Source organism: Hyaena hyaena, unplaced genomic scaffold, assembly GCF_003009895.1.
Source record: "Hyaena hyaena isolate Hyena2069 unplaced genomic scaffold, ASM300989v1 scaffold_16, whole genome shotgun sequence".
In the NCBI taxonomy this organism is placed as follows: Eukaryota; Metazoa; Chordata; class Mammalia; order Carnivora; family Hyaenidae; genus Hyaena; species Hyaena hyaena.
Genome location: NW_024080650.1, coordinates 1058387 through 1120479, shown reverse-complemented (window position 1 = coordinate 1120479; position 62093 = coordinate 1058387). Strand labels below are relative to the sequence as shown.

General features: G+C 50.9%; 4 protein-coding genes across 13 annotated transcripts in view; 1 reads left to right on the top strand and 3 right to left on the bottom strand.

Moving 5' to 3' along the window:
* MAVS (mitochondrial antiviral signaling protein) overlaps positions 1 to 11971 on the bottom strand; it is a 12710-nt gene extending 739 nt beyond the window's left edge. The window contains exons 1-8 of one of the 5 annotated variants that reach the window (XM_039223944.1): positions 11895 to 11971; positions 11315 to 11418; positions 8059 to 8242; positions 6198 to 6372; positions 4790 to 4965; positions 3931 to 4087; positions 1676 to 2175; positions 1 to 774 (exon numbers count right to left, since the gene is read on the bottom strand). The exon at positions 1 to 774 is cut by the window's left edge and continues 739 nt beyond it. In XM_039223944.1, coding sequence (XP_039079875.1) covers positions 337 to 774; positions 1676 to 2175; positions 3931 to 4087; positions 4790 to 4965; positions 6198 to 6372; positions 8059 to 8175 — 1563 coding nt within the window. In that variant the 5' untranslated portion in view covers positions 8176 to 8242; positions 11315 to 11418; positions 11895 to 11971 and the 3' untranslated portion in view covers positions 1 to 336. Of the gene's footprint in view, positions 775 to 1675; positions 2176 to 3930; positions 4088 to 4789; positions 4966 to 6197; positions 6373 to 8058; positions 8243 to 11100; positions 11736 to 11894 lie in introns of those variants that run through there. The other 4 variants (XM_039223966.1, XM_039223960.1, XM_039223953.1 and 1 more) reach the window with 4 other exon arrangements.
* Positions 11972 to 29339: 17368 nt separating this feature from the next.
* On the bottom strand, positions 29340 to 33378 carry AP5S1 (adaptor related protein complex 5 subunit sigma 1). Of its 4 annotated transcripts, none has more exons than XM_039223991.1 (3): positions 33295 to 33378; positions 31782 to 31973; positions 29340 to 30472 (listed from the first exon to the last, which is right to left on the bottom strand). In XM_039223991.1, exons 2-3 carry the CDS (start codon positions 31955 to 31957, stop codon positions 30046 to 30048), a joined length of 603 nt encoding a protein of 200 aa, XP_039079922.1. In that variant the 5' UTR covers positions 31958 to 31973; positions 33295 to 33378; the 3' UTR covers positions 29340 to 30045. The 4 variants fall into 4 exon arrangements, with proteins under 4 accessions (XP_039079922.1, XP_039079915.1, XP_039079927.1 ...); XM_039223984.1 differs by lacking the exon at positions 33295 to 33378 and adding an exon at positions 33054 to 33107; XM_039223996.1 differs by lacking the exon at positions 33295 to 33378 and adding an exon at positions 33043 to 33092.
* Positions 33379 to 41585: 8207 nt separating this feature from the next.
* Positions 41586 to 53242, bottom strand: CDC25B (cell division cycle 25B). 3 transcript variants are annotated; one of them, XM_039224667.1, is made up of 17 exons: positions 53095 to 53242; positions 51915 to 52125; positions 50189 to 50298; positions 49321 to 49372; positions 47361 to 47402; positions 47099 to 47135; positions 46713 to 46835; positions 46486 to 46608; positions 46158 to 46292; positions 45702 to 45782; positions 45407 to 45583; positions 45127 to 45222; positions 44482 to 44544; positions 44231 to 44329; positions 43881 to 44014; positions 43026 to 43137; positions 41586 to 42906 (listed from the first exon to the last, which is right to left on the bottom strand). In XM_039224667.1, exons 4-17 carry the CDS (start codon positions 49362 to 49364, stop codon positions 42766 to 42768), a joined length of 1407 nt encoding a protein of 468 aa, XP_039080598.1. In that variant the 5' UTR covers positions 49365 to 49372; positions 50189 to 50298; positions 51915 to 52125; positions 53095 to 53242; the 3' UTR covers positions 41586 to 42765. The 3 variants fall into 3 exon arrangements, with proteins under 3 accessions (XP_039080598.1, XP_039080585.1, XP_039080592.1); XM_039224654.1 differs by lacking the exons at positions 51915 to 52125; positions 53095 to 53242 and adding an exon at positions 51111 to 51861; XM_039224661.1 differs by lacking the exons at positions 46713 to 46835; positions 51915 to 52125; positions 53095 to 53242 and adding an exon at positions 51111 to 51861.
* Positions 53243 to 58775: 5533 nt separating this feature from the next.
* Positions 58776 to 61784, top strand: CENPB (centromere protein B). Its single transcript, XM_039224929.1, has 2 exons — positions 58776 to 60240; positions 60415 to 61784. The coding sequence occupies exons 1-2, from the start codon at positions 58968 to 58970 to the stop codon at positions 60951 to 60953; spliced, it is 1812 nt and encodes a 603-aa protein (XP_039080860.1). The 5' UTR covers positions 58776 to 58967; the 3' UTR covers positions 60954 to 61784.
* Positions 61785 to 62093: the final 309 nt, after the last annotated feature.

Sequence of the window (62093 nt, the reverse complement as noted above, 5' to 3'; positions counted from 1 at the left end):
AGAATGGGGGGTGTTTCTGACCCCCTGCATGATCTAGCAGCACCACCTGATCTGTGGACTTGAGCAAACAGGGATAGAGTCTGGATGGAGGTACCTCACCTCCTCCAGAGAATAAAGGCCGCAGCCCAGATTGCAGGGTGAGTGAGGTCTGGAGTGCATGGGGAGGGCATGGGCTGGGACAGAAATCTGGGCTGCACCCAGCCCCCTGGCACTCCTCAGACCCAGGCTCCACGAGCCCCATGAAAGGGACAAGACAGGGAGACAGCACAGTCCACGCCTGGGCTAGATGCCCCGCAGGGAAGGGAGCAGACTCAGGAGAGGGAGGCCCGAGGGGCTTCACACGCGCCGCCTATACAGCACGGCAAAGAGCGTGGCCAAGAGAACCCCGGCCGCAGCTGCCCCAAGCAATGGAGCAATGGAACCGACTGGGACAACCTCCTCCCTGCCCGGGGGCTGCGGGGCAGCAGGAGGCCTGAGACCACCCTCCATCAGGTCGACGCTGGGATCCTGGGCCACTTGGATCCTGATGGAATCCATTGACTGGTACTCATTCTCCTCCGGGGCGTTGTCGGGCCCTGTGCCCAAGGACTTGCTGCAGCTGAGGGCCAGGTCTGCAGAGCAGCCTGAGAACGGCTCGCTGTCTATGTGGGAGACCAGCCGGCCGGGCTTGCTCAGCTCCGACTCGCAGCCCCAGGTGGCAGAGCTGTGGTCTGGCCCGGGTAAGCTGTCTCCGGTGGAGGTGCCTGTGGGCTCTGGAGCCACTGGAGGAGTCTCCTGAGAAAGAAAGGAGGGGCTGGAAGGGACCGGGGATGGCCGGACACCCAAGTGGGTGGCCCCATTCCCAGCCAGGGAATGAACTAGCATCCCAACCCTCCAATGCCCAGCCCATAATAAGCGGAGGAGGCCACCCTCTCTCGGAGACCCAACCCAATGATGGTGCAGGACGGCAGTGAGAGAGGAGGGTCCAGCCTCTGCAGCGGTATTAGTGGTGACTTTCTCCAAGGTACCCCTCTCCCTACTCACTGGCCTGCCTCCCCACTCACTGCCCCCACGCTCCTGGAGCCCTCGGCAGCTGTGGCCCCATCCTGCTTCGACATTCTGCCGGGGCTGAGGGCTATGGAGCAGCCACAGGGCTAGCGGCCTGGCCATGTGCCTAACGGGTCCCTTGGACTTGGTTCTTCCAGGCAGACAACGGGAGCAGGGCTGGATATCCTGGCCCAGAGGCGGCAGCCGTAGGGGGCTGTTGGGCCAGCGTGGCTGCCTCAGGCTGAGACTGCTATCCATAAAGTCCTGATAATGGAGAAGCAGACTGGATATCCCAGGGTGAAGAGCAAGGCATCGAGGCAGACAGGCCATCAGCTTACAGTTCCCTCATCTGCAAAATGCTGCTGCTCGGCTTAATGTGCAGCTTCGAGCTCTGAATGGGTTGATGCACATGACCAGTGGGGGTGGCCGCCACACCCAGCCCTCCTAGGAATCCACACTCAAGAGCTCTCATGATTACTCTAAAGGATTTGGTGTGGGGTCCAGAAGAGGCTGGGTCTCAGCTACCCCTATACCCTCAAAAAGAAGCCCTGGAATAGCCCAGGCTGGAGACAGAATGGAGCCTGGAAAGGGTCCAGGGATAGAGCTCGGGGTGAAAACCTGGATCACTAGTAGAGAGGCAAAGGCTCACCTCTGCGGATATGCTGCTCTCGACGGGGGACACTGTGTTGGCAGCCACCTTGGTGGGCGCTGTGCTTGTGGACATCCTGTGGTCAGGCACCAAGCCAGTAGGCACGTTGGGTGCCACTGTGCCAGCACGTGTGGAGTTGATAGGCAGTTTGGATGGTGGCAGACTGGTGAGCACGTTAGTAGACATTGTACCAGAGGGTTTCGAGCTGGTGGGCAGCTTGGAAGGCATCGTTCTATCACATGCTGAGTTGGCAGGCACTTTGGAGGGTGCTGTGCTGGTGGTCAATGAGCTGGTGGACACCCCAGCCCCAGTGCAGATGGTAGCCTCCCCGTGGTCACCAGCACCCCCTGCAGAGGCCAAGCCAGGGGAAGACAAGGAGGTGCCAGTGGGTGGGGCTGATACTGGCAAGCGGCTGGCCCTGGGAATGGAACGGCTCAGTGGCTGGAAGGAGACCGTCGGAGACACGGGCCCATAGGGTGACGTGGGGCTGGAGGCCACACCTGCAGGTGGCAAAATAAAAGGAGAAACACAAATCCACAGGACCATTACCCTAAAATCAGAGTCACCCTGGGATCAGAGAGCTGAGAAGGTCTCGGTGCCCAAGCTCAAGTCCCTACTGTGTCCAGGCCTCCCAACATCCTACGCATGGAGTCTCCACAGTCCCTTTGGACATTGCTCCCAGGCCCTGAGGTCCAACAGCTGCAGGCACATCCTCGGCCCTTTCTATCCTTAGTCCTTGACCTAAAGCCGAGTCTGTTCTCTCATAAGAATGAATGGTCCCTCCCCTTAACAGCATCCAGGAGGTTGAAGATCATTAATTATCCTCTCCTCTTTCTTCTCCTGCCTGGGACACCCTCCTTTCCTCCTGTGTCTGCTCATTAGCTTGGTGGGATGTTGGATGCTCTGCTACCTTCCCCTCCCCCGCCAGCAGGAGCCATCCTGGATCAGGACCAGGGGCAGCATGGTGGCTCAGCAGGTGGTGACAGCCCATAAAGGCATTTATATCCAGATGGTCCATGGAACTCTGAGAACACACCTGCCAGGCCCTACGGGCGACAAAGGCCACGCGTAATTCTGATATATCACCCCGCCCCCACCAAAATCTGACACCACAGAACCTCATGGGACCTGTGTCCACGCATGTATTGAAATCTAAGTGCCCTCTGCCTCCCTGGTCCACAGCAGCATTTCCTGAAAGGTGCCCATTGGCAAGCTGACACTGCAAAGTAAAAATGAGTGCTTGGGGTAAAAGGAGTGAAGGGCACTAAGATGGCTTCTCAGAGCCTTTAACTGTTCAAGTGCCTTGTGGCTGTCCCAGGGGCACCAAAGGCTGGTCAGACGATAGTGTCACATGGAATACAGTTTAGCAAACAATGGAGCAGAGAGATGCCAGCCTGGGAAGTCAGAGTGGACAGCCCTATATTCCCAGGGGTGGGAACTGATCTGGTTTTGGGGTCCAGGCCCTTAGCTGATGAAAATCATACTTCCTCTGGGGACTGAGAAGTTTTAGTGATTCACTGGGAGCTAGAGCCCCACTAGGGGTAGGGCAGCACCTAAGGGCTCTAAGGGCCCCTGCCAGTAGGTGGCCTGGCTCTTCCACACTGTCTTCCAGGTCCTGGTGAACCCCACAGGGTCCTCTCAGTAGAGCCCACAAGTGGCCCTAATGCTCTTCCCCTGCCTGTACCCACTTCCTCTGCAATGTGACCGTCAGTCCTCTCGTCTAGAGATGGGGTCTGTTCTCTACTCCTTGACTCTGGGCTGGCCTCGGGACTGGCCGGGGCCCACAGAATGAGGCAGGACGGAACGCTGCCAGTGTCGGGCCTTTGCCCCAGGAGCCTGCTCTCTCAGAATTCTGCTCAGCTGCCAGGAAACATAATTGATTGCTGAAAGATGAAGACTCACTGAAGAGAACCAAGGTGCCCCTGCCAACAGGCGTAAGCAGGCAGCGTGTGCATGCGTGCCGGTATGTACGCAAGAGGGGATCCAGCCAACATCCAAAAGTCTACCCTGAGCCAGCCCAGGTTGCTGACCCACTGAATCACGGGCTAAATGGTCATATTTGAAGTTACTAAATGTTGGAATGGGTTGTTACATAGAAAAAAACTGATATACCCTCAAGCAATTGGGTTGCTCCTGGGGTGAACTCCCTTTATTCCCACCCTCGCCTCCTGTCCAAGGAAGCCAGAGGGGCAACTCTAGTCTTCACCCTCTCTGGGAAGTCAGAGAGGCCCTAAAGCTCCAGATCACACACATACCTGCCGTGCGGGCCCTGCCCGGTTCTGCGTCCTCCTCCTGATGCCCAATGGAGGTCAGAGGGCTGAGGGCTGCCATGTCAGAGGAGGGCTCCGGGGGGCCAGCTGGCCTCCTCAGGACAGCCCCAGAACTGGGTGTCTGCGGGACTTTCTTTGAACTCTGCACGAGGGAAAATGCAAATGAGGCAGCTGCTTCTCCCAGGAGCAGGCATCTCTTACTGGCCTCGGCCAGCGCCACGGAGCACAGAACCCAAGGAAGCCCCTCACCCCGGCTTTGATCATTGCCAGACCCTCTGTCTACAGGAACCTACCTCACAGAGGACACACACCATCCCATGGGGAGTCTCTAGGCATCTGCCTGGTACTATCAAAGGTCCCCCTCTCTGAGGCCACTGCACAGGCCCCTTTCTTGGGCTTCAGGTCCATGGTCGGGTGTCTCCTGAACACCCTGCTGCCAGCTCATCACATCTCAATAGAATCAGCCATTTCCCCCCCAAACTTGACTTTACTGGCAATAACTACTCCATCTACCCTCTACCCCATCACCTCCTGCTTCCCCAGTACTCCTCCACTGGTCATTCTCTGGGCCTTCGATCCAGCTCAACATCTTACATGGACCACTGCAAAGACCTCCAAACTGGGAGCTCACAGCTGGTTGCTAAGAGGGTTGGGGGATGCCATAGGGTGAGGCCCTAGTCAGCAGTCTGAGAGCTGGTCTGGGGCATATCTCCATTTGGGGAGCCCTAAGGTTCTGAGCAGAGGTCAGGCATGACTTGTGGTGGGGGCAGGAGAGAGCTTCTAGAGGCTGGCCAATCAGAAACACAAAAGCAGGGACCCAGACTAGATGTGAGGACGCACGCACCTCTCCCAGGGACTCTGGTGGCTGAGTTTCCTGGACAGGCATGGGGAAACTTGGCTCCTCCTCTCTGTAGCCGTTGTGGGGGGCGCTGGGGGCCACGGCAGGTATGGGGGGCCCCGGCACCTGAGCAGGAGCTAACTGTGGCTCGAGTGAGGCTGCGGGGTGGTTCTTTGGGACCCCTGGAGGACAAAGGTACAGTGAGGCCAAGGAGGAGTCAGGGGAGCTCCCAGTGACAGGAGAGGCCTGGGTGCTCCTGGACCCCCATGGCTATAGGCCCCCGACAGCTCCAAAAGCTGTCCTGAGGTGGGATGTACTCCTTAGAAGAGACAAGATTCACTGAGTGGGAGGCCGTAGCAGGAGGGAGAGAGGAAGTAGGGAGGACAAAGACAAGAAGGGGTAGAAGGAGTGGGGTGGGGAATGGGGTTGGGGAGCATGCAGGGTGCCTCACAACCCAGGCCTCTCCCAACCCAGACAGGGTCAGCAGTCACCACTTCTCTGTCCCCAGCATTCTGGAACCCAGTGGCTTTCTTCTCCTCTTTGTGGGTGGCTATCACCCCTAACCAACCCCCAACCTGACCTCTCACCCCTAACTAACCCCTGATCTGACACTGTTTCCTCAAGAAAGAAGGGAGGAAAAAAAGCAAACGGGGCGGGGGGTGGGGGTGGGGGGCTGTTCTAAGGCTTTAAATCTGAGAGCAGGGTCTCAGCAGTCATCTCTAGTCCAAAACATAAATAGGGCTGGCTTGAGTTTTCTCCTTTCTTGTCCCCTCAGACCTGCCCTCACCAGACCCCTCTGGGCACTTGGCCTGGCAGGGAGCACTGAAAGGGAGCTGAGGAGTAACTGGGCAGCTGGAGTGGGGGACCTAGAAGGCTCCAGGGGAAGCTAGGGGGAGAGGAAGAGGTGAGGGAAAGGAAGAAGGAACCCATTAGGGAGGAAGAAAGAGGAGACATGAAGGGAGGGGAAGACAAGAGAGGAATGGAGAGAGGGAAGGTGAACTGAGGGAGAAGAGACAGGAGGAAGTGAGAAAGGGATGGGAGGCAAATGCCACAGCCACAAAAATTAGAGGAAGCCCCATTTGCTGAGCACATGGGAGGTACCCAGCCCCAGCTAAGCACTCAGCACGCCATCCATTGTCCCATGGTATCCACCTCAGCCCTATGATGTAGATGTCTGGCCATTAGCCCCATTTTACAGAGGAGAAGTCTGAGGCTTAGGGAAATTAAGGTACTTCACCAAAGGGACATGGCTAACAAGAGGCTAAGCTGGACACCCAGGTTTGTCCACTGCCCAGGAGTGATGGGAAGGAAGGCGACAGTGGAAGGCAGGAGGTGCAGGGGTGAGGGAACAGGCAGAGTAGAGGCCAGGGGAACAGACAGGAGTTCCGTGAGGAGGCCAGGGCAAGAAGCTCACCGAGCAGGTTGCTCTGGTAGACAGAGGCCACTTCGTTAGCAAGCGCAGTCAGCTCACAGATCCTCAGAGCCTTGATGAAGGATTCCACCCAGCCAGTCCGCCGCCGAAGACTGTCGAAGAGCTCCCAGAGGGTGCCCTGGTTCCCCCAGAGCTGGCAGTGGGCCCGCAGTCGGTCCTGGAAGGCACAGCCAGATGCCCTGCTCAAGCCAGGTGGCCCTGGCCCCTTCCACACTCAGGAAGGGACAGCTGGAGAGAGATACCAAGTAGCCACAAGTGCGAGGCAGCCATGTGAAACCAGGTCAGAGCCCAGGACAAGGCAAGGCAGCTTCCGGGAAGTAGGCCCTTACTGTGTGCCAGGCTCTGAGCTCAGGACTCTGCGTGAATGCCATTACCCTACTCTACTGGGGAGGAACCTGGCAGAAGTAAGGTAACAAAGATCTTACAGCTGTAGGACAGGAGTCCCAACCCAGTTCGTTTGTCACCAAAGCCTAGGGTTTGTTTATGTAGCTCCCAAGGCAAAAAGAAAGGGTTTGGATTAGCAGAGGAGGAAAAGGGTACATAGGGAACAGGAGATGAAAGAAGGCAAAAGGAGGGGCGCCTGGGTGACTTAGTCAGTAAAGCGTCCGACTTTCGCTTAGGTCATGATCTCGCGGTTCGTGGGTTCGGGCCCCGCGTCGGGCTCTGTGCTGACTGCCAGCTCAGAGCCTGGAGCCTGTTTCAGAGTCTGTGACTCCCTCTCTCTCTGACCCTCCCCTGCTCACGCTGTCTCTCTCTCTCTCTCCTAGAAATAAATAAAAACATTTAAAAAATTTAAAAAAAAAATGCTGACCTTTGGATTATCGACATTCTCCTTAATAATTCTCTATTGGAAGGGGGAAATTGGTGCCTTTATTTACACACCCTCCCACCCAACAGCACTTGATGAGGGAGAGTTTTCAGCAAAAACAAGTGCTGCTGTTGGGTAGGGTGGGGAGGAGNACTCCCTCTCTCTCTGACCCTCCCCTGCTCACGCTGTCTCTCTCTCTCTTTCTCCTGGAAATAAATAAAACATTTTAAAAAGAAAGAATGAAAGAAAGAAGGCCAAAGGAGAAGAGAGGGAGCTAAGAATCAGGAGGACGGGGCACTGGGAGGTTCCGATGAGGAATCGGGGTGGCAGAGGTTTTAAATCCTACGTGCAGCCTGAATTCCCACACGCAGACAAGCAACCAGACAGCAGAAGTGAAAACTCACAGAAAACGTTTACTGCAGAACTGGTCACTCCGCAGTCCCGCAAGCCCCCCAGATGCAAGGCGGGGGAGCAGACCCCATCAGCCACAGGCCTCTCCACTGCCATGGCCACCTCACCGCTGCCACCTCAGCCCCGTGGAGGCAGCAGGGGGCCCGGGCCATCTGGAAGCAGCTGTAACTTGGAGGCCGCTGGCCCCGCTTCACTTGGGACCACAGCCAGTTCTGAGAGACTAGGGTGGTCTGGCTCCCACGAACTCTCAAAACTGAGCCCTGGACTCCCTGCTAGGACAGGACTCCATGACAAGGAGAATGGAGTGAAAACTGAGCAGGAGTAATGACAAGACAGACCGAAGAAAAGGAAGGTTCCCACGGAAGCAGAAGGGATTGAAGTCCAGAAATCTCGGGCAGCTGGCACCGTATTTTTTTAAGCACTTCACCAAATGGACACGAGAGGGCGCCCAGCCATGTTGGAAAGGCCATCCTGACCTACACTTTATTCAGCAAAGTTAGAGAAGCGTCAAGGTCAGGAAGCAGCATGCAGGCAATGATGGAGAAGGAAGGAATTGGCCCTGACTTTGGGGGAAGCTCACAGCCCTGCCCTGAGTCAGTGGCTGGCTGTCATGTCCCAGCTCACCTGGTCACTTATTGTGAGGCAGGACAGATAAGGCAGAATCTCCGGAACATGAATACGACCAAAATTGCTGTAATGTTTGCGGATATACTTGAAGGTCTCATCCTCGGCAAACGTCATCGCTGTCCAGGTTCTGAAGTGACAGAGGGCTCTGGCCCAAAAAAGGACGGACTGAGAGGGGGATAGGCTGGAAGAAAACACACCACATATAGCAACAGAGTTGGGAGTGGGATCGGCCCAAAGGCAATTACTTCTTTCTTTCTCAACTCTTTGGAATGTGTTGCTTCTTTCTTTAATCATCCAATTTTATTACTGGCCAAGTCCAGGGGCCCTCAAAAAATAAAAAATGAATTGATGACCAAAAGAAATAAGATCCAGAAGATCTAGGCTCCATTTCTGCCCTGTAGGTTGGTTGGTATTTGCAGAGAGTTCTGACTCCCTGCCATTGTCCTAAGGTCGATATGTGACCCTCATCACTGAAAGCAAGAAGTGCTGCTGCTTTGGGGTGTACTAGGAAAAAAAAAGCCCAAAATGATAATAATGGGATCATGCTACTTTAAAGGTGAAGAAAATGAAGTACCAAGAAATGAAGAGCTTGCTAGTTTGTAGCTCTTCAGGCTTCATGATCAGTTTCTTTCCAGAACATGATTGCAGGCCCACCATTAAAGTTTGTCACATACATGTTCTTAGGGTAGGAGACTGAGTTCCAATCACTATGTGTGATCTGGGGCAAATTACCAGTCTTTTCCAGGCTTGTCTTCACCCCTAAAACGGCTCAGAGAGCTTATTTTGACAATACAATAGTTCAACCTAGTAAGCTTGACATTTACAAGCGCCTCAATTACAAGCAATTGCCTTAAGTAGCACTTACCACAATTTGCAATTATAGATGGGGCTGTCTGCAAATTTCTTACCTGCTTCCCCCCTCAGGGAGAGCTGTAGGGAATAAGAGGGACAAGATCTCTGCCATCATCCAATTTATATTCTATTGAGGTGGGACAGATAACAAATCAGTAAATATACATATAAATAAGAATTCCAATTAATAATCAAGGTTATAAAGAAAATAAAACAGGATAAGAAGACAGAACTCCCAGAGAAGGGCATGCTTCATAGGCAGAGTTGGTCAGAAGTCTTTCTGAATTAATGACATTCGAGACGAGCCATCCTGGGCTGTGAGATCAGTGTTTTGGTCAGAGGGCACAGCAAATTAGAAGCCCTCTAATTTGGGCTGGAAATAAGCTTGACATATTTAAAGAACAGAGAGCAGGGGCGCCTGGGTGGCTCTGTCGGTTAAGCGTCTGACTTCGGCTCAAGTCATGATCTCACGGTTCGTGGGTTTGAGCCCCGTGTCGGGCTCTGTGCTGACAGCCAGCTCAGAGCCTGGAGGCTGTTTCAGATTCTGTATCCACATCTCTCTCTCTGACCCTCCCTTGCTCATGCTGTCTCTCTCCCTCTCTCAGAAATAATAAAACATTAAAAAAAATTTTTTTTTAAATAAAGAAAGAACAGAGAGCAGGTCTGGGTGGTCCAGGTTTAAAAAACTAAAGGGAGGGGCTGAGATCAAGGTCAAGGAGGTTGGCTTCTGTGGGGTGTTGCAGGAAAAGACTTGAGTTTTGGGGGGTTTTCTTTGGAATGAAATGGGGAGCCATTAGAAGCTTCTGAGCAGGGAAGGGAGAGGATTTGACTTATGTTAAAGACCTCATTGGTAGTTGTTAAGAGATAGACTGTGGAGGGACCAGGAAGGAGGACAAATCAGGAGGTTAAAGCAGGGGGCCACATGATAGGTATGGCCAGAATGCCAGCCATGGAGGCGGGGAAAGGTGGCTGGATTCCTAGTGTGTTGTACATGTGGGACATGAAGAGGAAAGTAGGATCAAGGATGATTCCTCAGGCACTAGGTACATGGATGGTGCCATTTATCAAGCCAGAGAATCAGGTGGGCAAGTTGTGCCACAGAAAGGACTCCAAAGATCCATTTCGAAAAAGTTTAAGAGGGGGTGCCTGAGTGGCTCAGTCGGTTAAGTGACCTGCTTCGGCTCAGGTCATGATCTCGCGGTTTGTGGGTTCGAGCCCCGCGTCGGGCTCTGTGCTGACAGCTCAGAACCTGGAGTCTGTTTCAGATTCTGTGTCTCCCTCTCTCTCTGACCCTCCCCTGCTCATGCTGTCTCTCTCAGAAATAAATAAAACAGTTTTTTAAAAATTAAATTAAAAAAAAGAAAAAGCTTAAGAGGTTATTAGGTGCCCAAGTGGGTTTTCTGGGAAGGAAGGGATCAGAAGAGAGAGGGTCAGCCTGGAGCAAAAATGTGGTGTCTGTCTGGGTGGGACTCTAGGAGACAGTGCTGCAGAGCAGAGCTGAGGCCACCAGTCCCTCACCACATTGGAAAGGGGGCAAAAGTCCTGTCTACCGGCCTCATAGCCTCGTATGTCTGCCTCCCTTTGCCAGCCCCACCAGGTGCTACATTCCTGGTGGGGCAAGTGTTAATGACAGAGGTCAAGAGGATCAAGGAGGTGGGGTGGGAGTCCTCTGAGCCTTCAGGAGATGTGCAAAGAACACTATGGTGACTAAGTGACCCTTTTCTCCTTCCCTCCCATGGCATCCCGGGAGGTACCAGGACAGAATCAGGTAACACGTTGTTCTGCATCTCAGCCCTTAGTCACACAGTTTGGGGACTATGGAAATATAACGTGCTCCAACCGAAAAGAAAGGAAACCCATGTTTGTTCACATTTATTGACGGTCCACTTAGGCAGGCATATCCTGGGTTTCTTTCATTTAGGAGAGGAGAAATGATGCCAGGTTGCACTGGCAGACCAGTGACTGGGACAGGATTTGAACTCAGGACTTGTTGCCTCCTTGCCGCTCACTATACACCTTGCAGAACATGGGGACAGCTGCGGCAACTGTGACTCACAGCCCTAGAGGGACCAAGGCCACTGCCTGGATGAGGGGGGTTGCTAGGTGAGGGTGCCCCTGGGAGGCTGCTATATTTAGTACTTTGGGGCGAAATGGACATCCTTCTGACAAGGCTGAGCGCATTCTAACCTGCCCTCTACAGCAGTCACGGTTCTCAGGTAGCCGACTATCCTTCGAGAAGTTACTGAGGCTCCACAGAGCACAGAAGGAGAACGTGGTTGTTCGTTGGGGGGGGGGAGGGGGGGAGGTTGTGTTTCTTTTTTTCTTCAATGTCTTCCTAGCACCTCCTAGCGGTCTCAGAGAAGAAGAAGGGCGGACCAACGCTGCGAGGAGAGCTTCCTACCCGACAGCCTCGGAGGCTCTGAGTGCGTCCCAGAAAGAAATAATCTTCGGGCAGGAGGGGCGAGGTCTCCCTGCTTTGGCTCGGATTCCTGGATGGGACCAGGCCTGCGGAGGCGGGAGGCTGTTCTGAGCAGGTGTCATCGCCGAGAATTGTCAAGACCTCGGGACGGACGGCGGCCCGGACCCCTAGGGGTGGCAGCGGCTCGGGGAAGTTGGCGCATCTCCTGGCTAGGCCTCGTCCCGGGGTCACCCTCGGCCTGCCAGCGGCTCGAGTAGCTCAGCTGCCGCCGCTTCCTTCCCGCACAACCTCCCTTCCAGCCCGGCAGACACCCCGCGCCACCCCCGGTGCTGCCTGAGGCTCGTGGAGCTCTAGCTGCCGCGAACCGCGCGTGCCCTTAGGACCAGCTCTCCCCCAGCCGCGTGCTGCCAGTCCTGTCCCCGGACCCCCGCGGGCCCCAGACCCCGTGCGCCCCGGCGGACTCTGAGTCCATACTCGGCTTTTGCCGCCGCTGGTCACCTCCCGGGGAGGCGTCCGCGCGCTCTGAGCCGACGGGACCGAGCGCCCGGGGCGGCTAGCTTACCTCGGGTAGCCACGACCCGGCGACAGGCCGACCTCCCCAGACAGGCCGGAACCCTTCCCCACAGGGTGGGGAGGCTGGGAAAGGGCGGGACCGCGCGGCCATTGGCCAGACGGCGGGGCGGGGCTTCGCGGTCCGGCGGAGGCCCTGGGCGGCGCGGGTGGATACTTGGCTTTGGCCTGGGGGGCCTGAACTTGCTGGACTGGCGCTTCGGAACGACCTGTGTTCCTGCTGGGGGCAGGGGAGGGGGACAGAAGACAACACGGTTTTCTTCCCGTGTTTGTCTTCAGCTGGGAGAAATCCAGAGTCTGGCTAGAATCCAAGTGGATGGCCGACCTCGGAGTCAGTGGTCCCCATGCTTCCTGCTCCTCCTGCCCACTAATTTGAGGAGTAAGAGTCATTATGTCGTTTGTACCTGGGTGCCCAGGGCCTGGCATACAGTCAGTGCTCAATAAATATCGAGTGACACCAAAGTTCACACGGGGGCGACGCCAGTGCTGGGCCCAAGGAACCAGAATCACGGTGGACGGAGGCTGGGTAGAGGAAAGCTGGGCAGGGGCGCCACTGTCGGCTTGCCCAGCCTCCTGGGTGTGGTTCTTGAGTGCCGTGTGGGAAAGGCCTCTCTGCCCAAGGGTCTGGGGCAGGTACCTCCCCACAGTGCTTCAAGCAGAGGCCAGCAATTATTGAGCCCCCACTGTGTTCCAGGTACAGGCTTACTTAAAGTCGTATACCTTAGAGCCACTACTCTCACAATAACCGGGCAGAGATTTATTTTCCCTGTTTTAAAGAGGGATTAAAAGACTTCAGAAAATGTTTGGCAGTTCTTACTGAAGTGAAACATGCCAACTCTATCACCCAGCCACCACTCCTGGTTGTGTATCCATCTAAAACTATGCACAATATGGGACACCTGGGCAGCTCGGTCCCTTGAGTATCCGACTTTGGCTCAGGTCATGATAATGATCTCATAGCTTGTGGGTTTGAGCCCCTCCCCCCCAACTGGCTCTATGCTGACAGCTCAGAGCCTGGAGCCTGCTTCAGATTCCCTGTCCCCCTCTCTTTCTGCCCTGCCCCTGCTCATGCTCTCTCTCTCAAAAATAAACATAAAAAAATTAAAAACATGCACAATAACTAATGTTCCTAGTGGTTTTGCTCACAATAGGCAAGCTATGGAAACAACCCAAAGGTCTGTCAGCAGGAGAATGAGGAGACAAACCGCAATGTTCTCACATTGTGGAATAGTATACAGCAGTGAAAAAGAACAATCAGTTAATACACATAACATGGGTGAATCTCACCCGGATAAATGGACACTATGGCTAACTAAGTCAAGCACAAAGAGTACATGATGTCTGTCCCTCTAGTTGCAAGGTAAGGCAAGGTTCAAAAACAGGCAAATCTCATCTACATAAACAGAAATCATTCACTGGTTACTTCTGTGGTGGGGTACATGGGAACCTTTGTAGGGGATGGAAACTTCTGTATCTTGATATGAGTGGCAGGTACAAGGGCTTGTGAATATATAAAAATGCATCAGCTGTACACTTAGGATTGTTACACCTTTTTTTAGTGTGTGGTAATGTGTTTTTTTTTCTTGTGATGGTTTTTTTAATTTTTTAAATTTACATCCAGGTTAGTTAGCATAGGTGCAACAATGATTTCAAGAGTAGATTCCTTAATGTCCCTTACCCATTTAGCCCATCCCCCCTCCCACAACCCCTCCAGTAACCCTCTGTTTTATCTCCATATTTAAGAGTCTCTTATGTTTTTGTCCCCCTCCCTGTTTTTACATTATTTTTGTTTCCCTTCCCTTATGTTCATCTGCTTTTTATCTTAAAGTCCTCATAGGACTGAAGTCATATGCTATTTGTCTTTATCTGACTAATTCTGCTTAGCATGATACCCTCTAGTTGCATCCATGTTGTTGCAAATGGTAAGATTTCATTCTTGTTGATTGCTGAGTAATACTCCATTGTATATCTATATACTACATCTTCTTTATCCATTCATCCGTCGATGGACATTTGGGCTCTTTCCATACTTTGGCTATTGTTGATAGTGCTACTATAAACATTGGCGGTGCATGTGTCCCTTTGAAACAGCACACCTGTATCCCTTGGATAAATACCTAGTAGTGCAATCGCTGGGCCATAGGATAGTTCTATTTTTAATTTTCTGAGGAATCTCCATACTGTTTTCCAGAGTGGCTGCACCAGTTTGCATTCCCACCAGCAGTGCAAAAGAGATCCTCTTTGTCCGCATCCTCGCCAGCATCTGTTGTTGCCTGACTTATTGATTTTAGCCACTCTGACGGGTGTGAGGTGGTATCTCACTGCGGTTTTGATTTGTATTTCCCTGATGGTGAGTGATGTTGAGCATCGTTTCATGTGTCAGTTGGCCACCTGGATGTCTTCTTTGGAGAAGTGTCTGTTCATGTCTTTAGCCCATTTCTTCACTGGATTATTTGTTTTTTGGGTGCTGAATTTGATAAGTTCTTTATAGATTTCGGATACCAACCCTTTATCTGATATGTCATTTGCAAATATCTTCTCCCATTCTGTTAGTTGCCTTTTAGTTTTGCTGATTGATTGTTTCCTTTGCTGTGCAGAAGCTTTTTATTTTGTTGAGGTCCCAATAGTTCATTTTTGCTTTTGTTTCCCTTGCCTCTGGAGACGTGTTGAGTAAGAAGTTGCCGCAGCCAGGGTCAAAGAGGTTCTTGCCTGCTTTCTCCTCGAGGATTTTGATGGCTTTCTGTCTTACATTTAGGTCTTTCATCCATTTTTAGTTGATTTTTGTGTACGGTGTAAGGAAGTGATCCATGTTCATTTTTCTGCAAGTCGCTGTCCAGTTTTCCCAGCACCACTTGCTGAAGAGGCTGTCTTTATTCCACTGAATATTCTTCCCTGCTTTGTCAAAGATGAGTTAGCCATACGTTTGTGGGTCCATTTCTCGGTTCTCTACTGTGTTCCATTGATCTGAGTGTCTGTTTTTGTGCCAGTACCATATTGCCTTGATGATTATAGCTTTGTAATACAGATTGAAGCCTGGATTGTGATGCCTCCTACTTTGGTTTTCTTTTTCAAGATTGCTTTGGCTATTCAAGGTCTTTTCTGATTCCATACAAATATTAGCATTGTTTGTTCTAGCTCTGTGAAGAATGCTGGTGTTATTTTGATAGGGATTGCATTAAATATGTAGATTGCTTTGGGTAGTATTGACATTTTAGCAATATCTGTTCTTCCTATCCAGAAGCAGGGAATATTTCTCCTTTGTGTGTGTGTGTGTCTTCTTCAATTTCCTTCATCAGCTTTCTATAGTTTTCAGTGTATAGATTTTTCACCTCTTTGGTTATGTTTATTCCTGGGTATTTTATGGGTTTTGGTGCAATTGTAAATGGGATCGATTCCTTGATTTCTCTTTCCGTCGTTTCATTGTTGGTATAGGATTGTTACACTTTATACTGCAACTTAAAAATGAAAGAATGACAACTGAGAGATTAAGAGGTTTGACCAAGGTCACACGCAAATGCCCGAGTACATACTGGTCTCGAAAGCCAGTGCTCCCAAACTAGATCACAGGAAAATGTCTGAACATTTTTCAGATGAGATTTTATTACTTTACTTGGGATATTTCCCAACATTCAGCATTTACAAAAATGTTAATGTCACACCTGAACTCAACTCACTGTAATAAAGCCAGCTCTGCCTTGTTTAGCCAAGGCAGAGTGAATGTCGATCGGTTCAAGAATTACTTCTCCTTGCTACCTACTCCAAATCCATGACCTCATATCTAATTCTTGCATGAACAACATCGGGAGTGTGGCGACGGGCTTCCAAATGCAGTTGTCATCCCAGTCTCTACCCCTGTCTGGACCTCCCAAGACATTAAAAAATATATATATACAGCTTCCTCAAAAACACAATAAGATATTATCTTAGTCCATTTGGGCTGCTAGAACAAAAATACCATATACTGGGTGGCTCAGACAGCAAACATTTATGTCAGTTCTGGAGGCTGGAGTACAAAATCAAGGTGCCAGCAGATTTGGTGTCTGATAAGGGCCCACTTGCTGCTTCACAGACAGTCTTCTTGCTGTGTCTTCACATGTTGGAGGGGGCAAGGGAGCTCTCTGGGGTTTCTTTTAAAAGAGTACTAATTCTATTCATGAGTGCTTCATCCTTATGACCCAAATCACCTCCCAATGATACCATCCACAAATACCATCACTTTGGGGATTAGGTTTCAAAATATAAACAAGGAGAAACATAAACCTTTGGTCTCTAGCAGATATAAATATTTAGGATGGCTATTATAAGACAAACAAACAGAAAATGACAAGCGTTGGCAAGGATATGGAGACATTGGAACCCTGTCCATTACTGGTGGGAATGTGAAATGGTGCAGCTGCTATGGAAAACAGTATGGCAGCTCCCCAAAAATTCAAAAATAGAATTACAATATGATCCAGCCAGTCTACTTCTGGGTACATACCCAAAGAAATGAACACAGGGACTTGAACACATATGCATACACCCACATTCATAACCAAAAGGTAGAAGCAACTCAAATGTCTATTGATGGATGGATAAACAAAATGTGGTATGTACATAGAATAGTATTCAGCCTTAAAAAGGAAGGCAATTCTAACACATACTATAACATGGATGAACTTTGAAAACATTACGCTAAGTTAAATAAAGCAGTCACGAAATGACAAATATTGTATGATTCCACTTACATGAGGTATCTAGAATAGTCAAACTCATAGTAGTAGCCAGAAAGTAGAGTAGTAGTTTCTAGGAGCTTGGGGCAATGGAGAATGAAGAGTCAGTGTTCAATGGGTACAGAGTTTCAGTCGGGGCAGATGAAAAAGTTCTGGAGATGGATGCACAACAATGTGAATGTGCTTAACGCCAATGAATGTACACTTAAAAGTGATGAAAATGGTAAATTTTATGTTATGTATATGTTACCACAATGAAAATCCTGGCCTCGGTTGTTTTCTGCCACCTTTTATCTGGGTCCCAAAGAAGGGCACATCATCTCATCTTTGGTATGCTTGCCAAAATTCATAATCTGAAGCCAATCATGAAGAAATGTCAAATAAACCCAAAATGAGGGACATTCAACAGCTGTCCAGTTCAATACGGTAGTCATTTTGCACAGTAGCCATTTCCTACAAATTAAATAAAATGTAAAACTCAGTTCCTCAGCCCCAGTAGCCACATTTCAGATGCTCTTTTTGTATGGCTAATAGCTGTCATATTGTACAGCACAGATATTGTGCATTTCTATCACTGCAGAAAATCCTATAGGACAGTTAAAATTAAAAAAAAAAAAAGTGTACTAGACAGCACTAGTGATCTACAGAACAACTCTCCAAAACTGCCAAGGCCATGGATAGAAAGATAAGGAAAGATTGAGGACCTATTCCTGATTAAACAAGAATAAAGAGACATAACAACACTGAAAGCAATGTGGGATCCTGAATCAGACCCCAAAACAAAAAAAGGGGGGGGCACCTGGGTAGTTCAATTGGTTAAGCATCCGACTTAGGCTCAGATCATCTCACAGTGTATGAGTTTGAGCTCCAAATCTGGCTCTCTATTAAGAGCTCAGAGCCTAGTGCCTGCTTTAGATCCCATGTCTCCCCCTACCCCACTTGTGCTCTGTCTCAAAATTAAATAAACATTAAAAAAAGAAAAAAGGACATTGGTGGGACAACTGAGGCTTGGATTAGTTAGTAATAGTCTGTGTTAATTTTCTGGTTTTGATCATCTACTATGATTATGTAAGATGTAAACATTTTATTATTTTTGCAACTGTTCTGTAGGCCTGAAATTATTTCAAAATGAAAAATTTGTAAATGAAATATAACATACAGTGTTATATTAGTTTCAGGTGTACGATATAGTGATTCAACACTTATCTACATTACTCAGTGTTCACCAAAATAAGTGTGCTCTTAATCCCCATCACCTATATCACCCTTCCCCCCCTCCCCTCTGGTAACCATCAGTTTGTCTCTGTAGTTAAAAGTCTGTTTCTAGGTTTCTCTCTCTCTCTCCGAGTAGTTTACTGATCACTGTCCGTTTATTAGTGGAAGGGCAAGAGAGTGATCTATATCCCAGGTGCCACCCCCATCCAGTGAAGGCCTCTGGAGCATTCCTCCCCTTTAAAGCTCATAACCTGACAGGTGGCCCAAGTCCCCAGGCCAGTGCTCCAAGGAGGGCTGTGGCTGACATGTGATAATTCAGCAACCACCAGCTCATGTTTCCCCCAGAGAGTAGAGTCAGACCCAAAGATTAGTGACAGAGGGCCCCAAAACGGAAATGTTCTCATGTCTGAGTCCCTTCAGGGAACTCTCCAAGACTGAAAAACAAAATACAAACTCTGCCTTTACAACCTTATTTCCGATAAGTTTTCAAACTTATTATTTAAACTATTTTATTTTTCACACTGCCAATTTCATTGCCAAAAAATTAATATATTTTCAGTAAAGCTAGGGGGAACTTATATGCTTGTATAGTTGATATGGGGAAAACCAAAAATGCCTGAGGGAGAAAAGCAAAATCTGTACTCGGAAGGCTACCACTCAGGAAAAATTGCTAGCGACACTCCGGTGTCTTTTCTTCTAGTATTTTCTTTCCTACAATAATGGGCCTCTGGGTCCTCTGGCTTCCAGAAGAAGCCTTGACCAGCCACATGAGCTCTCTGGACATAACAGGAACTGGCATGAGCTCCTTACCTCTAGCTGGTCTCAGAAGAGGGCTTGCTCCACTTGTGAGTCAGTCCCTCCTGCAGGGAGCTTCTCCAGGGCTTAGCCCCTGTGGTCAGCATGGTCTCCTCACCAGCCTCAGGGCATTGTGTTGCTGGTCACCTGCCACTCAGGGGCTGCTGTCCCACCCTTTCTTCTGAGAACCACTGACATAAGTTGCTTGGCAACAGTCTTTGACCTGAGAATTGTGGAAAAACAAGCAAATGAGTGCATGGGCAGGATGTGGCTTCCAAGTTCCCAGAGTTCCTAAAATTCACGGGCCTCTCACAATACAGGAGCTTTCCCCCTGACCACACCCCTCCATGGCTCCAGCTTCCTGCCACACAGCTGGTGCCCTGCTTGCTTTCAGCCCCTTTGCAGTCTCTTGTCCTAGGGCCCCTCCACTAGGATCTGGAACTCAGTGCAGAAAACAGATACTACTGTAATTATTTTTTGCATGTAAGGGTGGCTTTTTTTTTTTTAATATTTGTTTATTTTTGAGAGAGAGAGCAGGGAAGGGGCAGAGAGAGAGAAGGAGACGCAGAATTCAAAGCAGGGCTCCAGGCTCCGAGCTGTTAGCACAGAGCCCTACACAGGGCTCAAACCCACAAACGGTGAAATCATGACCTGAGCCGAAGTTGGACGCTTAACCAACTGAGCCACCCAGGTGCCCCAAGGGTTTTGTTTCTTTCTTTTTTTTTTTAATGTTTTTTTTTAAATTTATTTATTTCTAGGAGAGAGAGAGAGACAGCGTGAGCAGAGGAGAGTCAGAGAGACAGGGAGTCACAGACTGAAACAGGCTCCAGGCTCTGAGCTGGCAGTCAGCACAGAGCCCGACGCGGGGCCCGAACCCACGAACCGCGAGATCATGACCTAAGCGAAAGTCGGACGCTTAACCGACTAAGCCACCCAGGCGCCCCCAAGGGTTTTGTTTCTTAAAGCATAATTTACCTTCTGTGAAATGTATCAATCTTAAGTGTTCCACTTGATTAATTTTTATCTAAGTAAATATCAGCATCTGGATCAAAACCTACAATATTTCCAACTTCTCCAGAAAGTTCCCTTATACTCTTTTATCAATCTTAACCCCAATCCATTATTTTGAGTCCATCACCATAGTTATTCTACCTGTTCTTGAATTTAATATAAATGAAATCAAAGGATACATGCTGTTTTGTGTCTGGCATCTTTCACCCATCTTTTTTTTTTTTTTTTTTTTTTTTAGTAATCTCTACCCCCAACAACGTGCTCCAACTCATAACCCTGAGATCAAGAGTTGTATGGTTGTATGCTCCACTGACCCAGGCAACCCTACACAACATTTTTGACATCAATCTATCTTGCTGCATGTATTAGTTGTTGCATTTGTTCTTTCTGGTGCTGAGTAGTATTCTATCATATGAATATACCACAATATGTTTATTCAATCCATTTTCTATGGAATATTTGGGCTTCTCTGGGTTTGTTTGGGCTACTAGCAATAAAGCCACTATGAACATTCATGAAGAAATCTTTTTGTGGAACTATGTAGTCATTTAAAAATTGATGGGCAACAGGGTATATATATCTAGCTTAACTAGAAGTTGCCAAGCCATTCTCCAAAGTGGTTCATCACTTTAAACCTGACCAGCCATCTATTGATGGTTTCAGGTGAGTCAATCCAGCGCTCTTCTTTACCAACACTTAATAAGGCCAGTTTCTTTCCCCCCCCCCACAGGAAGGAATGTAATACAGAGAATTAGTTTGTTTCAAAATTGGTGGCTGTTGGGGGTGGGGGGTGGGGTGGAGGACTGCAGGCAGCAGGAGGTCCCCAAAGGAGTAACTGAGCTCAAGACCACGTTACTATAACCATAGTTGTAAGTGAGAAGGTCGGTCCCCAGCTCCACACAGCTCTGTCTCAATGTCAAGTGGATGCAGGAATGCCAAGTCTGTCTTTAGACCTTCACATATTTGTGTCCTTGCTGTAGGTAGGTAGAAAGATAACCTTTATTCCCCAAATTTCTGATGGGGCATCTAATTGTCAGATCTCATTTTATATTCTTAACTCTAGCTGCAAAGGAATCTGGAAGGTGTAGCTTTTCTTCACCTTTCAGCCTCTGTGAAATACAGGAAAGCACCCTATGTAAGGAGGCAGAGGGAGCCAGTTGTATCAGTTGGCTTTTACTGAGTGAAAAAGCTATCTCAGGGGTGCCTGGCTGGCTCGGTCTCTGGAGCATGGGTTGTGAGTTCTAGCTCTATGTTGGGTGTAGAGATTGAAATAAAGATGAAAAATAAAATCTTTTTTAAAAAGGTATCCCAAAATGTAACTGACCAAAATAGCAACCATTTATTTATTTAGTTCACCATTCTGCAGGTTGTTGATTTGGGACTGGGCTTAGCTAGGCAGCTCTCATCTTCTTTGGGCTCCCCTCATACCAGTTGCCAATTCTGTTGGGAACTGAGCGGCCTAAGATGGGCTCAGCTGGGATGGATCATCTCTGTTCTCTGTGGTCTGTCATTCTCCAGCAGGCTGGCCTAGGCTTGTTTTCATCATGGCTGGGCAGGTCCCTGAGAGAGAGCTCAAAATGCTCTTTAGGCCTGGGCTCCAATATGGTATTTCACTTCTGCCACATTCTGCTGGGCAAAGCAAGTCACTAAGTCTGGCCCAGGTTAAAGGGGAGTGGAAACAGAGGCCAACTCTTCCAGAAGGTGATGTAAAGCCACAGTGCATGGGTGTGAATAAAGGGTGGAATGAGAAGTCAGGGCAGTCTCCTACCCTAGTCCACAGCACACACCATACCCCTAACTCCTGGAACTAGTCAGCAAATCCTAAGTACCCTGTTTATTTTCTGTGTAAAGCAGTTAAGATTCTCTCTCTCACCTTTTCTGTTCCTTTATTTTGCCTTGCTTCCTGGGTTCCTTTATTTTCCAGATCTTCAAATTAGTTTTTAATTAAGCAATAATGTCTTTATTTTCTGAGAATTCATTCTTATTCTCTGATGTTCCATCCTTGCCTTATGGATGTAATATCTTCCTGAATCTAATTACTGAGAGTAGTAATTAGAGAGCCTTAAAAACCTTTTTTTTTTCAGGGCGCCAGGGTGGCTCAGTCAGATAAAGCGTCCAACTTCAGCTCAGGTCATGATCTCAAGGTTCGTGAGTTCGAGCCTCGTGTTGGGCTCTGTGCTGACAGCTTAGAGCCTGGAACCTGCTTCAGATTCTGTGTCTCTCTCCCTCTCTACCCCTTCCCCAGTTGTGTGTGTCGCTTGCTTGCGTGTTTTTTCTCTCTCAGCAATAATAAATGAATAAACTTTATTCTTAAAAAATTTTTTTCTAATATTCCCTGCATGATTTTCCTCTGAAGCCAGTTTTTGCTGTTAGCTTATTTAATCTCTCTTTTGCATTGCAGTCTTTCCCCTGTCTGGCGAACTTTGTTTGCATTAAGAATGAGGCAATAAAAAGCACTGGGGAAGTTCAATGCACATCCACTGTTTGGCTTCCTTTTGGGGTAGCCAGATGCGGACTGGCCTGTAGAGAAGGCTCTAGAGGCCAGAACACAAGGGGCTCATGTGTGGGGCTATTCTGCTTCTTTAGAGTATGAGTGCTTAACCTGGTTCAGGCCAATGACCCCTTGTATTGTCTGGTAAAGTCCAGAGGACAGAGTAGTGTTTTTAAAGGCATTAAAGATACACAGGATTACAAAAAAAAAAAAAATCCCAATTACACTGAAATACAATCATTAAACTATTAAACAAATGTTTAAGTAGTTTTATGCATAAATGATAATCTGAGGTATCTTTATTGTGATATGAAAATACCCATAATTCCTTTTAGTGACCAAGGCTTAGATTCTGCTAATGCCATTGTCCCTGGTGGCCAACATTTAAAAACCAAGGAAACTACAAAAGGCAACTTTGTAATTGGGGGATGATGGATATGTTCATTACCTGGACTGTGATGATGGTTTAGGTATAAACATATGTCAAATCTCATCAAATTGTACATGTAAAAATACGTGTGATGGCTGGGAAATAAAGAATCCTGTCAGCAGACAGATCCCTGGACCCCCAAACAGAGGAGACAGAAAATACCATTACCAAAAATGCAGTCAGCTCACACACGCACAGGTACACCAGAACACACTACAAAGTCTGGGGAGCAGTTCATGTATTTTGTACTTAAATTTTATACACTTAAATGCCTCTCCTCCCTTGGGAGACAAATGAATAAACTTTGGAAAAGTTTCCTGTCCCCCTAAGAGACTCCTGAATTGCTTTTAGAGCTCCATGAACAGAGCTGTAGGGCCAGAAGGCCTGCATCGTAAAATCCAGCTCAGTTTATCAAATTCCTGACCAAAGAGTCGGGCCTCCGACATTTTTTAAGATGACATTCTAAGGTGAGGGGAGAAGCAGCTATCTCCATTATTAAACAAAAAAAAATTGTATTTATTTACCCTTATGGCAGCTCATTGTATGCCATTCGTACCTGATATAACTGTATACATTTTCCAAAAAAAAGAGGGAGAGTGATATTAATTTCAGTTAGTGATTAGTGAAAAAGATGTAATTATTTTTCCCACCCAAGTCTGCATCATCCGGAACTCTACCCATGGATCCCTTGCAGGCCTGTGGCTTCCAGGTCCCAGAGTTGTCCCAATGGTGCCCTGACAGTAACAGCGTTTCTCCCGACTCAGGGTCCAGCCTGTGGCCATCACTTCCTTGGGGTGTCATGGTCTCCTTTCATCTAACCCAGTTCCTCAGCCTTTCACTGCCTTGATGGTTTTGAAGAACACAAGCCACAATTACCCTCCCTTTGGGTTTGGCTCAAGTTTCCTCCTGATCAGGGGCACCTGGGTGGCTTAGTCGGTTAAGAGTCCGACTTTCACTTAGGTCATGATCTCGCGGTTCGTGGGTTCGAGCCCCGCGTCGGGCTCTGTGCTGACTGCCAGCTCAGAGCCTGGAGCCTGTTTCAGTCTGTGACTCCCTCTCTCTCTGACCCTCCCCTGCTCACGCTGTCTCTTTCTCTCTCTCCTAGAAATAAATAAAACATTTAAAAAAAAAAAAGGTTCCCCCTGATCAGATTCAGGTTAAGCATGCCTAACGCTCACAAGTGTTGTGCCCTTCCTGCAATCAGGGAGGACAGCATGATGCCATCATGGGGGATGTTCACTTTGGTCATTTGATAAAGGGGGCACCCTCCAGGTCTCTCCACTATAATTTACTATTTCCCCATTTTTAATTAGTAAATAACTCACAGAAAGGCTCTTCAAGGTATGTCAAAATCCTGTAGGTAGCTGATGACAAAGGTGATGAGCAAGATCGGTAAGTTTTCCTCTCTTGGCCAGAAATGACTTCGTTTTCATCACGTGGATACCACAGGAACACATGAGCCAGAAACCGGTCAAAGGGTTTTAATGTCTTTTACTTTGGATCAAGTGTCCACACCAAGCAATGCCCAGAGAGTAAACGCTGTGCTGCCATCTCCAGCTCCAGGCAGAGTCTTTGCTGGGCCAAAGATTTCTGGACCCTCAAGCTGCCATGACCTGCATAATCGGGGTGGACGTAGAAGGTGTTGCTCTGACCACTGCTAGGCTTCATAAACCCAGGAGATTTTTTTCAGAGAAAGGAGGAGTTCTAACCACTTTTTTACTCAGTGTTCCTGGTGGCAGAAATCACAAGCCTATGCTAACACCCAATCACTGGAGAGAAAGATCATTCCTTTACGTTAACAGCAGTGTAGAAGGCAAGCCAGCAGAAGTTCTGAACGCAGGGGGCTTGAAACAGGAAACTTGCATATTGCTTCCTTTGCTGTCACAAGTAGCTTATCATCTGGGAGAGGGACATGTGGTCCTGGGCCTACCATCCTTGAGAGATAACAGAGGCAGTCTGTTGTTTCTGTCTGCTTTCCCAGGAGAAAGAAAAAGTTGAAACACGGTGATGTTGCAGACTCCCTGGCCCCAAGGTTCTCTTATAAACAACCTATTCGTTCATGCATTCATTCATTTGTTTAACATAATTTTGGATGCCTGCTATGTGCCAGGTGCTATGTTTAACTAGAAAACAAGAGACATAATGTAAATCCTCCTGGAGGTCATAATCTGATGGGAAAAAGAAACATTAAACTAAATAATACAAAAATAAACATGTGATGGATGGAGGGGGCCAGAAAAAACTGATAAATTAAAACAGCTATGTCTGCTTCTTAAGGGGAATATATAATTCATATCTGGAAGGATACATCTTTCTATGATCCCCTTCAGATTACAGACTTTAGTGGGGAAGGAAGCCATGTCCTATGAGTTTCTGAGTTCAAAACAGAACACTGAAAATGTGGTTTGAGAAGCGCCTGGGTGGCGCAGTTGGCTAAGCATCTGACTCTTCATCTCGGCTCAGGTCATGATCTCATGGGTTTGTGAGTTCAAGCCCCACATTGGGCTCTGCACCAATGGTGTGGAGTCTGCTTGGGATTTGGTCTCCTTCTCTCTGCCCCTTCTCTGCTTGTGCTCTCTCACTCTCCCTCAAAATAAATAAACTTAAATTAAAAAAAGAAAGAAAATGTGCTTTGAGTTGCTGCAGATGGAGCCCCAGAACAGTCTTTTTCTTTCTCTTTTTTAAGTGGGCACAGGTATGCTATCAACAGGTAGGCCTGGAACAAAGCTGGGTGGGCAATGAGGCCTTACAGTGCTCAGTATGACCAGGACAGGTGGATGAACAGGAATGAAATAAGGCTGCGAGGAACAGAGAGCACAGAAGGAAGCATGGGGAGGTACTGCTTAATGGGTACAGTTTCTGTTTCACAAGAAGAAAACATGCTGGAAACAAACAATATTGTGCATGGACTTAATGCCACTAAATTGTACACTTAAAATGGTTAAAATGGTCAATTTTATGTTACGTATACTTTAGAATAAAAAGAAGAAATACAAATTTTAATAAAAAGAAGGGAGCAGCCTGAAAGTTGAGCGGAGGCTGAGGCTCCCAGAGGAACTGGGAGTGAGAATATCTCTCTAGGGGAAGCGGTCTAGAGACTCCGAGAACAGGAATGCCTAAAAATCAATCTTAAGTTTGTTGCTCTGTTCTTTAGGATAACTCTTCTCTATCCCCTAACCTTCAGTAAAAGTTTGCTACCACACAAATGCCTGATTTGGGGGGGCATCAAGGGAAAGAGCATGCATTCGGACTCTGGGCAGACACGGTACGCAGGGGAAGACAGGGGCCACATGTCTTGAGACCCAAGGAAGCCTGACACCCCAGAAGCCGAGAAGACAAGAAGTGATGCCTCAGAGACACATATGACATGCTGGGGCAGTGCTCAGTGTCCCACTGCAGGTGGGATGAGGGCTGGAGCAGCTGCCATTGCAATACTAAAGGATGCACCAACTCCACAGAGTGGAGGACCTGGAACCATCCCGAAGGCAGAGGTCTGAGTCACACAGCTGAGCCTCAAGAACTTCATAACCTGCAGGCTCTCTCCTAGGTTAAGCTAAACTGGGTCCAGTGGAGGCTCTGCACTATAGTTCCTACTGGAAAATAAGAGATACATCTTGAGGAAGTCATTTCCTTTTCTGATGCTTTCAGGGATCTGCGGTGTTAAAAGGATTAGGTGGAGAAGGGATGGGTGAAACAGATAAAGGGAATTAAGAGGTACAAACTTCTAGTTATAAAATACATAAATCATGGAGATGAAAAATACCGATAGGGCATATAGTCAATAATATTGTAATAATGTCACATGGTGACAGATGGTATCTACACTTGTGGGGAGCAATGCATAATGTATCGAACTGTTGAATCACTCTGTTGTACAGGGAAACCAATATAACATTGTATGTCAATTATACTTCAACAACAGTAATTTTTAAAAAAGGATTAGGGGAAAAAAGAAGCCATGGATAACAGAAAAAGGAGAGCCCACTAGTGCTCCATTGGAATCCCTACAGAGAACAAAACCAATGAAATACAATGGCTTTTAAAGATATAACTCGGGCACCTGGCTGGCTGAGTTGGTGGAGTGTGCGACTCTTGATCTCAGGATTGTGAGCTCCAGCCCCACGTTGGGTGGAGACATTATTTAAAAATAAAAACCTTAAGGGGCGCCTGGGTGGCTTAGTCGGTTAAGCATCCGACTTTCGCTTAGATCATGATCTCACGGTTCGTGGGTTCGAGCCCTGCGTCGGGCTCTGTGCTGACTGCCAGCTCGGAGCCTGGAGCCTGTTTCAGTCTGTGCCTCCCTCTCTCTCTGACCCTCCCCTACTCACGCTGTCTCTCTCCTATAAATAAATTAAAAAAAAAAAAAAGAAAAAGAAAATAGGACTTAATAAAAATGGCAGAAATTAACGAGTTAATGCTTTTCTAAGTGTAATGATGGCTACTTAGATTATATGATTCTTATTACTGTTTTATAAACATGAAATATTTCAGTAATTCTTAGATCTGCTAAGTGAACTATAATATACTCATATAATGGATAAGAATAAAAAAGAATAAGGGGCACCTGGATGGCTCAGTCAGTTAAACGTCTAACTGTTGATTTCGGCTCAGGTCATAGTCTCACTGTGAGATCAAGCCCTACATCAGAGCTGTCAGTGCAGAGCCTGCTTGGGATTCTCTCTCCCTCTCTCCTTGCCCCTCCCCCTCTTTCTATTTCTCTCAAAGTAAATAAATACACTTTAAAAAAGAATAGGAATCCTATGTACTGCTATGAAAAGATCACCAGGCAACACTGTTTGTTCAGTGAAACAAGCACCTGAAGAACCTTGTATCAGGCTGACCTATTGTGTAAGAAAACAGTGCAGGCAGGAAGTAGAATAAGAACCCAAGTTCATATTTGCTTGTATTTGTATAAAGAGAGGTAGGTATGTAGAAAATATAGAAAGCTATTATCCTTTGGGATAGTAGGGGAAACAGAATGGCAGACAAAGATATTATAAGAAAACTACAGGCCATTATTGCTCATGAACATAGAAGTAAAATGCTAACAAATAGAATCCAACAATGTATAAAAAGAATTATACACCATGACCAAGTGGAATTTATTCCAGGTGTGCAAGGCTGGTTCAACATTTGAAAATCAGTTAATGTAATCAATCCATCAGACTAAAAAAGAAAAGTCATACGGTCATAAAAACATGCAGAAAAAGCATTTGACAAAATCTAACATCCCTTCATGATAAAAAACAAAAAAACTCCCAGCAAACTAGGAATAGAGGGAAACTTCCTTAATTTAATACAGAATGATCTACAAAAAATCTACAGCCAACATCATAGTCAATGGCAAGAAAAGAGAAGCTTTAAAAACATTTTTTAATGTTTTATTTATTTCTAGGAGAGAGAGGGAGAGACAGCGTGAGCAGGGGAGGGTCAGAGAGAGAGGGAGACACAGAATCTGAAGCAGGCTCCAGGCTCTGAGCTGGCTGTCAGCACAGAGCCCGACCCGGGGCTCGAACCCACAAACCACGAGATCATGACCTGAGCGAAAGTCGGACGCTTAACCGACTGAGCCACCCAGGCGCCCTGTAAAAAATTTTAAATACTTTTATTTTTTATTTTTGAGAGAGACAGAGAGCACGCGCGCATAGGAGGGGCAGAGAGAGAGAGAGAGAGAGAGAGAGAGAGAGAGACAGACTGACTGAGGGTCCAAAGTGGGCTCAGCGCTGACAGCAGAGAGCCAGATGTGGGGCTCGAATCCACGAACCATGAGATCATGACTTGAGCCAAAGTCAGGAAGCTTAATTGACTGGGCCCCACAGTGCCCCTAGCCAACTCACTATTGAAGAAGAACAAAGTTGGAGAACTGACACCATCTGCATTGAAGACCTATGACTATATAAAGTAACAGTAATCAACACAGTGTGATATTGGCAGTTAAGAATAAAGAAATGGGTTTTTTTTCCAGTTGAATTGGTTTTTTTTTAACATTTACTTATGAGAAAGAAAGAGAGAGAGAGAACGCATGCATACACACAAATAGGGGAGGGGCAGAGACTGGGAGAGAGAATCCCAAGCAGGCCGACTTGGGGCTCACAAACCAAGAGATCATGATCTGAACTGAAACCAAGTGTTGGAGGCTTAAGAGACAGCATCCCCAATTGAATCATTTTAAACCACCATTTTAATCACCAGCTGCTGATTAAAGACCCAAAACAGGAGTTTGTTGCCCCACCTGTATCCTTTTGGGTTTGACCATCATGCAGCCAGGCCCAGCACCACACTTTTTTCTGGGGGCAGAAAGAGCCAGGGAATTTGCCTTAGGACCAACTCACAACCACTGACTTAAGAGAATGGCAGACAAACATCCTCAGTCCCTCACCCCTCAAGCAAGGTCACTCAGAAGTGATTGCTGTTACAGGCCCCCAGAGGCACTAAGCTCCCTACCCATCCTTGATAATGTATTTGAATGGGCTGCCTCCCCTTCCAGTACTTCCTAGAATCACCTCCCATGTAAACTGCTTGTAACTAATCCTTGTCTTAAGCTCTGCTTCTCAGAGATCCACACCAACCCACTACATTTTGGTGAAAGAAACAAGTACTACCATCCAAAGGGGGCACATTAGGAGACAGGGGTTGATATGTGGCACAAGAGGCGGAGACCTCCCAAGATGCTTCTCAGGGGCATCTTTGATCATGAAAGCTTAGATACCCAGCTCAGGGCCAAAGTGGCACATACTCATAGGAGCAAATATGCATTATGCAAATATGAAACAGAGAATGCAATCACACAACGAATGCTTTTAATTCAAAACAAGAAAGACAACTTCATCCTGGCTAAACTTCTTGCACCCACCTAATGGTACCTTCTCTCCCTGCAGACAAGGGAAACCCATGATTATCTTGAGGCTGCCTGGTGGGCAAGGGCTGGCCCCAAAGAGTGCTACAGAATCCCCCTGCTGAATGAACGACACATTTGTGAACTGTGGTGGGGCTGGACCTCGAGCAGGCCCTCACTGACAAAATCCTTGTTGATAATGCTGCCTAAGTGGGTACAAATACAGCAACCAGCTCCTCCACCCTGGGAGTCTCAGGTTCCTTCTGCACTGCGAGGACTGTGGGTTTGGAAGGAGAAAGTGGGCTGAGTTCCACTCCTCATGCTCCAACACTAGCAACTGGTGGACTGTTTTGGGGGCTGGCTGCCGGGGATGGGAGAAACTGGGGTCAAGGACGGGGGGGCTGGCCCTCTAGAGCAGTCTGAAACACGTCACAAGGCAGCTCCGGGCACAGGATGTTCTGGGATTCCTCCTCACCACCCTCTGCCCGCCCTCTTTTCTGCCAGTTTGTCCCATCCACTTGTCCTGGATGCGGCAGCACAGCAGAGCTGGGAGCCGGCTGAGAAGGAGGCCGATGCCAAGCTTCACCTGGCTGTGTGTCCATCCTTCCCCGTCCTCCTTCCCTGCCTCCCAGGAAGCCCCATCCCAGTGAGGGGTCAGCGGGGCCAGGCAGCACTGAGTTCCTTCTCCAGACCCTGGACAAACTGGTCATTGAGGAAGAGCAGCTGACCATGGGGCAGGAAGCGGGCGAGGATGCCCTCGATGCGATCGGCCCTAAGCAAGAGGTTGGTATTGGGGGTAAGCAGCCGGAGGTGGTCCAGGAGGAGGCGTGCCAGCAGCCGGAGAGTGCCCTCAGCCAGCAGCAGGTTCTCGTGGGTGTCCAGCACCAGGGCGAAGCCTAATGAGAGCACACCCAGCCACACCACTGTCCGAGGCTCCTGGAAAGGGTCCCCGGCTGCCAGGCGGAAGGCCCCAAGCGGGGCCTCCTGAAGGGGCACTGGCTCATCTGAGGACTGAAGCTGTAGGTCCACGGAGGTCCGGCCAGACGCCTGCTGCTGCAGCTGGCACATGGATTCCACCTGCCTGGGAAGAGTGGGTGGGTCACTGCCTTCTGTCATCTGCATGCCCACCCCTAAAACTGAGAGCTGCTATTAACTTCCTATCTCAGATATAGAAACTTAGGCCCAGAGAAACTAAGTGACCTGCCCAGGACCACAGAGCAGGAAGCATGAGCCATGACAGGAATCCAGGCTCCTGCCTCCAGGCCCTGAACCATCTCACTCCATGTGTTCAAGAGAAGGCAGGTTTTGAACACAGCTCCTTGGGCCAGGAAAGGGCACCAGGGGGAAAAGATGCCCTCATCAGCTTCACAGAGGCTTCCTTAACATAAAGAAACACAACATGAGAAATGCAGTAAAAGCCGTGTTCAACTGGCCTGTCCAACCTCTCCACCACCATCCTGCAACCGTCTTCAAATGAAAAAGAAAGACCTTCCACTTGACCCCTGAGGCTTTTGAAATCACTCTCTGATCCCTCCTGAATCATCTTCTAATTTGGGCCATGCGCAAGCTGGTTTTAAAGGCATTTGATTTTCTGTGCCACAGGAGGCGGGTGGAGGCCCAGAGGAACAAGGGGATGGCAAGAGACTAACAAAGGGGTGCCCGAGAATGTTAATCCCTGAACACAAAAGGCAGAGAGGTCAAGAGATTCTGGCATTTGCTGGCTCTGTCTGGGTCTGGGATGGAAAGGTCTAAGGCCAGCCCCTACATCTGGAACAGTATTTCCCACACAGTGCTCTTTCAGTGGTTTTCAGGAGGCTCTGGGTTCAGAATTCCCATGTACCACATTCTCTCTCCTCCTCAGGGATTCATAAAGCCTACAGGCATACTAACAGCCCTGAGAAGTCCTGCACTGCAAAGCTGTTCCGGGATCTGCCTACACCCAGATCCCAGCTCTGCCATGTTCTAGCTACATAACCTTGGGCAGATTAAGTTCCTTAAAGTCTCTGTACCTCAGTTTATTCATCTGTAAGGTAGGAATAATAGCTGTACCTATCTCAATAGACAGTTACAGGATTAATGAGTTCATATACATGAAATGCTCAGAACATAAAACTCTCAGCACATATGTACAGGCTCAATAAATGGTAACTATAACAATTAACGATGACGACCGCACTATTATTTCTTTAACCCTTTTTCACATAACACTTGTGAACAACTGAGGACAGCTCGTGGAAACACTACTCTAAAACATTCTCTCCGCTTCTTAGTATGATTCTCTGTGCCAACACTACTCTAAAACATTCTCTCCGCTTCTTAGTATGATTCTCTGTGCCCTGCAGAAAAGCCATCATAATCAGGCATGTGTTCAATGAAGGCCCGTGTGTTACCTGGCCACAGCCAAAATCTGCTCCTTTCGGAGGAGCCTGTCCCTCTCAGCACCATGTGGCCGTGGGTCATCAGGTGAATTCTCGGCACCAAAGATGCAGGAGTACAGCACTCGGCAAAGGCCCGTGTCCTGGGCCTGTGGAGCCCGCAAGGTGTGGATGAGGAAGGCGTGGACCATGGCTCCACGGTGGGCACTATGGGGAAGCCAGAGACCTCGGTGAGATGAGTGTTAAAGTTACAGGGCAGCCACAGGGCAGCATGTCACTAGTGCTCCTCAGCCACTCAAGAGACGCTTCCCACCTCTGAATAAAGGTGTCGGGTCAGCAGCACTTCTGCCCGCAACAGAGTCAAACGGTGAAGAAATCTCAATCGCTGCTTGGCCTTTTTGCTAAGATCAAGTGAAGAAATCTTAGACAACCCCAAACCCAGCTCTACAAAACAAATGGCCAGGAATCTTCAGTGTCAGGCATGAGAGTCAAGGGAACCTGGGGAGCTGCTCCACACTGAAGAAGACTAAAGAGAGTCAGCTGAATGCAGAGGAGGGATGGAGGGGGGAGCAGCCAATAAAAGAGTAGTTTCAACATACAGCACTATTAGGACAACTGGAAACATTTTAGGTAATAGTCTTGACCAATGTTACCTAATTTTGAATGTGGGAGAATGTTCTCCTTTTCAGATAATAAACACTGAACCCCCCCAAACACAGAACTAAAATAGCATCGTGTCTGCAGCTAACTTAATTATCAAAGGGTATGAAGTAGTTCTTTATAAGAAACTCTTGAAATTTTCTGTAAGTTTCAGATTACTTAAAAAGAAGACTACTAGGGGCGCCTGGGTGGCTCAGTCGGTTAAGCGACCGACTTCAGCTCGGGTCATGATCTCACGGTTGGTGGGTTCCAGCCCCGCATCAGGCTCTGCGCTGACAGCTCAGAGCCTGGAGCCTGTTTCAGATTCTGTGTCTCCCTCTCTCTCTCTCTGACCCTCCCTTGCTCACGCTGTCTTTCTCTCTCAGAAATAAAAATAAAAACATTTAAAAAGTTAAAAATATATATATATATGTGTATATATAAAATAAAGACTACTAAATAATAATGATGCTAATAACAAGGGTGTCTGGCTGGCTCAGTGGCCGGCCAGGGATGGAAAGGTAGCGGGTACACAGTAAGCAAGTATCTGTCATCTCTAATTAAGGGCAAAAAGATCGTTTAAAGTGGCCAAGCAGGAAGGTTCGCGAAGGCGCTCTGAGGGCGAGAACCAGCTGACCTGGCACTGACCTCCGGTGACCCTCCAGCGGCAAAAAGTGCGTCATCAGCCTCCGCCACCACGTCCCCCCTACCCACAGACAAATGGTAGCTACAAAAACCCTCACGTCACTGCCTCGCGCAACCCCGTGGCCCAGTGCATTTGGGGGGTTGTAGTTCCTTGCTCCAGTCAGACAGACCTAAGCAGGGCACCCCGCCCTGAGTGTGCTGTCCCTGAGCCCCGGGGCCGCTGTCCTCCAGGTGTCTTACTCACCCTTCCCTCCCCGCCTGCGGACCTCTGCTAACCGGCCGCTCGAACCGGTAGCGAGAGACCAATGGCGGCTGCAAGGTCCCTGGGCGCCTGCGCACGCCGGCCGCGAGAGCGCGCACGAGATGACGCGCTCAAGGTGGGCGGAGCCCGGACGGCCGGAGCGGGGAGGGACAGTGTTCTGACACCCGGAACCTCGGCGAGGGCTGCTTTTGCCCTCCTACCAAAGACCCCTTGCTTCGAGCTCCCTGCGAGGCCCATGTCCGTTAGTCCCAGACAGGGTGTAGGGGTTGCCACTCGGAGCCTCTGGACCAGCCGAGCTCCAGGCCACAGTCCCCAGCGACCGCAAGGGGGCGCAGCGGCCCGGCGTGTGAACCTTCCGGAAAAAACCGGGCAGCCGTGGAGTTGCCGGCGGGAGGGGTTCGGACTCCCGCGGCCCTTGCGAGCCTTCTGAAGCTCACGGGGCCTAACGGTGCAGGGCTGGTTCTCAAACTGGCCAGTACGCGTGGGAGTCACTGGGGTGCTTGTTAAAATGCGGGTTCCTGGGCTTTACTTTTGGAAATTGTGACTTCAGGACAAAGATGCATATTTAGGCAGTTCGTCGGTGAGGGTTTAGGGTTGTGGGTTCCTGAGGTGAGTTAAGACTAGGGTTCAGTTTCGAGTAGAACGATTCAAATTTATGCCCGTCCGCCACCCCCACCCCACCCTGTCACTAGCTGTGTGTACCTGGGTGAGTCACTTCGTTGGACCCCAGTGAAGGGTTTAGTAGGCTGATCAGTTTCCTTTTGCACTTCCACCTCTTAACAGGTTGACCCCTCTTTGAGGAAAGCTGTCAAAGGTGTAATGAAGAGACTTATTCTTTCAGCCTGAAAGGGGCATTGCCAGCCATCAGCCTCAATTAGGCCCCAATTAGAGGCTTGGCCCAAAGGTGTTTGGGGTCCTTGCAAGGTCTTGGCTTAGCCTCACTGCCTACCCTGGGCATCCCCACTCATGTATGTACTTTTGCCTTTTGGCAAGTGAACCCCTCAAGCCTCCCAGTGTTCTGGGCCTCAGAGCCTCCACGCTGGCTGTTCCCTCAGCCTAGAATGCCCTTTCTTTCCCCCTTTTTTTCCCCTTCAAAATGTGCTCAGACCAAAACTTAGGGGAAGCCTTCTTGCCTGGACCACCCATTAGCATTCGGCTGCTCTCTATGCACCCATTGTTGACGTCAGCCTGTGGTGGTGATGTCTCCATGGGGTATACCCAGGCCATGGCACACATGCTCTCTCCCCAGGGCCATGCACAAAGTAGGCCTGGAGCCAACAAGAACACACTCTCTGGTGACTGAAGAAATGAAGAGCGGGGCAGCTGAGGTGGGGACCCTGGAGCCAGGACTCTCGAAGGGCAAGGCATGCACTGGCCGTAGGACCAGGGCAGGGCGGCACCGAAGGAAGGCTACAGGAAATGGCCAGGGTCTGACTAGGGCATATGGGCATTTTGAACACAGTTACAACATAAAATACATTTGTAGATGGAGGGGCAGGCCCAGAGACCTTGTGAGAACTTGGTCACAAGACTGGAGTCATGTTGGCTCAGTTCCTGGTTGCTAGTCCCTATCGCGCTCAGCCAGGACCCGTGTCTGCCAGCTGATTACAGCAGGGAGCTGGCCAAGGGCTGTGGTTGCTTGGGGCCACCTGGCATCTGGAATACGGTATTCCAGCCTCTGTCCATTCCTTTTTTTAAAAAGTATTTTTATTTTTTACTTTTTAGAAAGAGAGTATAAGTTGGGGAGAGGGGCAGAGGGAGAAAGAGAATCCTAAGCAGGCCCCACACTCAGCATGGAGGCCAATGCGGGGCTCAATCCCACACCCCTGGGATCATGACCTGAGCTGAAATCAAGAGTCAGACACTCAACCAACTGAGCCACCCAGGCACCCCTCTGTCCATTCCTTAGGCAGTGAGTCCACTCCAAGTCCCAGGCCACGAGGGGCTGGTCGTGTGAGGTACGTGAAGGAGACAGCAGTGAAAATCTAGCCTGAGCCAATACTGTGGAGGGCTATGGAGGACCCGGACGGAGGTGGTGTCCTGATAAGTAGCAGAGCAAACTCAAGTGCCATTCCCTACTTTTTTGCAGCCTTCAGCCAACCTATGATCTCCAGGTGTAAAGCCAGAAGCTGAGGACAGTGAGGCAGGAAGGAGCCGGGGTCCCCCAACATGCTGTAGAGCCTTCTTGCTGAGTGAGGAGCACACACATTTATTTCGTTAAACAGCCGTGTGGGGTTGCTGTTACATACAGTCTAAGTCATGCCCAAGTGAGGCAGCATGTGAAGGGGTCTGGCATACAGTAGGCACTTGGTAAATCAATAAATGTTGACAACCCTTAATACAGAGGCAGCATAGGAGAAGGTGTCGGAGAGGCAGTGGTTAGCACCGGAAAGCAAGTGGGGTCTTCTGGTCTGATGGGAGGCAGAGGCAGAGGGACAGACAGGTTGAACTTTCCAGTGCTTCCCAGAGTTATAAAACCAGTCCTCTAGACAAAATGGAACAGTCTGAGTGTGATGGAGGCAACGTGCATTGCATGTTCACGTGTGTGAGGCTTTCGTAGTGGGTACCCTACAGATTGCGGCTGGGCCAGGCATACAATAGGTGCAGATGTAGGTTTGTGGTGTATGGATAGATGTGTGTGTGTGTGTGTGAGAGAGAGAGAGAGAGAGAGAGAGAGAGAAACTGAGGAGAGAAGGAAGAAAAGTAAAATAAAGCACTACAAAAAAAAAAAATTAGAGGAGCTTGAACAAAGAAGGTGGCTGGATTTAGGGCCTGGCCCGCCTGTCTAGAAGTGGCTCAGGATCACAGCTTCCTGTCATTTCCCCTCTCCTCCCTCTGGCTGTGTGCAGAGGTGCCCATCACTCTACTCTCTAGCCCTGCTCTGCTCAGTGGTCCTCTGAATTAGGGTCAAGGGTTGCCTGCACCCTCTTGCATTGGGCCCCTTCCCCACACTCCCATCCTCCACCACTCCCTGCCCATGTCAGGGTGAGGCCTACCCCATGGTGGCAGGCAGCCTGGTGCCTGCCACTATGATGTGTGCACAGTGATTCAACTGATTCAACTTGGAAAGCAGATTCCGTTCGGGACCTACCCAAGCCATAGCAGTGTCCTGATTCACAGGTGGGCAGCCTGGCTTGGGAAGCCCTGATGCTTCTCCCAGATATTAGAAACCAACCCCCAGGTCCTGCTTACACACCTCCAGAGACAGGGAACTCACTCCCTGGGGACAGCCCCATTGGTTTTTGACAGCTGGAAACCCTTACTGATGACCTTTACAGACCCTGAGTCCTCAAGCCAGACTAGTTGAGCCACCACCTACTTCTGGATGTGGGGAGGGCAATTGGGTGGAATCTGCCAGCTCCAGGCAGTGGATTTTTTGAATGGCTCCCTGATAAGGATGTCTAGCCATTTCTCACAGAGTAGAGCAGCAAACTAAGAGGAAGAAGGGATCTGCTTTTTTGAGAATCCAGGCAGGCTGAGATTAAGTGGACAAGGCTGCTGTAGAATAAACGGGACTAAATTCAGGCAAGGCTCATCCTTCCATCCCCCTGGGTCATCTCAGACACGGCATTGTCCTGCGCAGGCCGCTTTCCACCAGCCACACAGATGGTTTCCTCCTCTGTCTCCACCACATCCCGTTCCACAGCTTCCTAATTGCTACCTGGACTGGTGCAGTAGGCCACCAGCCTACCTACAGCAGCTGGGCTCTTCTCCTACAACCCATCACCTAGGGGCTAGCCAATGTGCAGAAAACGGACAAAAGCCTCAGTCTGGACCCCCCTTTAAAATGATTTTCAGGGACGCCTGGGTGGCTCAGTCCGTTGAGCGTCCGACTTCAGCCCAGGTCATGATCTCAGTTTGTGGGTTCGAGCCCCGCGTCGACTCTGTGCTGATGGCTAGCTGGGAGCCTGGAGCCTGCTTTGGATGCTGTGTCTCCCTCTCTCTGACCCTCCCCTGCTCATGCTGTCTCTCTCTCAGAAATAAATAAAATATTTTTAAAATATGATTTTCAGGCTTATCCTTTTTACCTGTCCGTTCTTTCATCCTCACACTGGCCCTAAGTAGTAACAGCCATGGCCAACTCTTGTATTGCACTCACTGTAGATAGGTTCTGTTCTGAGTGCTTTACATACACTAATTCATTTGATCCAATCCGCTATCCTTTGAAGGAGGGCCTCTACAATCCCCATTTTACAGATGAGGAAATTAAGGCACACTGAGCTCAAGTAACTTTCCTGGTGTTACCCATGTGCTAAGGGAGATGTGCATGTCAGTAGATTTCAGCCTGCCCCTCCCCCCTTGTGTGTCCCCCTTCCTCCCTGTCCCCACACAATGGCCCCAGGGGCTGGCTCAGCCCCTGCTCCAAATTCCAGAAGACCATAAGCCTCCTCCAACCCCTGCCCTGCTTACCTTCTACAACCCAACCCTGGGAGCTCCATCCCACCCTCGGGGAGCCCCAGGCCCCATGGAAGTCATCTTGGCTGGGCTCCAGGAGGAGGTGGCCATGTGTGATTCGTCCTTTCAAACAGCCGAGCTTCCTGCAGGGCTGACAGCCAGAAGGCCCCACGAGGCGGCTCAGACCCAGCCACGTGAGGCCTCCTCCCCTCCCGCTGCCCCAGGCCGCTGACTCAGAGCCTGGCAGCCTCCCAGGGGCGTGTGCTGGAGCAGCTGGGTGCGGCGGAGGCTGCCCTAGCGGCACATGGCTGGCACCCACACCAATTCCTGTGTGGGTTGGGTGGGAATGCTTCTTACCTTCTGTCCCATGACCGACTGTCTTCTTTGAACAATCGGCTGTGACCAAGTCCACATCCTCCGGCGTTCTCTTAAGGCCTGGCTTTCCCGGCTGTAGAACAGCAACTTCTCTGTCATTACTCAACTTCCCTCTCCTGATTGTTTCCAGATTCCACGAGGCCGTGGACCTCCTTGTCTAAACATCCCTCCTTTCTGCACTAACAGTTTTATTGCCTCTGGAAAGTGGGTGCCAATGTGTTCGATTCCAGGGATGAAGACTTTTTAGAAATCCCAAGTTTTCTAGACGGCTGTCGTCAGTGGATGGACCCAAGCCAATGACATCCGGCAAATTAACTCTGAAGAGTCACTTTAACTTTTTAAAGAATCTGACTTGAGGGGGAAAAAATAAGACTAGTATTTCAATATAGGAGAGCCAGAAAACAGGCTGGGCTTGAACCTTGCTGCTGTGGCACAACGCGTAGGTTCAGCACTTAACAGAGCTCTTGCTGTATACAATGATCACGTTTTCTGGTTAAGAGAGAGAAATTAAAATCGATCAATTTTGACGAGCATATGGAGCAACAGAATTCTCACTCTGCTGGTAGAAAACGCTAAAGCTGAGCGAACACACTATGACCCAGGACTTCCACTCCTAGGTATATTGCCAGTACCATTTGAAATCATTTCATCAAGGGCAGAATGAAAATGTTCTATACCTAATTGTGATGGTGCTTACACAACTGCATGCATTTGTCTAAACTCACAGAACAGAACCATACACTCACATGGGTGAATTTCACTGCATATAAATTGTATCTTTATTTTTACTTTATTTTATATATTCTTTAAGTAGGCTTCATGCCCAGGGTAGAGCCCAATGTGGGGCTTGAACTCACGACCCTGAGATCAAGACCTAAGTTGAAATTGAGATTAGGACACTTAACTGACTAAGCCACCCAGGCACCCCTGTATCTTAATTTTTTTAATGTAAAAATCAGAAGAAAAAAAGTAGAATGAATAATTCAATTTAGGAGTATAGCCACACAGTGGAATACTATACAGCAATGAACAAAAACAAGCCACCGCTAAGGGAAACATAAATAAATCTCAAAATCATGCTGAGTAAAAGAAGCCCGATGTAAGGGTACGAACTGTATGATTTCATGTATATGAAGCTCAAAAACAGGAGAAACAAATCTATCCTGACAGAGGTCAGAGCAGTGGGGACTCCTGGAGTGCAGGCAACTGGAAGGGAGCAAAAGAGTCTCATGGGATTCTAGAAAGGTCCTTTATCCTGAGCTGTGTAATGGTTCCTCGGGTCTGTGCTCTCTGCTTAAGACGTGGATTACTCTTCAATTTAAAAAGAAAACATTTTTTAAAATTGTTTTTGCAAGTGACCCAGTGAGCAATTCAGCTGATAGCCATAGCCCACCAGTGCCCACTGACTTGGTCAGCTTGGCACAGGCCAGCTCCCCACCTGTGCTTGGCCCCACGGGGCTCTTTAACCATGGAAGCAGGCTGCACATGGCTGCTCCCAGGCTGGAATTCCTGCCCCACCCTGGCCCGTGCAAAATAACCCTTAAAACTGGCCAGCGGCCCAGGATTTTAAACCACTTCCTTGCCTGATCTGCGTCCCTTTATAAGCATCCAGGAAAGAAGTTATAGCTTCTCGTGCTAGGGGGAGGAGAGATTGGGGCACCTCTGCCCCTTCCCCTGAGCTTCCCAGGGGTCGATGGGGTCCTTCCTGAGTTGGAGGGCAAACCTCTGGCATTCCCTCTCCCAGTCTCAGGCCCACCCCCGCCAGGGTATATGTGAGCACCAGGACCTTCTCTGGGGGAAGTTTTGTCTTGGCTTGATCAAGGCCCTCTCCCTGCCTCCTCCTCCTCTTCCCCTGCAAAATGAGCTATATACCTACCTGGTAAGCTTAGGAGACATGTATGTGTCTGGAACAGTCTGAATGCCCCGTGACCACAACTATGGCTCTGATGGTGAGATAGGAGGAGGACAGGTGTAGTCTCAGATGTCAGCACCTGGCACACACCCTGGCCATTGTTAGACACTCAGCACCCATTGCTCCCTCCTCCCGTGTGGCCAGACCCTGACCCATGGGGTGGAAAGAGGACACTCAGAGCAGAAGCCAGGCAACCCAGCCCCACCTGCTTGGCTGCTCTGGGACCAGGGTGGGAGATGAGGAGTGGGAGAGCCCTGGGCAGCTGGAATGCCTGCTCTGCTTGTATCTGCTGTGTGACTTAGGGGCAACCACATGCCCTCTCTGCGCATCCAGCAGCCTTCCTCCTCTGTAAAACCAGGAAGGAGGGAGAGGGGCTTCCTGGGACCATTTAAGCAGAGTGGAGCAAACAAATCTTAGTAGGACAGTGCCCAGGGCTTTCTCTCCTTCCCTATTTCACCCTGTTCCTCAGGGGTCTACACAGATATTTTCCTTTTTCTGGGGCAAGTCCCCTTACTCACATAAATGCTGTCCTTGGTGTCAGCTGCCCGCTCAGTGGAGAGGGCTTCTAGAGCTTTCAGAGCCCCTCCCTCCCTGAGCAAAGGCTCAGGCCCCCAGACCATCAAAGTCACACCCCCAACAGCCCCCACCCATTGTGCCCTTGCAGGGGGCCTGGACCAAGAGGGAAGACCAAGCCTTTAGGCATAAGAATCTTGGAGGAAAAGCCGGAGATAAGGCAGGCACTATTTAGACTCAGCCTGGGAATCTGGAGTCCCTTAATGCTCTAATAGGAAATAGCCTCCATTTTCCCATCTGCAAAATGGAGTGAATAATCATTAGCACCACCTACTTCAGAAGGTAGATGGACTTTGACAGAAAATGGTAATGATGCCCCGCAAGCTATACACACTGTATCAGGCAGCACCTTATCTGTACATGTGCAAAGGAGGCCCTGCAATCACAGACTCGCATTTGGGGGCAAGGGTCACCTGCAGTGGTATTCTGAGGAAACTTCCTGAGACACCAGGTTGGGGCCTGGGACCCCTTCTCCCAGACTGGCCCCTTTCCACTCTCTTGATCTTGAACTTGGCATCCTCCTAGATGGTGGAACCTCTGCTGTGTGCTGGAGACGCTGAGGGGAAAGTCAGTTTTCTGACAGGGCAGGAAGGCTTCTGGGAGGAGACGACATTTGAAATGGAGTCTCAAAGGAGGAAGAACAGGGAGAGAACATTCCTGGATGCAGCAGATGCAAAGGAAGAAAATGTGAAGAGCAAGGTGTGAGGATTTGAGTCAAAAGAGGTGAGAGGTCCTCAAGGGCCATGCCAGGAGTCTTCTAAGTTTATCCTGAGGGCAGTGGGGAGCCACTGACAATTCTTGAGGAGTGACAGGGTCACTTTGGTTACTCGGTGCAGTATAGGAAGGGTGAGGTTAGAGGTGCTTGAGTAGCCCATGAAGGAGAAGAGAGGCTGCCTTGGGAAGAGGCCACCTCTGCAGGAGTCTTCCGGCCCCCATCCGCTGACCTGCGGCTCCCCTACCCCACCATCAGCATCTGCCGTGGTCTTGTCAGGGGCCCACAGGACACAATGCTGGTGACTCAGCTTGCTCAGTGCTTTATTGAACCAAGGCCCAAACAGATGATGCATCAGGGCCTTCAAGCACAGCCCCTCACACAGCCTGAGATTCAGAACCCAGACGTGGCTCTGGCCTTGGCTTCGCTGCCTCCGTGACATTTCGTCTTGAATATTTCCAAACCTTAAAGTGTAAAGACTTTGTCCACACAGACAGACACATATATATTCTTGTCGCAGGCTGTCATGCTCACTGAAATGCTTCCACTCAGCAGTTTGTGTAGGGAGGGCATTGGGCATCCATGGCTATCCATCCATCCATCCTTCATCCATCCATTCGTCCATCTGTCCATCCACAACAAGACAGCAGCAAGTTCTGACCAGTCAGGCCCCGGGGTTCACAGCAGTGAGGTCTGGGCTTCCAGGGGCTCAGGATGCAGGCCTTAGCCCTCGCCCAAGGGCCCTCGAGGATAACAGCCCTTTCTGAAGCAACAGAAGCTAGGGTCAAGTGGCTAATTAATGTTTGAAGTCTCTAACCCCAGCTGGAGAGGGGAGCCTAATCCTCAGCCTGTGAATATCCTGAGACGGGCAACAAATCAGACAAACGAATCAAGCGTGCGGGTAACACTGAAACGGGAAAGAGTAAGAGCTTATGTTTGTGCTGGAGGTGTTCATGTGGAGGGACAGGAAAGAGAAAGAGAAAGGGAACGCGGCAGACACACCCAGGAGTGCTGGAGAGGGCCCAGCCACAGTGCCAGCTCCCCTCCCAGGGAGGGGTTCTGCCTTGGCCCATCCTGGGGGGCTGTGGCTTTCCTCTGGCCACATACAAACAAGCCTCTAGAGAAAAGAGGGGTCTTTTCTGGACATGGGAAGACAAAGGGTTAACTCAAACAAGGAAGGGAAAAAAGCAAAAAGGTTCTTGCAGGACACAAAATACTTCCTTTGAGCTGGACTTAGTCCAATTTCACCAAGTCAACAGGCTGGGCTCCTCCGGGGGCTGGGCTGGAGTGGGAGTGGGATGAGGGTCTAGAGTATGCTTGAAGGGAGACACAGGGACCAGGGCTGGGGGCAGACAGCAGGACACCCTAACCGCCCTTCCCCTGGATGGCGCCTGGGGCCTCCAGCAGACCCTCAGCCCCGTAGGGCCCTGGGTGGCTGGCACCCGGGCCATGAGGCAGAGAAGGTAGACAGGACCGGTGCTGGTCTTCACTGGTCCTGCAGGCGGCTACAGAGCTCCCGGCGGCTCCTCTCCCCAGCCCAGCTGCGTGTCTTAAGGCGGAAGGTCTTCAGCTCATCCTTAAAGTCCTCATGGTTCATGGGCCGGTAGTCCTGGGGCTCACAGAAGGTCTAGGGCAGGATGGGAGGATCAATCAATATGGGGAAATGGTTAACTCTGGGAGGAGACCTCCCTTCTCCTTGGGAGGAGCCCATTCCCTACAGTCCAACCCTGCTGCACACTATGGTACCGGATGCTGCGGGAAGAACTCCTTATAGCCACCCTTGAGGATGTACATCTCAGGATAGTAGAGGCTGGGGTAGTCGTTGGCAGCTCTGTCGCGCTCCCTGATGAAACGGCACCTGGGGCCAGAAGGGGTGTGGGAGTCAGAGGGGTGTTTGGCGAGATATACCTCAGGGGACCTGTTCTTTGTGCCCACCCCTTTGTGGGCCATGCGGGGGGTGGGGGGGCGCACACAGAAGTAAAGTAACGTCAACCACAAGAGTAAAGGAATGTCAGCCACAAGAACACTTGTAGATCATCAGGCTACTGGGTCCAGAAAAGGTTGGGGAGATGGAAGGAAGGAGGTAAATCAAGGGAGTTGTTTCTAGAAGACAGTTCACAATCTTTGTTAGAGATATCTGACCTGGACCAAGAAAGGGGGGAGCAGAAAGTAGAGAAGCGGACAAAATTGTAGAGATCTGTTCAAGAGGTGATAAGATCTGGTGAGGATAAGAGGTGGGGAGAAGAAAGATCAGTCAAACCCTAGAAGGATCAATATCACTGAGGCTTGGGACAGGGCCCTTGAATGTTACGGACACTTCCAGAGACTTAGAACCAGGATCTTGGTTGGGGGTGGGGGGGAGGGTAGCAATGGATGGTGGGTAGACATGAGGCCTGATGGGGAGGACGGAGAGAGGGATGTAGGAGGAGGGTGCCATGCACAGGGAGGGAGGCTAAGATCTGCTCCATGCTGCCAGGAGACCAGAGGCCCAGGTCTAGGAGGGGCTGGGGCTGGGCTCGGGCCTCCTGTGCATCAGACAGCTCCAGCATCCCGTAGCCTAGGCAGAGAAGGTCAGGGGCAGACACTAGCTGGCTGACTCACATGCGGGGACCGCGCTCAGATGAGAATTCACAGTGGAAAATGAGGATGACTCTCTTGTCCAGATTACAGGGCGTGATGGGGCTCTGTAGCAGGAAGGTCTCAGCGTCCCGTTCCAGGGGCAGGTTCACGGCAGTCTGCCAGAGGAGCTAGAGGTCAGGCTGCAGCCCGGGGCCTGGGTGGCAGGGCCCTCCCTATGCACTCCCCAACGTTCAGACAGGTGACCCCACCACTTACTGGGCAGGATCCTTCCCTACGAGAGGGTGCAGCCGCCCTCCCCTGAGTCACCCTCCCCGCAGAGGAAGGACAGACCTGGTGGGTCTTCAGGGCCTGTCCTCATCAGCCCGCCTTACCTTGATGTGCCCGCCTTCATACTCATAGGGGTACCTGCAGTCCACAATCACAAACCTCTCCACGATGTTGCTGAACTTGCCTGCCAGCAGGGCTGCCATCTGTGGGCCACAGAGGTGGGTCCCGACAGGTCAGGCTGACAGGCGGGAGCTGCCCCCAACCCTACTGCTGCTCTGCCCTTTTGCAGCCAGAAAAGGGTAACAGGCAAAGAGCCATCCCAAGTGTGCCTGGAGAATGGCTCATCCCCACATACCGTTTCTGGTGAGATGTACTTGAGATCTTGGTGCTTCCCATCCACTGTCTGCAGAAGGAAAGCCTGAAGGGAAGAGGAGAGAGAGACTGAAAAAGGGAGAGGGGAGAAAGAGAGAGAGGAGGAAAAAGGGTGAAACTGGCAAGAGTAGGAGCCAGGAAAGGATGGAGTTTCTAAGCATAGAGGGGCCACACCGGCTTTGACCTTCTGATTAGCTCTGGTTCCCATAGCAACCAAGAGGTGCCTCCTGGGTCTGACCTCCAGGGAATGACCCCTTTCCAAGGGGCATGAAGAAGGGAACAGAAGACATGAACTCCCTGTCTCCTTCCCCCATACTCTGTCGCACCCCTGGATGAGGCCAGAGGAGGCTCCAAGCTAGATGTTAGTTCAGAAATGTTTTCCAAGGTTGAAACACAACTGATGCTCCAGACAGATTTGATGTAGAGTCAGAAGACCAAAGAGCCAGAGAGAGGAGTCTAGGTAAGAATAAAGGATAAGCGGCAAAGGACAAAGCACTGGGGGGGGGGGGGGGGGGGGGGGGGGAGGGGGGGGCTGGGAGGGGAGAGAAAGGTGCCAAAGCAGCTGCTGAGCTTGGAGGGCCACACAGTAAGGGGTCAAGTCTGCTGGGGGGGTCTCCAGTGCTGGTACCTTGGAGTAGTCCCCAATCAGTTCTCGGTGGTCACTGTCCAGGATAGTCTCAATCTCATCGTGACAAAGGGACTTTGAGCGGAGGACACGGGCTTTCTGTGGGGTGGATGGTGGCCAGGATCAGGGGCGAGGCTGCCCCTCAGTGCCCCATTCAGCTGGTACTTCTTTCCCTGCACCCTGCCCTCTGCCGCAAGCCCAGCCAAGAAGGGCTTGCAGGGTGGACTTGGACAGTGGCCGCCCAGCCCCACCCCAGGGTGGGGGGGGTGGAGGGAGCACCCACAGGTTCCTCAGCCTCCCGTTGCTCCTCGGAAGGGGTCACACTCCTCCTCCGCTTGTTCTGTATGGGCAGGTCCCTGTCATGGGGTCGCTCCAGTCTCTTGAGGATGGGTCGGATCACGCTGCAGGGCATGGACGGAGAGCGGAAGAGCCGCTGGCACTTGCTGTACATGATGAGGTCCTGGTAGAGGTGACAGGTCGGGGGTCAGAGTGTCCAGCCCCTGCCCCCTACCAACCCCACGTGGAGGGTAGGGTCTCACCCCTCCAAGTTCTGAGAGGGCCCCCCTCCCCAGACCCACCTGCTCTTCCGCCTTTTCTGAGGTCTTGACCAGTGGGGCGCTAATGAGGCTCTCCATGCCTGGGGGGACCGCATTGTCATCCTGAGGCCAAATCAGCAAGGATATGGTTAACACACAGGCAAAGGCCAAACCGCTTAGGCCCCAAGTCCTCCAGCATGGCCCTCCTTGGCCATGGAACCAGAACCAGGAAATTTCAGGGTCCCACTTGCTGTAGGGGCTTTCCAGAACCGTGAGAAGTGTGGCCATGGTGGAGGGCCAGGCTTCCCCTCCTCCCTGCAGTGCCCTCCCTCACTGCATCCCCAGCACCAGCGGCCGGCTAGTCTCTGGTAGGCCACAGGTCAGGCTGTGACTCCACGAGCTCCAATTCCTCTTCTGTCATCGGAATGACCAGCATAGTCTCCCTGCAGGAGGTCAGTGCTTTCTTCTTTTGGGAGATGCTGGGGAAAGACTGGGTACCTTTAAGTCACTCTCTAGGATGTCCACAAATCCATCATCTTCCTCAGAGGCCCCCTGGGTGGCAGTTAGCGGGAAGCGGGATCGGGCTGGGGGACTCCACTCCTCTACTTCCATCTTCCGCTCAGGGGTGAGACACTAGGCAGGGGGCAGACACAAGCTACTCAGGCTGGGGGGGACCCCAGGCAGCCCCCAACCACATCCTTCTGAGAAAACGTTCCCACTGCCTCAGGATCACCCTCCCCCTTCCCCCAGGCTGCCTTCAGGGGCACCCTCGGGCACCCCCTCTACATACAAGCCCTCCCTGCGCTGTTTGGCTCCCCTGATGTACCATTAGGTCGGGGGCTGAGCTTGGTCTCTGGGCAAAGGCTTCTCTTCGCTCAGCCCACTCTTCCAAAGCATGGGCATGGCTGGGATGTGAGGGTTTCCATGGCATCTTGAAAACAAATCCATCCTGTGGGCAAGATGGGGGGAAGTGTCATCAAAGGCCAGAGAATCACCCCAGCGCACCCCCTTCTCTCCCTGAAGTGCTCCCACTCCAGCCTTCTGGACGCGCACATTCTCTTTGTCCTCCCCAGAGCTGCGGGCAGCTCGGCCACACGCCTCGCTCTTCCTCCAGCTGCCAGATGCTTGGGAGTTGGTGATGTTCCGTAGCACAGGGCTGTGGCCCAGAAGCCTCACCTAGAGAGCCAGGTAGGGCAGCAGGCACTGAAGGCTGCGTTCCTCTGGCACCAGCCCTGGCCCTACCTTCTCCCATCCCGCCTCCGACTCCCCCAGCTGGCCCATCCCCCTCCCAAACCCCGTCTCCCACAGCCAGACCTGCGACACCAGACCATTTGAAGTCCACCCTCTAGGAGGTGACCCTGGATCCCTCCTGCCCCTCCTCAAGCCCGGCCAATGGCCAACGCCTGAGTCTCCAGCGCCAGGCTTCAGAGGGCACTCACCGGCAAGGACTGGAAGCGTCGAATGGCAAACTGCTCGCTGCAGGAGGAAACGGGGGATATGTCAGGGCTGGAGAGTAGGGGTCTGTGCAGGAGAGCAGGCATGGTGCCACTCCACCACACAGCCCTATGCATCCCTGTGGGAGAGAATGGAACAGCACCCTCCCTGAGCCTACTCCATCCAATGGGCGGGGGGAGGGGGGAGGAATGGACAGAGCCTGTGGTAGGTAGACTACCAGAGCCTGAGGAAGTCTGGAGCACTTACTTTCGGATGACCCGGCTGGCTGCTTGGATGGCCTGTTCAAACCTAGGAGAGAGAAAACTCCTATGCGGCCTACCTCCTACTACAGCACATTGTCCACAAGACCTGGGGGCCAGGACTCGGGCCAGTAAACAGTGGAGGGAAGAACGCAGGGAGGGGGTCCAGGTATTGGGGAAGGGGGAGATGAGAAGCAGCCTGGGATTGTGAAGGCTGCCCTGAATGGAAGGGGGCCCAGAGAATGGCAGCAATAGAGACAGCTGGGGCAGGTCACAGGGTTGCTGAGGCGCTACCAAGGCAACGGTCTCGCCAGCCTGCCCACAGGCCTTCCACCTGTATGCAAATCACCTCAGCGGGGCCATATGGTGGCCAGGAAAGGCATCCATCCATCCCATGATGACAGGCTGTGGCCAACAATGTGGATATCTCCAGAGCCTGGATGCCTTCCCTCCCATTGTGTGGGGTGCTCCTGGCTCCCTCCAGGACAGGGGCCTAGTTTAGTGTGCCCCTGGATCAGCCACAGTGTGCCATGCCAGACCCCCTAGTGACAAATGTTCAGGGTCACATCCTCTCCTCCCTCCTCTGGAATTTTCCAGGACCCAGCCTCTGTCCCACCCCCTTCTCCTGCCTTAGAAGAGGCCAGCAGGCAAAGAATTCCAACAGATGTTCCTTTTGAGGCTGGGCACAAGCTTCTGTAGATAGGCCCCACCCCCTAGCTATGTTACCAGAGACCACCTGCCACGCAAGGCTTTTGTGCGTCTATGCGAATGCAGGCGCGCGCACACACATGCTTCTTTCTGAGAAACTGTAACCGTCACAGCAGGTGCAGAGGTGGGGGGGCCACTGAGGGCTAGTGTCAGGGCGACCGACTCCCAGGGGTGGGGAGGGGTTGTGCCCAGACAACCTGGCATCAGGAATGACCTATTTCATTGGCTTCATTTCCAGTCTGCACCTGGACCTTGGGAGTAAAGCAGGGACAGTTCTGTGTTGCCACCAAAAGCCAACCTGCAGTCCCCCCACCCCCACCCATTTCTCTCCCTGTTTCCTGTTTGTGAACAAACCCTGTAGCCCAGCCCAGTCTGATCAAAAGCTGTGGGAGGAAAGACAACCACTGCTCTAACCCCAAAGCCATAGTCCCTCAGCCCAGTCTGGGGATGCCCAGCTGTCCCCACGAAGGCCTGGCAGCTGCTTTCCCTGCTGGGGCTCTAACAGCTGGATGGGAATAGCTGTGGTCTGGAAGACACTACTCATGCCCCACAACCAAGGGGGAAGGATCTGGCCTCAGCAGAACTCTCTCCACTCTCTCTTATAAAGCTCCTGGTCCAGAGGTTGCTGATAAGATGGCCCATGGCTGCCACAGTGGTTTTGTTTGGTCTAGCAAATTCAAAGTTTTGAATCAATCGGACCATATTTTAAAGTTGTGATATTTCACAGGAAAAAAATAACAAACATCTGTATAGGCCAAAGAAAAATAGGACACACACCAGGCCTGTATTCCCACAAGCCAAGGAGGGCTGGCTGAAGTTTCCGGTGCTCCAGAAGCCATTCTCCCTACTTCCTGGCCCTGAGACCACAGTCAGCCACTCCTATGGGAGCAGACCCTTTTCTGAGACAGGAAGCAGAATCTTAGGACTTGGGAAGGTCAGTTAGTAATGGGGATAGGAGGGGTCTGGGCATTCTCCCAGGCTTCTCCCAGTGGCTGAAACTGGGGTTCCCAAAGGCAGGTACCAACTCCTTGGTAGTGGGGATCTCTTTTCTTTCTCTTTTTTTTTTCTTTTTCTTTCTTTCTTTCTCTCTCTCTCTCTTTCTTTTTTTGAGAGAGAATCTTAAGCAGGCTCCAAACTCCGCCTGATAAAGGGCTTGATCCCACAACGCTGGGATCATGACTGAGCCAAAATCAAGAGTCGGATGCTCAACCTACTGAGCCACTCAGGTGCCCCAGTGGAGATCCCTTTTCTGTACTTACGTCTGTTCTGCCATCTGGGGGTCCATGGGGCTGGGAGAATCCATGCAGAGACCTGGGGGGACAGAGTACCTTGGTTTGAAACTAGTGCCCATCTTCTGCACACTTACCCCCACCATGTCCCAACCCTCTTCAGAAAAAGGAAAAACCTGTTTCTATTTTAGATCTTGACACATTAAAAAAATGAAACAAAAACCCACCCATGGACCCCAAGGGCTGACACACTGCCCCCCCTCAATTGTGCCGGGCTCCACTTCCTGTTTACTGTAGAAACTTCTCTGTATAGGCTTTTGGGGCTTTTTTAGTTTATTTATTTATTTTGATAGAGTGTGCATGAGAGCGAGGGAGGGGCAGAGAGAGGGAGAGAGACAGAATCCCAAGCAGGCTGTGTGCTGTCAGCATGGAGAACTTTGAGATCATGACCTGAGCTGAAATCAAGAGTCTGAAGTTTAACCAACTGAGCCACTAGGTGCCCTTCCTCTGTATAGGTTTTTAAACCAAAACTTTGCTAACCATTTTTCTTGAACTGGCTTAAAGTAATTTGTTCTAGATGAGATAATGGCTTTTTAAAGAAAAGGCTATAGCTGAAGGCAAGTGAATGTTATAAAATGACCAAGTTTCAGCCCTAATGCCTCCCAGGTGGGGCTGTGGTTCAGGGACTTTGGCGCCTAGTTTTAAATAGGTAAGATCTCCTCTCCCCAAGTGGGCCCCGCCCTACAGCCCGCTCAGCCAGTCGGGGCTGGGTGTGGTAAACCCCACTAGAAGTGGGCAGGTGGAGGCTCCTGGCTGTAGGGGAAATGTTAGTCCGATAGGCAGGGAAATGGGAAGACTCAGGCAGCCCCCCCAAACCCCCCCGTCCCCTGAGCCTCACCTGCATCAGAAGATTCAGAAGACTCAGACGACAGGGAAGATTCAGATGCTCGCCTCCGAGACAGGGATAGACGTGTGAGCAGGCTGCCTACCTGACTCTTTGGGGTCTCACTGGGAAGGCAACAGGGACCCAGAGAAGGAGAAAGGTAAATGTGGGGCTCAAGAGCTGGCTGGCCCATGTTCCCACCAGCCACACCTCTGAAGGGCCCACCACTGCCCCAGGGAGGTGATGGCACTGAGGGCCTACCCTCTTCGCTGGGCCTTCTGCAGAGGCCCTAAGTGTCTTCGTTGATTAAGAAAGAAGTGAGCCCAGGGCAAGAGCAAGAGGCTAAGCTGGGGGCTACTCTCAGGAATGGCAGGGCAGCAGAGGAGCCCTGGAGGGCCTTCCTGGGAGCTCTTCAGACCCCTACCCATCCACATGCCTTTCTCGAAAAAGGGTCAATACTTGGTCTCTATTGCGGCTGAGAGCAACCCAGCCTGGACACTGCACGCCTGTTCAGGAAGCAGGACCACTGTTTAATCCCTTAACCCCTGGCAAGAACTAGGGGTGGAGGGAGCAGGGCCATGGTCATAGGAGAACCAGGCTGCTCTGCCACCCTCAGGTTCCAACTCCAAGCTCAGGATCCCCTGCCTGGGGCAAAATAGTGGTGATTAGGGCATAGATTAGAGAGGCAGCATGGTGGGAACATTGGGGGGGGGGTACGGAGGATAGTCGTCTTCAGAGGCTTCTGCTGCCAAGAGCAAGTCACCTGGAGGGTGTGAGCAGCAAAGACCTGGTGTCATCGCCCTGGTCCCGCGTCCCTGAAGCAGGCTCTACCCAGGACACCTCCCCACTCCGCCTCTCGGATTCGACTCCCGCGCCAGGGACCAACACCCTAGCGCGGGCCTCTCACCCCGCACCCCGCGTCGGTGGGGCGCCCTACCTGCCCAGCCCGGCGAGGTTGTACATGGTCTGGGTGAGGGTGGTGACCGGCGAGGAAGCGGTCGCGCGCTCCGGGGACCCCACGAGGCCATGAGCTTCCAGCCGGAGGCCCCGGAGGTGTCCGGGACGCTCGGCGCCACCGCGCACGCCGGCCGGACTGAGAGCCGAGCCCGGCGCGGGCTCGGGCTGGGGCAGCTCCATCGCGGCGTGGCCCGCGGAAGGCTGGCCGGAGGGCCGGGCGCAGGGCGACGCCGAGCACAGCTGGCGGGGACGAGGCGGGGAGCGGGCCCGGGGTGGAGGGGGGAGGGAGGGAAGAAGAGCCACGGGGCCGAAGCGAGGGAGGAGGGGGAAGCGGGGAGGGTGGGGCGGGGTGGAGGGATGCAGGGACCAGCCACTAGTCCGGGAAGCCTCTAAGCAGCAGCTGCCACCTCCACCTCCTTATATATTCGAAAAATAACAGCGGCCGCGCCGCCGGACGCCACCAATGGGGGCTCTGGTTAGGGGAGGGCGGGACTGAGGGCGGGGCCCGCGGGGTGAAAGGCGCGGAGGCTGGCCAGCCGGGCCCCGCCGAGTTCCAGGCTTTGGTTGGGGCTCTGGGACTGCGGTTTCTCCTGAGCCCCCACGCGCCACCCCCCGCCTCTCCAGCCAGGACTCGAGAATCTTGGCTTCCCAAATTCTGCTTCTCGGGATGTGGTTTGGAGTTACATACCCCCGGCCGAGAGGGTCCCTGAGGAAGCAACACCCGCTAGGGTGGCCTCAGAAGGACCCCCCCCACCCCAAGAGATTTAACATCACCTACACTCACCGGTAGGTACCGTGAGAGGCTCCACTCCCGGAGTTTGCCAGACAAAGCTACGCGGTGCGGTCTGGGTTTGTCACTCAATCGACCGGGACGTTGAAGCGTGGAGAAGTTCATTAACTCATTCAAGGTCACACTGGGCGAGTGGTGGAGCAGAAATTCACCCCAGGCGCTCCTGCAGCCTCCCTGCGCTCGCGACTAACAGCGCGGAGTGTCCCTAAAGCATAATTGTCAAGCCGATCCTCCCCTCTTCCTTCGCCCTTTGCTCCTCCTCGCCCTTTGCCCCTCGCACACGAGGTAGACCCAAGGTGAGGGCCTACGATACAGGGGACCCCTCGGGGTCTAATTTTCTCCAGTAGCCTCAGAGGAGGCTTTAATGCCTGACCTAGCCATAGGTTTGGGCGGCTGGTAGACACCTTAGCGAAGAAGATGTCTACGAACACAATTATGGAAGCATACCCATTGACGGTTTGGCTAATGTGATGTCAATGGCATCACACTGTTTAACCGGTGTGTCTTTGATGACCAGGGAAACTGAATTTATCACTAGTTTATACCGAGCATCTTATAACTAATCACTTTCCAGCAATCCCGCTTTCCTGGAATGAGACCCGGAAGGCTGCACCCAAAATCGAATGGGTGGTTAAGCTGCTTTTGCATCCCGTCTCCCAACGAAGAGTTGACCTCTGGCTGGAGGGAAAGCAGGAGCTGAAGCTTTGCACCTTTTTCCCAAGGGAAAGGTACAGTGGGCGGGAGTGCTAGAAAGGAGGGCCTGGCATAGGGGGTTGGGTGGCTAGGGGACTTGTGGAAGAAGGGGATGCAAAGACCCCAGTCCTACTGGAGAGGAGTGAAGAGGAGGGTGGGGTTTATGACTTTTCCTTCTCCCAACATTTTGCCCAGCTTCTGTGATGTGTCAGGCGCTATGCTTAGTGCTGGACTGGGCTGAGGTTTCAGGTTCATCCACCCTGGATCAAGGGTCCAGCTCCCAACCTCTAGCCACTACTCACAGTCCAGGCTGTGGCTGTCCCCAGGATGGGGGAGTCGGGGGAGGAGACAGTCTATGAGGCCTCCTACTTCAAAGACCAGAAATAAAACTGAAGGGTTGCATTTTCAAAATCAACCCAGCACATGATATCCCCACCCCCAACAACAGCAGTGAAAAGTCAGTCTCCCACCCCACACAAACCTTCAGGACAGATGCAGTCACTATTATAAACTTGGTGCATATTCTGGAGATAGTCTGTTACAGTCCTAGGCAATAGAAACATAATGGGAGGCACAAATATGAGCCATATACGTGATTTAAAATTTTCTAGTAGCCGGGGCGCCTGGGTGGCTTAGTCGGTTAAGCGTCCGACTTTCGCTTAGGTCATGATCTCGCGGTTCGTGGGTTCGAGCCCTGCGTCGGGCTCTGTGCTGACTGCCAGCTCAGAGCCTGGAGTCTGTTTCAGTCTGTGACTCCCTCTCTCTCTGACCCTCCCCTGCTCACGCTGTCTCTCTCTCTCTCTCTCCTAGAAATAAAAAAAAACATTAAAAAAAATTAAAATTTTCTAGTAGCCACATTAAAAAATATAAAAAGAAACAGCTGAAGTTTTAATATTTTATTTAACCTAATATATTCAAAATGTTATTTAAATATATTATCAATATAAGAATTATTAATTTGATATTTTATTTTGAAAGTTTATTTTGAGAGCAAGCGAGCACATGAGTGGAAAAAGACTGAGGGAGAGAGGAAGAGAAAATCCCAAGCCAGCTCCCAGCAGGTAGCCCCATGCGGGGCTCGATCCCACGCATGAAATGTGAGATGAGATGCCCCTAATCAGATATTTTAGATACTTGTTTTCGTACCAGGTCTCAGCATCCAATGTGCATTTTACACTCACAGCACATCTCAGCTTGGTCTTGCCACATTTCAAGTGCTCAATAACCACATCGGATTAGTGGCTACCATAGTGGGCAGGGCAGGTCTATATATGTACAAACATATGTCCATATGTTTACAAATATAACAAACAGTATGTGAAACCTTGTTTTACCCTTTGCTTTCTTTTACTTGGAGATGGATCCATATTAGTACCAGAAAGGCCTATGTTTACTCATAATTCCCTAATGCTAAACATTTAGGTTATTTGTTTTTACATTGATGTGGCAGGTATACACAGAATGAATTCCAAAAAAGGAACTATTGCAAGATATGAGCTTTATTTATTGAAATCTCTTTTTCTCTTTCCTGAATGTCATTCCCCCAGGCTGACTGAGCTGAAGAACAGGGACCTAGTCATTTGCCTCTCCTCTCATCTCCAGGCACCTCATATAGGTCAAGTCCAAGGTAGGCCTCTGACCCCATATCCCACTTCTATGGATTTCTCTTAAAGATGATAAAAGTACACACAGATGTTTGTTCACTGAGTCATCATTAGTAACAGTGAAATGCAGACAGCAAGCTGGGTGTTCTGACAGGGGAGTAGCTAATGAGGTGACTCCTCTATACTGTGTAATAACTGCCACTTTTAAAGAGAATGAGCATGGGATGCCTGGGTGGCTCAGTCAGTTAAGCATCTGACTTCAACTCAGGTCACAGTCTCACAGTTCGTGAGTTTGAGTCCTGAGTCTGGCTCTGTGCAGAGCCTGGAGCCTCCTTCAGATTCTGTGTCTCCTTCTCCCTCTGCCCCTCCCCTGCTCACGCTGTCTCTCTCTCTCTTTCTCTCAAAAATAAATGAACATTAAAGATAAATAAATAAAGAAATGGGCATGGGGGCAGGTAGGGATGCTTGGCATCCAACAGGGGCCCAATAAGTAATTGTTGATATTTGAATGATTATATATTGGGCTCTCAGAAAATGGTCTTTTGAAGACAGAGTTCCTAGAGTAAAAGAAAGTTGAAACTCACTGATGAAAATAATTATTGACACGAAAAGATGTTCACAATATGGGCTACAAAATATTATGCCAATGGTGGTCCTATTAAAAACAATATGCACATGGGGGAGGGGAAGGGAGGTGATGAGCACGGAGGAGGGCACTTGTAGGGATGAGCACTGGGTGTTATATGGAAACCAACTTGACAATAAACTATTTAAAAAAAAAAACCAATATGCACAGAAAAGTATCTCACGAGGATATTCTCTGAGTAGTGGAAGTAAATGTTTCTATCCTCAGCATCTTCTGAATTTTAAAATATTTTCCAAAGAACAGGTACAATTTTTAAGTTAATTAAAAGACCATGATCTCAATCTGGTAGTTCTCAAACAATTAAACACAGAGCTACCATATGACCCAGCAACTCCACTCCCAGGTATATACCCAAGAAAAATGAAAACATATATCCACACAACAACTGGCAAACAAATGCTCATAGCAGTATTATTCGTAATTGCCAAAACAGAAATAACCCAAATGTCCATCAAATGATAAATGGATAAAAATGTCTTATATCCATACAATAGGATATTATTCAGCTGTAAGAAAAGAATAAAGTACCAATAGATGCTTCATCGTGGATGACTCTTGAAAGTATGACTCTAAGTGAAAGAAGCCAATCATAAAAGACACATTATTTGATCCCGTTCATATGAAGTATCCAGACAGAGATTTCTTTCTTTTTTTTTAAATAATTTTATTTTTTTTAATTTTTTAATGTTTTATTTATTTCTAGGAGAGAGAGAGACAGCATGAGCAGGGGAGGGTCAGAGAGAGAGGGAGTCACAGACTGAAACAGGCTCCAGGCTCCGAGCTGGCAGTCAGCACAGAGCCCGACGCGGGGCTCGAACCCACGAACCGCGAGATCATGACCTAAGCGAAAGTCGGACGCTTAACCGACTAAGCCACCCAGGCGCCCCAGAGATTTCTTTCTAAGGTGATGACAATGTTCTAAAATTGACTGTGGTGATAGTTCCATGTCTCTATGAAATGTATATGCTAAATGGGTGAATTGTATGATATATGAAATATATCTCAATAAAGCTGTTAAAACGAAAGGATGGGGGGAGCACCTGGGTGGCTCAGTCAGTTAAGTGTCTGACTCTTGATTTCAGCTTAGGTCATGATCTCACAGTTCGTGAGTTCAAGCCCCGCACGTCTCTGTACTGACACTGCACTGACAGTGCAGAGCCTGCTTGGGATTCTCTCTTTCCCCCTCTCTCTGCCCTTTCCCTGCACTCTCTCTCTCAAAATAAATAAATAAACTTAAAAAAATGAAAGTATGGGGGCCTCTGGGTGGCTCAGTTAGTTAAATGTCTGACTCTTCATTTTGGCTCAGGTCATGGTCTTTCAGTTTGTGAGTTCGAGTCCTACAATGGGCTCTGTGTTGACAGTGTGGAGCCTGCTTGGGATTCTCTCTCTCTCTCTCTCTCTCTCTCTCTCTCTCTCTGTCTCTGCCCCTCCCATGCTCTCACATGCTCTTGCTCTCCCTCTCTCTCAGAATAAAAAAAAATTAAAGTATGAATAGAATTATGGAATATTGGGGGAGAAATGAGGTATTTCTCTTGGGACTCTTGGCTCTAGGAACTCTAGAGATGTCCTCAAATATCTGGACAGCTTGTTTCCTGATAACTATACCCACCTTCATCAAATAGGCCCACATTGTCTTCAACTTCCAGGCCCATCCTTGGTGCCCTACAAAAAATACCAGTATGGCGACTTCCAGGACAAAAAAAGCCACACACTTGTGCTGACAGCACAGCCATTTCCAGATATCTGGTCTACCTGCTGCCTGTAGCAGGGCATAGAGCCCATTTCCACTCCCTCTCAACTGAGCAGTTCCCACGTCAATCTATCTGGAGCCCCCCACCTCCTTCTGTAAGCACCATTTTTCCAATTCCCCACCTTAGGGAAGTCCACAGTCTACCTTCTCTTCTCTTGGCCTAGGCTGTCCATATCTGCCCACTAGGCCTAATACCCATTCTCCTTACCTAATCATTATTCTTCGTGCCTCTCAGCAAGCTTTCCATTCTCCTTTTAATTTTAAAGGTACTGTTGTATTTGCTTATTGAAAAAAAACTTGGAAAATTCAGCAAAGTAGGAAAAAAAAAGCTCACCCATTGTCCATTCACCCAAACACACATTGATTATCAAAGCCAGGATGCGTGAAGAGGCAGGAGGGACATATGTGTACATAGATGAAATCACCAAAATATAGACAGTTTCCTGAAAAATATGTGGTAAGGAGTCTTGGACAGGGACCATATACCCATTATGGTCCAAGCACTGATCTGGCCCCTGTAGGGAAAAATCTCCCATGTTCTTCTAGACCTTGTGATTAGAAGAATATTTTTTATGTCTCGAGAGTGGGAAAGGCCTGAGTAAGACACAAAACCCAGAAACGATAAAGGAAAAAATGGACACAGCTGCCTACTTAAAGGTTACGAACGTCTCCTATCTAAGATTCCCTAGGCTAAGTGAAAGGCTAAGTAGCAGACTGGAAGAAAATATTTGCAATATACTTAACAAAGATTTTCTGTTCAGAGCATATGAAGAGCTGCTGTAAGTCCACAAAAAGACAAGTACAGGAAAAACATGGACAGAAAGTATGACAAGAAAATTCACAGGATTCAAACGGCCACACTAGTGTCACTAGATAATTCACATTCAAATGGCATTCAAAGAAAAATACACACTAACACAGCAGTGAGTTACACTTTCTTCCCTTTGGCCTCCGGAACACCATACAGGCCTGGCAGTTCTCCAACCCCTTCAGCTGTTTTTCATGAATTTCTTGTTAGTGCTTTCTTGAACCCTTAACCTTGGAGAGCCCGGGGCACTGTCCTTGGTCTTTTTCTTGTACACATCCACTTGCTTGTAGCCTCATCCAGCCCCAGGTCCTTAGCCCATCCCCCTGGGTCACAGCCTTCCTCTTTGATTACACACCTCATGCTACTCTAAGAGCTTTTTTTTTTTAACACTGCAATGCATTCATTGTTTTAAGAATATGTCATTGTTATTTGTTTGGTGCAGGAGGAGGTTTGGGATTCATGTGTCTGTACGCTTTTCTATATATATATTTATAAATGGCATTACTTCTGTAGGTGAAACACATTTATGCCGGATGCACGGAAAAGTCCTGAGGGTGACACACAGATGTTATCAGTGTTTATCTACGGATTTTGGGATTACTATCAAATAGACTTAAAATTGTAATGCTGCTTATAAAAATAATATAAATGTGCAACAATAGTCTACATAGATTAGTGTTCATCCATAGTTGGAACAATATACAACTATTAAAAAGCATGTTGGCCATACTTTATCGAGTGGCAGAATTCTCGTCACTTGATGCCAGGTAAGACAGTAGCAGTTGCCAGTTTTACAGTGTATACATCTGATGCCAGTTTTATGCAATAATTTTTTAAAAAGAAAACTGCATGAACCTAGAGAAAAGATTGGAAGGAAACTATCAAAATGTTACCTGTGCACGTCTCCAGGTGTTGGGGTGAAAGGTGATTTTTAGTTTCCTGTATTTTTCAGATTCCGCAAAACGCGTGGGCTATTTTTGCTGTAACAAAACAAAACCCACAAAGCACAGTTGTTACTCTCTATAAGCAGCAGATCGGTGCCCACTGGGCGCAGGGTCCCGGCACCGCGCCCCTGCTGGCGCGTTTGCCCGCGGGTCTCCGGACTCCCGAGCGCTGGCGGGTCCAGCAGGCCGCAGCGCCCCCCCGCGGTCGGTCCCGGACGGCGGGGAGGGGGGTGGGCGCGGAGGGCGGGGAGGCGGCGCCGGGCGTCCCCGCGCTTCCCGCGAGATCCCGCTCCGCCCGCTCCGCCCCGCTCGCCGCGCTCCCTGCTCCCCGCGCCGCGGCACTTCCTGCCTTCCGCGCCCGCGCCGCCCGCCCTCGCCCGCGCCCGCCGCCTGCCGCCCGCAGCCCGGCGCCGCGCCCGCCGGCGCCCCCGAAGGTGCCCCCGGCCCGGCCGGGTCGCCGCCCCGCCCGCCGCCCCGCGAGCCGCTTTGTCTCGGGCGGGGCGCGCGGGAGAGGCCGCCAGGTGCCCCCCGCCGCGGGCCCGGGCCCCCCGCCCCGGGGCGGCGGCGGTGGCGCCGGGCCCCGGGGCGGGGGGCGCGCCGGGATGGGCCCCAAGCGGCGGCAGCTGACGTTCCGGGAGAAGTCGCGGATCATCCAGGAGGTGGAGGAGAACCCGGACCTGCGCAAGGGCGAGATCGCGCGGCGCTTCAACATCCCGCCGTCCACGCTGAGCACCATCCTGAAGAACAAGCGCGCCATCCTGGCGTCGGAGCGCAAGTACGGTGTGGCCTCCACCTGCCGCAAGACCAACAAGCTGTCCCCCTACGACAAGCTCGAGGGGCTGCTCATCGCCTGGTTCCAGCAGATCCGCGCCGCCGGCCTACCCGTCAAGGGCATCATCCTCAAGGAGAAGGCGCTGCGTATCGCCGAGGAGCTGGGCATGGACGACTTCACCGCCTCCAACGGGTGGCTGGACCGCTTCCGCCGGCGCCACGGTGTGGTGTCCTGCAGCGGTGTGGCCCGCGCCCGCTCGCGCAGTGCTGCTCCCCGTCCCCCAGCGACTCCCGCCAGCCCGCCTGCGGTGCCCTCGGAGGGCAGCGGCGGGGGTTCGACGGGCTGGCGCGCGCGGGAGGAGCAGCCGCCGTCGGTGGCCGAGGGCTACGCCTCCCAGGACGTGTTCAGCGCCATTGAGACCAGTCTGTGGTACGACTTCCTGCCCGACCAGGCTGCGGGGCTGTGTGGCAGCGATGGACGGGCGCGGAGGGCCACCCAGCGCCTGAGCGTCCTGCTGTGCGCCAACGCAGACGGTAGCGAGAAGCTGCCCCCGCTTGTGGCCGGCAAGTCGGCCAAGCCCCGTGCGGGCCAAGCCGGCCTGCCTTGCGACTACACCGCCAACTCTAAGGGCGGTGTCACCACGCAGGCCCTGGCCAAGTACCTGAAGGCCCTGGACACTCGCATGGCTGCAGAGTCTCGCCGAGTCCTGCTGCTGGCCGGCCGCCTGGCTGCCCAGTCCCTGGATACCTCGGGCCTGCGGCATGTACAGCTGGCCTTCTTCCCCCCGGGCACCGTGCAGCCGCTGGAGCGGGGAGTGGTCCAACAGGTGAAGGGCCACTACCGCCAGGCTATGCTGCTCAAGGCCATGGCCGCACTAGAGGGCCAGGATCCCTCAGGCCTGCAGCTAGGTTTGATGGAGGCCCTGCACTTCGTGGCTGCCGCCTGGCAGGCAGTGGAACCCTCGGACATAGCTGCCTGCTTTCGTGAGGCTGGCTTCGGGGGTGGCCCAAATGCCACCATTACCACTGCCCTCAAGAGTGAGGGGGAGGAAGAGGAGGAGGAGGAAGAGGAGGAAGAAGAAGAGGAGGAAGAGGAAGAGGAGGGTGAAGGGGAGGAGGAGGAGGAGGAGGAAGAAGGAGAGGAGGAGGAAGGGGGGGAAGGAGAGGAGTTGGGGGAGGAAGAGGAGGTGGAAGAGGAGGGTGATGTTGATGACAGTGATGAAGAGGAGGAGGAAGAGGAGGAAGAAGAAGAGGAGGAAGAGGAAGAGGAGGGTGAAGGGGAGGAGGAGGAGGAGGAGGAAGAAGGAGAGGAGGAGGAAGGGGGGGAAGGAGAGGAGTTGGGGGAGGAAGAGGAGGTGGAAGAGGAGGGTGATGTTGATGACAGTGATGAAGAGGAGGAGGAAGAGGAGGAAGAGAGCTCCTCTGAGGGCTTGGAGGCTGAGGACTGGGCCCAGGGGGTAGTAGAAGCTGGTGGCAGCTTCGGGGGCTACAGTGCCCAGGAGGAGGCCCAGTGCCCTACTCTCCATTTCCTGGAGGGTGAAGAGGACTCTGAGTCTGACAGTGAGGAAGAGGAGGAAGATGAGGACGATGAGGATGAAGATGATGAAGATGAGGAGGAAGATGGCGATGAGGTGCCTGTGCCCAGCTTTGGGGAGGCCATGGCTTACTTCGCTATGGTCAAGAGGTACCTGACTTCCTTCCCCATCGATGACCGTGTGCAGAGCCACATCCTTCATTTGGAACACGATCTGGTCCACGTGACCAGGAAGAACCATGCCCGGCAGGCAGGAGTTCGGGGTCTTGGACATCCAAGCTGAGCCACTGGGCCTAGCCATGCCCGACCCAGACGTGGCAGCACCAGCCCAGGGCGGAGGACTCTCTGGGCAGCCGCTGTGGATGGAGCCAGAATGGGGAGCTCCAGATCCTTTAGTGATGTTCCTCGGGCCCTATGACAGGCCCAGCCACCTCGGTAGGGCCCACGGCTGGCGTCAGCCTCACTGCCTGCTTATTGCCTCTTTCTCAGAGTCCTCTTTCCTCCCCATTTGCCCCTGGGCTTGGGGGACCAGGTGGGGAGGGTGGGGAGCTGTCCGGTGCTACCACACCGTGCCATCAGTGGACTAAGCCACAGGAGCAGCCAGGGATGGGCCCTGGAAGCTCCCGGCCGGAGAGTGCCTCTCCCCTCTGCCGTCCACACCAGGTCTTTGGTGGGGGGGGACCCCAAAGCCATTCTGGGAAGGGCTCCAGAGGAAGGCCCAGCCTAGGCCCCCACAAGGCTGGCAGCCCCCCACCCCTGCCCCTGGGCCGCCTTGAGAAGCACAGTCTAACTCACTGCAGGCTCCTGAGCCTGCCTCTGCCTGCTTCCCCATCTTCCCAATCCCTTTCTCTGGCCCAGTCCAGGTTACTTTGGCCCTTGGTTTTCTTTCCAGATTGGAGGTTCCCAAGAGGCCCTCCAGGGGAGTGATAATGGGCACTTCCCTTGTGGGTAGCTGCAGGCCTCATGCCTCTCCTCCCTCTCTGGCAGGGCTCTATTCTGGGCAGGGGGCCTGGGGCTGGGCCCAGAGTCCAGCCATCCAGCCGCTCCTTTCCCAGTCTGAATTCAATAAATCTGTCCACTCCCCTTTTGTGGGGGTGAACGTTTTAACAGCCAAGGGTGCATCCTTCATGGTCTGGGCTTGCGTCTGTCTTGGGAACACATCCTTTCCTGGCTCCCTTTGGTCCTTGCTCTGGTGGGACATGGAACCAAGCGTTGAGAGGGTGGCCACAGCCTACATCCTGACTGGGGCGAGGGGCCACCTCCACATCTAAGTATTATCCAAGTTTGGGGAGTAAGGGTCTTCAATGTATCTGCCTGGGTTTGAGGAGGTTGGGCCTTGCCCTGCTTTGGGGTTAGAAAGAAGCTTGGCGTCAGTTAGCTAGGACAGAAGGGAGGGAGCCAGCAGTCCCTCTTGGACCAAATG

Coding starts and splice junctions, on each gene's coding strand:
- AP5S1 (XM_039223984.1), bottom strand. CDS start 33,088: ATGACGCACTTTTTGCCGCTGGAGGGTCACCGGAG. Junction 31,974..33,053: donor CCGCTGGAGGGTCACCGGAG/GTCAGTGCCAGG, acceptor GCTTCCCCATAG/TGCCCACCGTGGAGCCATGG. Junction 30,473..31,781: donor CAGATTTTGGCTGTGGCCAG/GTAACACACGGG, acceptor CACTCTTCCCAG/GCAGGTGGAATCCATGTGCC.
- CDC25B (XM_039224654.1), bottom strand. CDS start 51,310: ATGGAGCTGCCCCAGCCCGAGCCCGCGCCGGGCTCGGCTCTCAGTCCG. Junction 49,373..50,188: donor TTCTGAATCTTCTGATGCAG/GTGAGGCTCAGG, acceptor CTGTCCCCCCAG/GTCTCTGCATGGATTCTCCC. Junction 44,330..44,481: donor AGTACATCTCACCAGAAACG/GTATGTGGGGAT, acceptor TGTGGCCCACAG/ATGGCAGCCCTGCTGGCAGG.
- CENPB (XM_039224929.1), top strand. CDS start 58,968: ATGGGCCCCAAGCGGCGGCAGCTGACGTTCCGGGAGAAGTCGCGGATC. Junction 60,241..60,414: donor GGAGGAAGAGGAAGAGGAGG/GTGAAGGGGAGG, acceptor AGGAGGGTGAAG/GGGAGGAGGAGGAGGAGGAG.